Source organism: Halichoerus grypus, chromosome 9 (genome assembly GCF_964656455.1).
Source record: "Halichoerus grypus chromosome 9, mHalGry1.hap1.1, whole genome shotgun sequence".
Lineage (NCBI taxonomy): Eukaryota > Metazoa > Chordata > Mammalia > Carnivora > Phocidae > Halichoerus > Halichoerus grypus.
In genome coordinates this window covers 16162659-16234747 of record NC_135720.1, presented here as the reverse complement: position 1 = coordinate 16234747, position 72089 = coordinate 16162659, and the positions used below count along the sequence as shown (strand labels likewise).

At 43.8% G+C, this 72089-nt stretch overlaps 1 protein-coding gene across 1 annotated transcript; it reads left to right on the top strand.

The window, feature by feature from the left end:
* Nucleotides 1-38967: 38967 nt before the first annotated feature.
* Nucleotides 38968-58009, top strand: IYD (iodotyrosine deiodinase). Its single transcript, XM_036075015.2, has 5 exons — nt 38968-39161; nt 47928-48119; nt 50657-50816; nt 54505-54661; nt 56421-58009. Exons 1-5 carry the CDS (start codon nt 38978-38980, stop codon nt 56601-56603), a joined length of 876 nt encoding a protein of 291 aa, XP_035930908.1. The 5' UTR covers nt 38968-38977; the 3' UTR covers nt 56604-58009.
* The last annotated feature ends 14080 nt before the right edge of the window (nt 58010-72089 follow it).

Sequence of the window (72089 nt, the reverse complement as noted above, 5' to 3'; positions counted from 1 at the left end):
CAGTGATGTGGTTTTTTCTTTTTTGGAGTGGCATGTATGAAGCCCAGCCTTGATGATTTCCATGATAGTATTTTTTTTAAAGAGCCATTTAAAAAAAAGAGAGGGAGAGAACCATTTTTAGAACTTGAAGTGGTTTCAAGCCAGATCAGCCCTCTTGTCTGTGATGTTGGCGGAGCGATAGAAGCTAGGAAAGTGTTTGTGTCCCTGGAGAGCATTTAGGTTTCCTCTTAATGGCATTCATTGTGTCTTGGCTTGTTGCAGCATTTGCTGGGAGGAGGGATGGAGATGTGGCTATTGGAGTTTCTGGGCCACGTCTCTTTTGTACATTGACCTTCACACTTGGGCTATTTTTAAGAACAGGTATCTCCAGAACCAGAACAAATAATTCTGCTTATTTAATACGTATGAATATTTCACATCCATATAATGAATATATAAAGAGTGGTAAAGGGAAGATGGCATGGGTTGGGCAAATTCCCACAGCATGTAGCTCAAGCCCAAGGTGAAGCTATGAAATAGATGGTTTGTCTTCAGCGTCTGCCACTCCCTCTTGTCTGAGTATCCTTCCAAGTGACACACCAGATGCTTCCTTGGCACCAGACTGGCCTGGTTCTCGGCATGCCAACAGTATGCAGCCTCCTCCTCGGGAAACAGCTCACCCACCATGTGTCCCTAGCTGTGTGCCTGGCATCACAAGAACCACCCCCTCCCTGGGCCCCACCAGTCAATCCGACCACTCCCTCCCCCCAATTCCACCCCCGCAATCCAGCCCCAGCCCAACCCGATGGATCCCACCCCTCTGAGACAGCTGGGTTTGGGGAGCACTCCTGCCTCAAGGGCAAGCAGCTTGGGCTCTCTGGCAGCTTGTGAGAGTTTGGGGTAACAGCCTTACTCAAGAGGAGCAAAAAGATCAACCAGTCTCTCTCTTTCTGGAATTTGCTTTGGAGAACCAGGTCAAAGCTACTAGTTGGTGATGGATCCTGAGGAAAGACTTGCAGACACACACGGGGAGGGGCCGTGAGTGCACAGCAGTGACCAGAAAGCAGAAGGCAGGAAGGCTGAGGTGCAAGGGCCACAGGGCAGGCAGGAGCCAGACAGGGAGGAAAGCGAGGGCTGGCTCACCCTGACCTGGGGATCCACACTCTCCAGCCCCTGTGGACAGGATACCTGTCCACCAGCATGGCCTTGAATGGGGCCCCTTCCGGCTCCTGTACTGGGGTCTGCTCTCTGGGGGGCTGGCTGTGCAGTGGCCCCTGTTCATCCTGTGGCCAGGTGGTTGCTGGGTCAGCTTTTCTGGGATTTCCCCATTTCCCTTGCTCCCACACATGTGTATCCTTAAGGTGAAGTCCTCATTCCTAGACCCTAGAGTGAGTTTGACTCCTCGTGTGGAAGCCTGGCATCTTCTCGTCTTTTCACTGATAACTCCCCCTTGCTATGAATGCTTTAGTTTTAGGAGAAGAAAATACAGGGACTCTGTAGGAGGAATAACACATTAAAGTCAGTTTTAAGTCATGAGACTGGACAGATGTTTTGCTTAGAACGAAGCGTCTCTAGATTGACACCAAGGGATGAGGGCCAAGACCCTGGGGGCTAAAAACAGAAAAGCTGCAGGGACCGAGGGAGGAGGCACACGGGGAGGGGACTGTCTCAGTCAGCTCGGGCACCGTAACAAAATACCACAGATTAGGGGGCTTCCCCACCAGACGTTGATTTCTCACACTTCTAGAAGCTGGAGGTCTGAGATCAGGTGCATGGTTGGGTTTTGGTGAAGGCTCTCTTCCTGGCTTGTAGGTGGCTGCCACCTCGTTGTCCCCTCACTTGGGGGGGGCCACTCTCTGGTGTTAAGGACACTAATCCTTTTGGATCAAGGCCTCACCCTTATGAACTCATTCAACATTAATTACCTCCTTATAGGCCCATCTCCAAATACAGCCACTCTTGGGCTTAGGGCTTCAATATATGAATTTTGGGAAGACATAATTCAGTTCATAATCAAAGAGAGAAGCAATGCCTTGATGTCCAGCCAGTGGTGGACTCTGAGTCAATTTATGGTTGACTTGATGTTTGCCTTTTAATTCATTTATTCATTCATTCAACAAGGATTTTTGAGCCCCTGTGGTATGAGTACCTAAAGCAACATGATAAGAACACACAGGCAATATCCCTATTTAATATGATTTATATAAAATTACCAATTATATAAATAATAAGATATGTAGGATGATGTTAATGCCTAGAAGACAAGCAATGCATGGGTGTGGGCTAGGGAGAATGTGTACGTGCTTATCATTTTAGATGGCATTTATGGTCTGGTTATAAATAAAAACTCAAATGATTTCATAAGATAATCACAGGAAGTTGCTCCCAGCACATTATCTCTTTTTCTCCTTTCTTGCTTTAAAAATCGGGGCACTGGCTGGAGTGGGTGCTAGCCTTTCGGGGACCCAATCAGGAAGTGAAATGTAGAAGGAAGGGAGTAGTCACCATTTTCAAGATAATGATTGATCATTGGACATTCAGAGGTACCTTCACTGTTCTGTCCTCAGAGGTGATCTGCCAAATCCATTCCTTGCTGCTGAGCCCTACTGTTGTGGGTCAGCTGTCCCCAGGCCACCTGGGCTTTACTCAAAGCACACATGACCCCTGGTAGAGGCTCCTGCGGAGAGAACCCTGGCCGAGCGTGCACGCGGGGCCCGGGGGCCCTGGTCCATGGCAGGTGAAACAGACTCAAGGTATCTCTAACCCATTCTGAGCAACCAAATCATTGCCATGTCCAAGTTGCTTTAGAAGTATATGACCCCACAGCTCAGGTACGTTCAATCTTTGAGTGTCACAGATAATGGTTTCAAGAAAGCAGCATTACTCTGATGACCCTTGATCTTTCTCGATGTAGGCCGTCTCCTTTGATAAGGGTGTTGATCAGACTTGGATTCTGTGGGAGGACATTTGGGGATCATTCATTGTCGAACAGCCTGTCACTGCCTGGCAGGGCTGGGAGCGCAGAAGAGCTGCCCCGTGGGGGAGGCCTTAGCATCACAACAGGCCCCTCCCCAGCGACAGAAGCTTCCTCAGACTCGTGCAGCTAGAGAGGCTGCCCCTGGGGAACCTCAGTGAAAGCATGTTAGGCTGGCCGGACAAAAGTGGCCAGTCTGTCACCAACCCCTGCTTATGCACGCGCCAGTCCCCCTGCCCAGTGCTTAATGCGTTGGTTCTTCCGGGGGCCCCTCTGAAAATGCCCAGAACTCCTTGCTGCAAAATGACAAAGCTGACTGGTCTTCCCACCTCCATGTCTTTGTGGTCCTGTGGGGCAGGAGATGACGCAATGAGCAGCGAGTAGTGGGGGCTGGGGGGTGGGGGCAGTGACTGCGCTTCTGTGCTATCATGCGGGTCCACTCCGGACGCAGCCCAAACCGCAGGTAGCAGTTCTTTACTGGGACTCGGGGCTGGAAATGGGGGATCAGAGGCAAGCCTGGTACTCTCGGTGGCTTGCTAGCGGCACGGCACTCACGAAGTCGGGCACACAGCAGTTGGCTTGTGTGACACATCTGCCCCAGCCCTGCCCCAGCCCTGCCCCAGGCCTGCCCCAGCCCGCCGAATACCGTGTCTGCCGCTGAGCTCAGCAGAGCAACCCGAGATGCTCGGGGCTTTCGCGTGTCCCGGCAGCACTGAAATGCCGAAGGCCCTCAGCAGTTCGTTCCATCCAGCTTCAGGCCTGGGAAACCAAGGGCCGGAGTCAGAGGTGGGGGGCTGCTTCTCGGGCTGCCCTCCGCAGCTCGCACGGCTCTGTGGGATAGTGGGAGCACAGCCTGGTGGTTAGGACAGTTAGGTTAGGTTAGGTTAGGTTAGGACCCTGGAGCCAGATGCCCGCTCGGCCACCTCCCAGCTACGGCCAGGTGACTACAACTCTCTCCATATCCTCCTGCTCATACGATCGCCATTCAGAGACCTCACCTGGAAAATCTAATTGTGTGTGATCTGAAAAGTGATGTGCTTGCAGGAAGGGCTCCTAGGATTGAGTTTCTCTGGGTGTCTCGCTGTCTGGGATGCGTGGCCTCAGCAAGACTCCCCGAAGGGGCAGCTGCTCCCTGGTCCCCTCCTACGTGCCTGCTGCCTAGCAGGCCCCCACATAAATGCCCACTGAGTCAAGGGAGTGATGGATGCATCTCCTGCCCTGCAGCAGAGTTTGCATTCCCATCAGGCTTTCATACACATGTAGGGCTCCTGCTCACGTGCTTCTGGAGGCCGTGCCTTTTCAAAGACCCCTTTCCTTGGGCTTCGTAAGAAATAGTCCTGTGGATAAGCAACACCCACAGTTTGACAAATGCAGCGTATCAATCAAATCAGACTCAAAATACAGCCTCCAGGGAAATGACCCTGCCCATAGTTGAGGACAGGAAGGGGGGATCATAGTCTAATTACAGCAGTGGAGGAGGCAGAAGGCAGCGGCATGTCGTGGCAGGGAGCCAGGCGCACTGAATGGACACCTACCGTATCCATGAAGCCCAGATACGGTTTCAGTCCCGTCAGCAGTGGCTTCTCTGTGTCTCGAGGCTAATCCGGGTGCAGACCGCGGAGAGCTTAAATTAAACAGAATAGAAGAGCATCCCGGGTGCACCGTGTATTTTATTACTGCCCTTACATGGGCTGGGAGGCTTTGCAACGGTGCTGATTTTCATGGACTAGGAGCCACTCGGGGGCTCTTCCTGCAAAGCGAAGTTGGCATAGATACGAAATTAAAAGCAACTTACGTTCTGAGAATTGGTGTCCAGAGAAAACACACACCATTGTGCCACTTACCATACCTGGAGTCAGTAAGGATGTTAAAAAGGGTCTCCCAACTTCAATATTGTTTCCTGGAATTTTTTTTAAAGATTTTATTTTATTTATTTGACAGCGAGAGACACGGCCAGAGAGGGAACACAAGCAGGGGGAGTGGGAAAGGGAGAAGCAGGCTTCCCACCGAGCAGGGACCCCGACGTGGGGCTCGATCCCAGGACCCTGGGACCATGACCTGAGCCGAAGGCAGACGCTTAACCGGCTGAGCCACCCAGGCGCCCCTCTCGGAATTTTTAAGGCAGAATTTCAGAGATCTTCTGTTTAGTCCATTTTTTTGCAGGTGAAAAAAGGAGGCCTGAGGGAAAGAAATGACCTGTCCAGGGTCACACAATACAGAGCAAAACCTGGATCAGAGTCCAGAGTTTCTAAGTTCATTTCACTTCTGGACTGTCTAAAATCTACTCTTTTAAATATTTTATTCCCAGTATTATTAATGACACATTGTGTCCAAGATGCTTATTTAGGTTTGTTATTTTGAAGTGATAGCCAGTTTGAACTTTTCTCCCCAGGATTTTTTTTGTTCCCAGAAAAAAGTTACAGAATATAACCACCATCCAGCCAGCTGCTGAAGCCTCCAACCTCTGAGTCATCCTCTCCCCTCCCCCACTGCCCCATCCCTGGCCCCATAACATCTAAATCTGCTGAGAGTTCCTATTTCAATTTTAAAATTTAAATCCTTCTTCTTCTTTCTCCCTCTGCCTCTGTTCCAAGCCCCACCACCATGTCTTGCCATATTTGCTGCAAAACCTCCCTTCCATCCGTTCTCCACGCCGGAACCAGAATGACCTTTTGTTTGTTTGTTTGTTTGTTTTTTACTTTTTTCTTTTGAAATAATCATAGATTCACAGGAAGGTGCAAAAAATAATGTGCAAGGAGATCCCGTGTACCCATCACCCAGTTTCTGCCAATAATCACAGCTTACACAATTATCACAACAACAAATAAATGTCCAAGCAGGATATTGGCATTGGTGCAACCCACAGAGGGGATTTTTATGACCCTGTGCGCTTCTGTGCGTGCGTGCGTGTGTGTGTGTGCGCGCGCGTGCACGTGTGTGTGTGTGTATATATGCTATCATGTCACGTGGTAGACTCATGTAACCACAACCAAGATAAAGAGAATGATCTTCAAAAACTGTATGTCAGTCATGTGGCTTCCTTGCTAAACTCTTGCAGTGGTTTCCCATCCTTCTAGAATATACTCAAACTTCCACCCAAGCAACTTCTCAGCTTTCTCCCAGACCAGAGCGCTCTGGCCTTGTTGCTGTCTGGGCATCCCCAAGCCCCCCAGTTCTGGAAGCTGCTGCTGTTTCCATTTGGTTTGCTTTGCTCTTGGCTCTTCCCTTGGCTGGCTTATTCTTCCCCAGGGGCTGCCATCCACACCACCTTCTCTAGCCACTTACTCTCCCTCACAGCACCCCGGGTTTGGCCCTGCTCCATACACTTGCTCCCTTATTTCCTTATTACTTGTGGATATAAGTGCCCCGAGGGCAGGCATCTTGTCAACAGTCATCCCTTCAAAATGTCCTGCCAGGCCTGGCACCCAGTAAACGTGTGGAAGGATGAAGGTCAGGGGCAGATGTCCGTCCTCATGTCCAGAATCAGCCAGGGCAACTCGGGGTCCCAATTATTTAATGGGAAAGCACAGTGTAGTTATATACGTAGAGAAAATCTCATATTTTAAAAAGAATAATGGCCTTATATCCAATATAAGTAATACTTTAAGAACACAAAGTTATAGACTTTTGTAATTTTTTTTTTTTAAAGTCTGTATCCAATACGTTTCCAGGCACTGAAAGGAAAGTTGTATTTTCTATTCTTTATAAAGTTGCTTTTTTGGTAAATGTTTAAGATAGTTCTGTTTCTTTTTCTGCAGTATGTTTTGTATCCTTAGGAAAAGAATCAAACCCATCTCTCTCTATATATATATATTAAGAGTAAACCTTCCACATAGGACAGTGTTGTACTGAATGCAGAAGTGTGTGCTTGGCTTACACAGCCCCTGGCCAGGGGACTATTTGCCTCAGTGGCCTCAGGCACAGCCATACGGGACGATTTCATGATTGATGCCAATTTTTAGGTGTAGTCCCAAATATATGGGGATAGAGCGCTCCTGAATTAGGCAAACACGCTGAAGCCTTGGGGCCAAGAGGCCAGCAACATGAGCTACATTTAAAAAAATTTCTCTTAATGCAGCCACCACAGAAGTCTTCGTTGTTGGGACTGAGGGAGCTTTCTTGATTCCCTTTGAATTGAGGCAAGTCCGCTGAAATGACGCAGCCAATTGGCTAACGCGTGAGATTTATTAGTCACATCTCCCATGAGGGGCAGATCCTACTCCAGTAGGCTGTGGTCAGAGAAGGAGGCCCCGGCAGGGGTCTCGAGGTCCCCACCTCTGCACCTGGCTGAGGTCCACCTGACCACGGGGCTTGGCCTTGCAAGGTCCGGGTTATCAAGATCTACTTCATGCTGCGGGTTTGTCTCTGCACTTAAAGGTGTTTTCTTAATTGCACTTTAAAAATTAGTAAAATAGTACCAACTGTGCTCTTCCAAACCCTTTTCCCCTGAAAGGAAACTGTTGGTGAAAAGGTTTAATTCCTTCCTATCAGAGCCGCGGCTCGGTCCTCACCTGGTCTGCGATTCTGTGGAAGAAGAAGATCTCCTTACTTGGAACAAATATGCTCTGGGTCTAGAAATGCCTCTTTTTTCCCATTTCAGATCACTGTGTGTTGCAAATCCTCCCTGGGGCTGCTCAGGACTCGGGTGTCTGTTGCCTTTCCTTCCAGCCCTTCCGAAGGACGTGAAGGAGACCGAGCTGAGGGAGAACTGGGAGCGTGGAGGGGACGGAACCGTGTTCCAGAGCCACACTGGCCCCAGTGCCTTGGCACCGTTTCCAGACTTCCCTAAGCTTCAGTTCCTCGCCTGTGCAGTGGGGCCATGAAAATGCCGGGTGACCCCAGCCACGGGGCACTCAGCCCGGAGTCTGGCTTAGAAGATGTCGGTGACAATAGTCACTGATCTCACATGTGGGTCAAGCATGACGAGGAGACGAAGCACCCTGGTGTGAGCATATGTAGTGCTTCCTATGATCACCGGGAAGCCCGGGCACAGCAGCAGTCACGAACCATGGGCCCGTCCCCCTTCTCCCTGCCAGGCTTCTGTGACGGAGGAGCTGGGGCTCGGGGTCCGGTTCCTGCTCTGCTGTGGAGTCCTGTGGCCTCGGGTCCCCGTTCCCTTGCACCATCTCCAAACCTCGACTGCTCGCCTGGGTCTCTGGCCAGGGGCTGCTGACGGGTGGCGGCTGATTCCGAGGAGCAGGGCAGCGCCACAGGACTGCAGAGGGGCTGCATGGCCCCCACAGTGAAGGACGGTGCGGGGGGGGCAGCCTCCTCTGATCGCGGGTCCCTTCACTCGGCTCCCCTTTCATGTAGCCGTGGGCACCCTCTGCACATAAATGGGGCACGAGGCTGCCTGGTGATGTTCCTGGCGGTAGGTGAGTCATGGCCCAGTGGTGGAGCCGTCTACACCGCATGCCCAGCAAGCTCAGAACAAAGGGGGGCCGAGGCCGATGGGAGACAAGCCCGGTGGCTGCTGAAGGGGGGCAGGACAGAACAAGAAGGGAGCGGAGAAGACACACCGGGAGCCCCCAGCCTCACCGACCCCACCACACAGCCTCCGCCCAGGTCTCGTGGCCCCACGGTGACTGTTCCGATGATGACGGCCCAACACAGACTTTCCCAGGAGAACCCCCGCCTTGCTTTGTTCATTAGCTTTTCTCTGAGGTTGCAAAGAATGGAAACACATGTTCAGCCTCTGTTTTAAGGACATTCTCATTGCTAGATTATTTCTTTCACATTTTAAGTGTCCAGAGGAGCAGGTGGCTGCAGCCCCCTTTCCTTTTCCCCCTGCCCCCCGTTTGCTGTAGGCTGGGGTGTCCGGGACAGCAGGGCGCATGCTGGCTACTCAGTGGGAAAGCAGGGCAAGGAGCAATGTGGGCATTGCCGTTTTTTAAAAAAGATTTATTTATTTATTTATTTTAGAGAGTGAGACAGAGCATGAGAGGGAGGGGAAGAAGGAGAGGGAGAGAGAATCTCAAGCAGACTCCAAGCTAAGCGCGAGACCAATGCGGGGCTCAATCCCAGGACCCCGAGATCATGACCTGAGCCAAAACCAAGAGTCGGTTGCTTAACCGACTGTGCCACCCAGGTGCCCCTGGGTATTGCCATTAAAACTCCTTCCAATTCATGGGGCGCCTGGGTGGCTCAGTCGTTAAGCGTTTGCCTTCGGCTCAGGTCACTGTCCCAGGGTCCTGGGATCGAGCCCCGCATCAGGCTCCCTGCTCAGCGGGAAGCCTGCTTCTCCTTCTCCCACTCCCCCTGCTTGTGTTCCTTCTTGCTGTCTCTCTCTGTGTCAAATGAATAAAAATCTTCAAAAAAAAACAAAAACAAAACTCCTTCCAATCCAAAAATGTAATCATCTTTCTCCTTCTACACGTTCAGGTTCAAATGAACCAGGAAATTTTCCATGAATAAAAAAGAACCAACAAAATGGAAAAACATTTGCCCTCGCAGAACTTGTGACTTGGTGGGAGAGACTGACAATAATGTCAGGTGGTGATGAGCGCCATGAAAAAAGAAAACAAAGCAGAGAAAGGAGTAAAGAGTCCAATAACGTTTGAGGTTGCAGTTTTAACTGAGTGGTCAGTCAGGACCTCACTGAAGAGGTGCCAATCGAGCAGGGACCTAAGTGAGGTTAGCAAGGGAGCCTACAGCAACGTATGGTCGGGAGAGGTAAACTTACAAACAGGGAACTGGAAGTGCGAACGCCCTGAGGTAGGAGGACACCTGGCATTTTCAGGGAAGCCACTAAGCAGAGTGATTTCCCCTCTCTGTGCTTTGGCCATGGGGACGATATTCTGGACAAACTGAGGAGCGTGTGGAAGTCACATGAGCCCGCCCTCTAATTTGGGGTCCCGGGGGAGACTGACTTGCAGAGTCAGTGACTTGCCTCCATACCAGGTGGAGGGGAGACAAATTAGTAGCCAGGTGTAGTCAGGTAGATGAAGGCTCTCAGGAAGGGTTTTACCAAGCTGCCCTGAGGTTCTGAAATGGCCCAGGCAGGACCCAAAATTATCTGGGAGTCACCTGTGGGTCCTGCCAGAGGGAGGTTCTACAGCTGAAGACAAGGAAGCCTCTGTTAGGGTTGGGGGTGGCCATGAACTGAGCCAAGCAGGAGTCTTGCCAGGCCTCTGAGGGGTCTAAACACTGTGATGTGGGGTGAGGCCTAGGAGGCCAGGGGATGGCCTGTGACAGACTTCATTCATCCCTGAGGACTCCCTGGCCAGATGCACCCAAGGGAGAGAGGCAGGGGAGGGGAAGGCTACGGAGGTGAGCAGCATTTGTATCTAAGAGAGGCTGAGCTCTGTGCCCAAAGGGCCTGTCTCGGGGCCTCTGAAAAGGTAATGGGCAAGAAGTTTGCCTGGGACTTTATAAAATGCAGATTCTGACTCAGGAGGCCTGGGGTGGGGTCTGAGACTTGAACAAGCTTCCAGCTGAGGCCAGTCAGTGTCACGGGGCTCAGGCCACACTGAGCAGCACGGCTCTATGTCAAAGATCAGATCCTTGAACTGAGCTGGAGTTTTAGTGGTTTCTTCTTTGTCGGAGTAAGTGGTAGATCCTCAGGAGGAGACCAAGATTGCAGACTAGATTCAGAAAACACTTACATTTTCTTCTGCATGTCCGAAGTGCCCCCACTCGTCATTCCAGAAAGGCAGGGGCCTGAGAGAAGGACCCAGGAGAAAAAGTAGGCAAGTGAGACATGATCAAGTCAGGATTTGATGACTAGGACATGATTCTCTGGAGGATTCGACAAGCATTCATAGAGCCAGTTCCAGGGCAGACAGTCCTTTCAGTGCCCTCGATGCCATTGGGAACAGAAGGATGACAAGAGATGGTCCATATCCAGGGACCCTGGGAGGACGGATACGCAAGTTATCACGCTTTCGGGGCACCTGGTGCCTCAGTCGTTAAGCGTCTGCCTTCTGCTCGGGTTATGATCCCAGAGTCTTGGGATCGAGCCTGGCGTCGGGCTCCCTGCTGAGCGGGAAGCCTGCTTCTCCTTCTCCCACTCCCTCTGCTTGTGTTCCCTCTCTCGCTCTGTCTCTCTTTGTCAAATAAATAAATAAAATCTTTTTTTTTCCATTTTAAGTATTGCTATTTCATCTGTGATCTTTTTTTTAAATTTTATTTTATGTTATGTTAGTCAATCTTTTAAAAAAAAATTATCACGCTTCCAAGGTTTATATTTTATTTTATTCTACGTAAAACTTTGGGTTATGAAGTGTCATTACATAGCATCTAATAAGATCATGCAGGGTCAACTGTCTTAACGGGAAGCTCCACAGTGGAAAAAGAGAAAGTGCATTTTTCGACATTACATGAAAACTTGATCGCAGCCTTGATTTGGAGTTGATTGTATCGCTCACCCCCCCTAGTGGCTATTTACTTGAATTGCAGGGTCAGTTCCTTGCGTCTCTTAGAAACCCAAACTGCACATTATGAAATGTTAATAAATGTCTCAGAGAATGATCGCTTCACTATTGAATGCAAAAATCTCTACCACATAGGAACCCTGGTAACTTCTCACTGGTATTGTGCCTGCACTCCTTTTGAATTTGTGAAAAATACCACTTTTGGCTTTGGAGGTTTTAGAGTTGATTTCTAAAGAGGAGAGGAGAATCTTTTTCAATAATTTTTGGTGCACCGAAATAACCAGAGAGAGAGAGAAAGAGAGCCAGCCGACTAAAAGATAAACAGCAAAAAGAGAACGATTTCCGCAAGTGTTAAATCTTAAATGGCGCCAAAAGTAAAATGTATTTCTCAGTATGCATGGAAGAGATATATATGGACACCCTATTTTTAACCACTGTACATTACTATATTTCTCCTGATCGAGATGTATTTATTAAGCGCCTTTGGTTCTGGTTCTAGGCACTGTAAGGTGAGTTAAGCAGATTGTGGACTCTGAAGGTTCAAAGGGCAATACCATCATTAAAAGCTACCATTATTCCAGGAGGGGGCTGGGGTTGGGGGCAGAAAAAAACCAGCAGTTTGTTTTCAGGAAGTAAACGCCATTTGGAGCCGAGAGGTGAGGAATGGGGACTCTAGCCTTCCCTCTTCTATAATCCTCGTCAACTCAGCTCCCCATTATATGATGTGGACGTTTGACATTTTCTACCCAAAAGCAGCTGTGATCCTCATCTTCCAAGCAGACTGCTCCCTCGAATTCTCTCCTATATAAATTTTGGGGCCACCACCTCTAACATCCAGCCTACTACTGCTTCCAGAAGTTAGCCAAAGGTCTCCTAAATTCTGGTTCATTGATGTAATTTTGGTCTTTGAAGAGTGTTGATGTGTATAGATCAGTTATCTGATTGGAGGACTGCAGAACTTTCTGGCAGGTGACAATGGCTACTGCTTTGATAAGGTGCCCATCACCTGGGCATGTGAATTAGGTTATTATACTGGTGTGACTCACAGGCCTGCCAGTCATTAAACAAAGTAGGCCATTCATTGTGCTTAACTGCGTCGTCGGCAAGACTCAACTCAAAAGTTAGTTTCCTTTAGCTGAAAATGGAATGCAATTCAAATTTCTCTTTCCCATGACCCTTAAGACTGCAGGCTAAAGCAAAGTCAAAAAGTATTCAAGCTTTCAGGTGGGAATGCATAATTCACGCTTACAAAAGCTTAATAAAAAGAAAAGAAGGAAATTATTTTAAAGGGGTTGGCTAACTATAGCACCCACAAATGTGTTCAATGGTAAATCCGAAATTTAGCAAGAAGCCCCTGAGTGCAACTGTTTACAAGTAGCCAAGACGGGAGGTTTAAAGGAACATGATACAGAAGGTAATTTTTTTTTTTTTTTAAGATTTATCTATCTATTTGAGGGGTGGAGGCAGAAGGAGGGAGAGAATCTTAGGCAGCCTCCCACTGAGTGTGGAGCCCGACGTGGGGCTTGATCTCACGTCTCTGAGATCATGACCTGAGCTGAAATCAACAGTCAGAGGCTTAACTGATTGAACCACACAGACAACCGGATACAGAAGGTTATTTTACCACTTGGTGGAAAGTATGTATCTCCTTGACAGATGATACATATAAAAGCTAAATCACAGGGCGCCTGGGTGGCTCAGTCATTGAACGTCTGCCTTTGGCTCCGGTCATGATCCCGGGGTCCTGGGATCGAGCCCCGCATCGGGCTCCCTGCTCAGCAGGAGGCCTGCTTCTCCCTCTCCCACTCCCCCTGCTTGTGTTCCTGCTCTCACTATCTCTCTCTGTCAAATAAATAAAATCTTTAAAAAAAAAAAGCTAAATCACAGGGGCTCACAGAAGAGCAGAGAGCCAAGGAGAAAGGAGACAGTGGGCACATTCATTCACTCACTCAGCATTTATTTATTGAGTTTACTTATTGAATTTCTTTCTTTCTCTCTCTCTTTCTCTTTCTTTCTTTCTTTCTTTCTTTCTTTCGTTTAGTCATTCCGTTCAGTATTTATTTAAGTGCCAAATTCTATAGAAAGCAAGAGTGATCTCAAAGCCAGGTAGTCTGAGTTTATGGAGCTTACAGTCTGGAAAGAGAGGTGGGTACATAAATACTAAGTACCAAGTGGGATATGGCTACTAGGAGGGGAATACTGTGCTATGGAATATTTTAAAAAGGGACACACAGGCACAGAAAGGCTTCCGAGGAAGTGGTATCTGAGCTGAAAAGGCTTAATTACTAGAGAAGAGGGCAAGAGTCTTTCAGGTAGTGTGAACAGCACGCGCAAAGACTGTGCTATCAAGAGCGCAGTGAGGGGCGCCTGGGTGGCTCAGATGGTTAAGCGTCTGCCTTCGGCTCAGGTCATGATCTCAGGGTCCTGGGATCGAGTCCCGCATCGGGTTCCCTGCTCGGTGCGGAGCCTGCTTCTCCCTCTCCCTCTGCCACTCCCTCTGCTTGTGCTCTTCTGTCTATCTCTCTGTCAAATAAATAAATAAAATCTTTAAAAAAAAAAAAAAAAGAGCGCAGTGAGTACAAAGGACCGTGGAGAGACCTCCGTGGCTGCAGGGCAGGGAGGGGACAGGTGGTGCTGGGCCGGTGGAGGTGGGGAAAAGCTGGAGGATGCAGGGTTCTGAAGGCCACATTGAGGAGGGCATGGATAATTTGCTATGCTCCCCTGCCCCCTTCTAATTGTCAAGGAGATCTCTTGCTCATCCTTAAGAAGAATGGGACAAGGAAGAACACGGGAAATAGCTGACAAGACTTCCTGGCTTTGGTTTCCTTAAAAATATTAGGAAGATGCAAGGGACTCCGAGCTCCAGTAAAGTGTTTAGAGAAATATCAAAGAATGAAGAAGGTCTCCTTCCCTCAAACTAGAAAAGAATTTCTTAGATGAAGAAAGGGGCAGGATGATGGGCATCGAGGGCTCTGCTAGAGGGATAGAGGGATGCAGTTTTCCTGCAGAAGCCAGGAATGGGAGGTAGGGAGCCGCAAGGCTGGCGGGCCGTGTGTGGTCCCACATGGGCAAGGGGATGGACCGCCCAGCCTTGACCTGGGGGGACCAGTGGCCATCTCAGCATCTGTCTGGACCCCTCCCCTCATGTACTGTGGAAGGCCCTGGACTCCGGGCCCAGTTCCAGGGAAGGCAGAGTGGGGTGTATGAAATCTGCAAATTAACTGGCATTTGGTTGCTGCAAATGCTACTAAAATAGGAAAGGAGGTTGGGGATGCTTGTATCATCCCAGGATGCCTTGGGGATGCTACGCAAAGCTGGTTGGCTATAGTTGTCTTTTGTCTTCGCTTGACTCTTTGTTCTTTTGTATTTCAAAAAAAAAAAAATCTCTCACCTCTTTTCAAAATGTGATGAATGTGCAAAATCCTACCTCTAGATAAAAATGGATTTGTTATTTTTTGTGGGCTTGTTTATTGTTTGTGGGCTTTTTAATTTGCTGTAGCAGATAAGAAAACTTGCAACCTGGTATTTTTACCAAGGGGCACCAAGTTGCCTTATTCTGGGGACCACAAGTGCACATTATTTTAGGTACAATCTGGTCTTTTTTCTCTCTGTGTCCAATATCTTGTGTCTCGACTTACGTTGATATGTAGATTGTCTCAAATTCTTTCGGTAGAACATGTGGTACAAAACTTAAGAGAATATTATTTAAACATTTTATTTAAAAAGTTCAAAAACTGAGGTTTTCCTGAATCATTTCAGATGAGTGAATGTGTTTATATTCCTAGTAATGATGGGGATGTTGGAAACTTATTGGCTTGTGTATAATTCCTACTCCAGTTATGACAGTATTTTCTCATCTGATGCCAGAGTTTGCGTCAAATCCTTAAAATGTGGTTAGATTTCTTAATTGAAACCTCTTTGTCTATGGTGTATGTTTTTTATAGTGATTTAATTGTGTACTTTTCAAATTTTCCAGTTAAAATAGAACACAAAAAAGCAAACATTGATGGAAAATACCAACAAACATCTGTGGCATCAGGAGCAGAATTTTGTGCCATTGACCTTTAAAGAAGGTGCTAGAGCTTTGGAAGGCAGCTATGCTCACCACTATACCACCAACGCGAAGGTGCTAGAGCTTTGGAACCACATTCTGGAAGGGACGCTTTACTTGTTCCGGAACTAGCAACAGTGATGTTGGAATGGCTAAGTAGATAGTTACTGACTGATGGACGGTGTCTCTTGAAAAGATTAGTAGGATTGATTCCCCTTGGATGCGGTCTCAGATGACTTTTTTTTAGAATAAAGCGATCTCTATCTCAGATGTAACCTCTGGAGTTTAAATTATTTACAAGTGATCTGAAAATCCCATGGTATGTAGTAAGTTTTAGATTGGCGGAGATAGGAATTGGTGTGCTTTTTTAAAATTTTATTTTATTTATTTTAATTTTTATTTTAACTTTTTTGTTTTATTATGTTATGTTAATAACATTTTTTTATTTATATTTTTTCTTTTTTTTCTTTTTTTTATCATGTTATGTTAATCACCATACATTACATCATTAGTTTTTGATGTAGTGTTCCATGATTCATTGTTTGCATATAATACCCAGTGCTCCATGCAGAACGTGCCCTCTTTAATACCCATCACCAGGCTAACCCACCCCCCCAGCCCCCTCCCCTCTAGAATGCTCAGTTTGTTTTTCAGAGTCCATAGTCTCTCGTGGTTCGTCTCCCCCTCCGATTTCCCTCCCTTCATTTTTCACCTCCTGCTATCTTCTTCTTCTTCTTCTTCTTTTTTTTTTTTTTAACATATAATGTATTATTTGTTTCAGAGGTACAGGTCTGTGATTCAACAGTCTTACACAATTCACAGCGCTCACCATAGCACATATCCTCCCCAATGTCCATCACCCAGCTGCCCCATCCCTCCCACCGCCCACCACTCCAGCAACCCTCAGTTTGTTTCTCAGAGTCCATAGTCTCTCATGGTTCGTCTCCCTCTCCGATTCCCCCCCTTCATTTTTCCCTTCCTACTATCATCTTCTTCTTCTTCTTTTTTTTTTTTTTAACATATAATGTATTATTTGTTTCAGAGGTACAGGTCTGTGGGAATGGGTGCGCTTTAAAGCTGGTGTGTGGGAACACATCTCATAGCTAGTAAGTGAGCCTAGCCAACTGCCAATATCTCCGTTTCTACCAGACTTCACTGTTCTCTATTTATCGCCTCGTTTGCAGCAGCCATCTGGAAGGGTCCAAAGAGATCACTTTGCTCTTTTCCATTGAACTTAACATACTTTTGTGAAGAAGATCATAGTCGGTGGTGGAATTTCTTATTTGGAATTCCTCAAATGCCAAGGGTCTACTGTTGTGCCTTTGAGTGAGAAATGGATGAAGGGCCCCCTTGAGCTCTCTTCCCACAAAAAATTCTTTTGTTGTATAAAACCTCATTGCAGTGAATAGCACAAGAATACATTTCAGCTTCCTACCAAGACACACAAAACAATATAAATATTTCCATCCAGTTTAAGAAACTGTACTCAGTTGTCCTAGCTGCATCTGGAATCCACGGGAAAATAGGGTTGCTTCTTGTTTAGATCAGTACAGGATTGTAGAATCTTGGTGAAACCAGGCACATGACAGGATCCTTTTGCTTTTTGGTTTTTCTGACAATCAGTTCTACTAACAAGTTCAATGAAATAGAACGGCTTCAAGGAATGTTAAACAGAACGTACAATTTGTGTGTAATTACATGATACCTGTTATTGGGGAATTCAGAGTCTAATTTGATGAAAATGCGTGAGGTACAAACAAAATAGTATTCTCTAAACAAGTCCAACTGACAAATTTTTAAATCTAAAAATAGGTATCTCTTCATGGAAGAAAGGCCAAAATATGAGAATAAAAATGTTAATGATTCTATAAGGTTCTAGGTTTTCTATCTGTTCTGAGGCACCTAGGAGGGGCCTGAGGAATTTCTGGAGGGAAATGAGAGGCTGAAATGACTGAGCAAAATACTGGAGTTTCAGACAAAAAATTTTAAAATTAATTATTTCACTACTAAATATTGTTAAAGTCATGAATATGCTCCATTCATTCATTTATTCCTTTAATAAATATTTATTGAGTGCCTCTTATGGCAGGCGTTATGCTAGCTGACCACCTACCTCTGACTCTGAGCATATATTTACTCAGGTGTTGGCATAAACGAATGACAAAGATAACAATGGTTCCTTATTATTTCAGAGCATGTTTTTAAAAATGGATACACTCGGGGCGCCTGGGTGGCTCAGTCTGTTAAGCGTCTGCCTTCGGCTCAGGTCATGGTCCCAGGGTCCTGGGATCGAGCCCCGCATCAGGCTCCCTGCTCCGCGGGAAGCCTGCTTCTCCCTCTCCCCCCCGCCCTGCTTGTGTTCCCTCTCTCGCTGTGTCTCTCTCTATCAAATAAATAAAAAAATAAAAAATAAAAAATAAAAAAATAAAAATAAAAATGGATACACTCTTGGCACTATTTTACAGAGAGCACATGGAAATCAAAGGAAGATTGTGAATGTAACTGTCCTTTCTCTTCCATTTTAGGTGAAGATGCAAGTCTGGCTAAAAGGATAAGCAACAGGAATGATGGTGCGGGAGATTCATCCTGCCCCCTTTCTCTTTTACCCTTTGGCAAGTGCTAGTCGGGGAGGGTGACGCTGATAAGAACCTATGGAGCTTGGAGGAAGTAGGAAAAGGGAGGTGGCTCCATGTTTCTTTTCAGGAGGGCTGACAACGAATCTGTTGGAACCAACTCTGATGTGTTTGCTGTCCCCGCAGCCTGACATTCCTAACTCAAATCAAACTCTGCACGTTAAAGTATTAAAAAAAAAGGACCAAAGTGTTTGGGTATTTTTTTTTTTTTTTTAAAGATTTTATTTATTTATTTGAGAGAGAGAATGAGAGACAGAGAGCATGAGAGGGAGGAGGGTCAGAGGGAGAAGCAGACTCCCTGCCGAGCAGGGAGCCCGATGCGGGACTCGATCCCGGGACTCCAGGATCATGACCTGAGCCGAAGGCAGTCGCTTAACCAACTGAGCCACCCAGGCGCCCAAGTGTTTGGGTATTTTTGTTAGCATCTACCTGACAAGAATTCAAGAGCCTGCGGCTTATCATCCCCTCATTCATCACCAGAGATGAGACATCCCGCCCAAAGACGGGAAGTCCCACCCACAGATGGGAAGTCCTGATAATTGTCTTCCCTTTGTAAGTATGTCTGCCAATTAGGAGCATTTTCTTTTGCATGTGTCATTTGAGCATCACAGTCATCTGTGAGGTGAGAAGAAAGAACAGATTTTGTTGTCCTTGTTTTATGGATAAGATAAAGAAGATTAGAACGGTTAGGTAACCTGCCTAAAGTCAATGAAATGGAATGGCTTCAAGGAATGTTAAACAGAACACACAATTTGTGTGTAAATCACATGATACTTGTTATTGGGGAACTCAGAGTCTAATTTGATGAAAATGTGTGTGGTACAAACAAAATAGTATTCCTTGAACAAGTCCAATTAACAAATTTTTAAATCTAAAAATAGATATCTCTTCATGGAGGAAAGGCCAAAATACGAGAATAAAAATGTTAATGACTCTATAAGGTTCTAGGTTTTCTATCTGTTCTGAGGCACCTAGGAGGGGCCTGAGGAATTTCTGGAGGGAAATGAGAGGCTGAATTGGCTGAGCAAAATATTGGAGTTTCAGATAAAAATTTTTAAAATGAATTGTTTCACCACTAAATATTGTTAAAGTCATGAATATTCTCCATTCATTCATTTATTCCTTTAATAAATATTTACTGAGTGCCTATTATGCCTGTAAGTGGCTGAGCAGGAATTTCATCTCAGATCATCTGACTCCAGGGCTGAGTGGGGAGAACAATCAGGAGACGTATTAAGGTGTTGGGTCTACAGGCCAGAGCGGTGCAACCCTCGTAAGCCACTCGTCAATGGTAAAGTAAGAGGCTAGGTTTACCTGGGATCTCAAGATTCTGTGACTCTGTGGTGGTGGGAAGCGGACCCATCCATTTTTCTCTCCCACGGATCCCCAGTAAGTGTCAGGTATGGAAATTGGGAATACAGGATAATACTTCCCAGTGAGATTTCATTTTTTTCCTATAAGTACAGATTAGCTGAAAACTCATTGGGGAATCAGCAAAATCCCTCAGCGCCCCAAGCCTCTTGAAGTAATTTGTTCTGCTTAAATCCAAGGTTCAGCTCTGGCTCTGCCTAATTACCCCAGGGCAGGAAGCTCGTGGATGTCTTGCAGAGCGACAATTAACTTCCTTAGGAAAACTGTCATTTTAGAGTGTGAACGAGAGCATGGTGTTACAGAGTCTGAATTCTGGATGCTGTGGTTACTTTGGACTTTGTGTCACCCCCTGAAATGTCACCTCTACATTTCCTTCAGTTACCTTCCTGCAAGTGTTGTTTCTGACCCTAAAAACTAACTTTTGTGTGTGTGTGTGTGTGTGTGTGTGTGTGTGGTCAGCAATGAGGTTCAGGTTTCTGAATAGTCTTGACTTCTATGGTAACCACCCTCACTCCCCAGAAGGGAGAAACAAACGAAGAAATAAGTTCACATTATGAATTCCATCTCAAATCCCTGTGAGGAAATAGATTTGTTTGGGGGGACGCAGCCACCACCATCAGCTCCCGGGAGTCCTGGTCCTGCCCGCCTGCTCAGCAACACTGTCCCCATCTCCCGGGGAAGTCTTGCTTTTAGCATCTTGTTTTACTGCAGTGCAGTAGTAATTGATGTAAATGCTCTATTAAACAGATGGAGGAATGAGCCGGAAGCGTCTTAGTTAAAACACAGCTCGATTCTACCAGGCTGTTGAAACTCTTTACCCTCCCTCTGATTTAATTTTATTCTATTGGGATCCGCTGGGTGACAGTTCCTGGTGCTCACTGTTGTCATTCATGTGTGTACCCTCTAGAAAAAAAGAGCTCTTTTCTGCCCTTCTTCCCACCCAGATTAAGGGTGTGAAGTGAAGACATAAACACCATCCACCGAAGGGCCTTCTCTTGTGAGATCTTTGCTGCCAACAGGCAGCCTCACTAGCAGATGACAAGGGACAGGGGGAGAAATCATTACTGCCCAGTGATCCTTGAAATGGTGTGGAAGCTATCCAAACCTCTGAGTTTTTCAGGATTCTCTCTGAAATACAATCTGAGTGTTTAACTTCTTCCCTTCTGGTTAAGCACCTGGATGTAGAATCATATAAGTGGTATACCAAATAAAGTATTCAAACTGAAAAGAAGACAAAGATTGGGATTAGAACATATTTTTTAAAGAATGGTTTCCTTTAAGGACACCAAATAATAATCAAGGGAACAAACCAGCAAGAAGATATAACAATTGTAAATATTTATGCATCCAGCATGGAGGCACCTAAATACATAAAACAGTTAATAACAAACATAAAGGAGCTAATTGATAATAATATAATAATAGTTAGGGACTTTAACAGCTCACTTATTTCATTGGACAGATCATCTAAACAGAAAATCAACAGGGGAACAGTGGCTTTGAATGACACTCTGGACCAGATGGATTTAACAGATATACTCAGAACATTCCATCCCGAAACAGCAGAATGCACATTCTTTTCAAGTGCACATAGAACATTTTCCAGAATAGATCATATGTTAGGCCACAAAGCAAGCCGCAACAAATTTAAAAAGACTAGAGTCATTCCATCCATCTTTTCTGAGCACAATGCTATGAAACTAGAACTCAACCACAAGAAAAAAATCTGGAAAGAACACAAATATATGGAGGCTGAATAACATGCTTCTAAACAATGAATGGGTCAACCAGGAAATAAAAAAGTACATAGAAACAAATGAGAATGAACACAAAACCATTCAAACTTTTGGGGTGCAGCAAAAGTGGTTCTAAGAGGGAAGTTTACAGCAATACAGGCCCACCTCAAGAAGCAAGAAAAACCTCAGATAAACAACCTAACCTCATACTTAAAGGAGCTAGAAAAAGAAGAACAAAAAAACCTAAAACCAGCAGAAAGGAGAAAATAATAAAGATTAAAGCTGAAATAAACGATATAGAAACTAAAAAAAGAAAAAAAACCCAAAAAACAGTAGAACAGATCAATGAAACCAGAAGTTGGTTCTTTGAAAAAAAAAATCAGTAAAATTGATAAACCTCTAGCCAGATTTACAAAGAAAAAAAGAGAAAGAACCCAAATAAAATCACAAGTGAGAGAGACCACACCACAGAAATACAAATAATTATAAGAGAATATTATGAAAAACTATATACCAACAAATTGGACAACCTAGAAGAAATGGATAAACTCCTAGAGACATATAACCTACCTAAACTGAATCAGGAAGAAATAGAAAATCTGAACAGACTGATGACTAATAATGAAATTGAATCAGTAATCAAAAAACTCCCAACAAACAAAAGTCCAGGCTTTTGAGGAAGAGTATTAACTCTTCCTCAAATGTTTGGTAGAATGAATAGGTATTAACTCTTCCTCAAATGTTTGGTAGAATTCACCTGTGAAGCCACCAGATGGCTTCACAGGTGAATTCTACCAAACATTTGAGGAAGAGTTAATACCTATTCATTTCAAATTATTCCAAAAAATAGAAAAGGAAGATAAACTATCAAATTCATTCTATGAGGCCAGAATTACCCTGATACCAATACCAGATAAAGACACCACAAAAAAAGAGAACTACAGGACAATATCTCTGATAGATGCAAAAAAATCCTCAACAAAATGCTAGCAAACTGAATCCAACAATACATTAGGAAACCATTCACCACGATCAAGAAGGATTTGTTCCTGAGTTGCAAGCGCGGCTCAATATTTGCAAATCAATGTGATACATCACATCAATAAGAGAAAAGATAAAAACCATATGATCATTTCAATAGATGTAGAAAAAGCATTTGACAAAGTACATTCACACATCCACTCATGATAAAGACCCTCAACAAAGTAGGGTTAGAGGGAACATACCTCAACATAATAAAGGCCATATATGAAAAACCCACAGCTAACATCATCTTCAATGGAGAAAAAACTGAGAGCTTTTCCCCTAAGGTCAGGAACAAGACAATGTCCACTCTCACCGCTTTTATTCAACATAGTACTGGAAGTCCTAGCCACAGCAATCAGATAAGAAAAAGAAATAAAAGGCATCCAGGTGGGTAAGAAAGAAGTAAAACTTTCCTATTTGTAGATGACATGATACTATATATAGAAACCACAAAAGACTCCATTAAAAAACTTCTACAACTGATAAATTCAGTAAAGTTGCAGATACAAAATCAATGTACAGAAATCTGTTGCATTTCTCTACACCAATAATGAAGCAGCAGAAAGAGAAATTAAGAAAACAATTCCATTTACAATTGCACCAAAAACCATAAGATACCCAGGAATAAACCTAACCGAAGAGGTGAAAGACCTGTGCTCTGAAGTTTATAAAACACTGATGAAAGAAATTGAAGATGACACAAAGAAATGGGAAGACATTCCATGCTCATGGATTGGAAGAATAAATATTGTTAAATGTCTATACCACCCAAAGCAATCTATACATTTAATGCAATACCTATCAAAATACCAACAGCATTTTTCACAGAGCTAGAACAAACAATCCTAAAATTTGTATGGAACCACAAAAGACCCTGAATAGTCAAAGCAATCTTGAAAAAGAAAAGCAAAGCTAGAGGCATCACAATTCCCAGCTTCAAGTTGCTATAATGATCAAGACAGTATGGTACTGGCAAAAAATATACACACAGATCAACGGGACAGAATAGAAAATCCGGAAATAAACCCACAATTATATAGTCAATTAATCTTTGACAATGCAGGAAAAAATATCCAATGGGAAAAGGACAGTCTCTTCAACAAATGGTGTTGGAAAAACTGGACAGCTATAAGCAAAAGAAAGAAACTGGACCACTTTCTTACACCATACACAAAAATAAATTCAAAATGGGTTAAAGACCTAATTGTGAGACCTGAAACCATAAAAACCCTAGAAAAAACACATGCAGTAAGTTGTCTGACATTGGCCATAGCAACTTTTTCCAAGATAGGTCCCCTGAGGCAAGGGAAACAAAGGCAGAAAAACAAAACAAAACAACAACAACAACAAAAACTATTGGGACTACATCAAAATAAAAAGCTTCTGCACAGCAAAGGAAACAATCAACAAAACTAAAAGGCAACCTACAGAATGGGAGAAGATATTTGCAAATGACATATCTGATAAAAAGTATCCAAAATATACAAAGAACTTATAAAACTCCCCCCCGCCAAATAATCCAATTTAAAAATGGGCAGGAGACACGAACAGGCACTTCTCCAAAGAAGACATCCAGATGGCCAATAGACACATGAAAAAGATGCTCAACATCATTTATCATCAGCGAAATGCAAATCAAAACTATAATGAGATATCACCTCACACCTGTCAGAATGGCCAAAATGAAAAACACAGAAATAACAGGTGTTGGAGAGGATGTGGTGAAAAAGGAACACTCATGCAAATTGGTGTAGTCATTCTGGGAAACAGTATGGAGGTTCCTCAAAAAGTTAAAAATAGAGCTACCCTATGATCCAGCAATCGAACTACTGGGTATTTACCCAAAGAAAACAAAAACACTAATTCAAAGGGATACAGGTACCCCTGTGTTTATAGCAGCATTACCCACAATAGCTAAGATACGGAAGCAGCACAAATGTCCATTGACATTGTCCAATGACAATGATATCCATTGATGAATGGATAAAGAAGTGGTATATATATATATATATATATATATATATATATATGTATATATATATATAATTGATTATTATTCACCATAAAAAGAATGCAATCTTGCCATTTGCAATGACATGTATGGAGCTATATTCCTTCCAAAAGGCATTGGTTGCTTTGCATCTAAGATGATGCCCAATGTGTTAATTTCCTAGGGCTGCCTTCACAACATGCTGCAACTAAAAACACCAGAGATTTATTGTCTCGCTGGAGGCTAGAAGTCTGAAAGGAAGGCGTTGGCAGGGCCATGTTCCCTCTGAAGCTTGTAGGGAGGGATCCTTCCTTGCCTCTTCTAGTTCCCGGTGCTTCCCAGCAATCCATGGCCTCTCTTGGCCTGAAGACACATCACTCAAATCTCTGCCTCTGTCATCAGCTGGTTGTCTTCCTGTGTCTCTGTGTCTCTTGTCTCTCCTCCTCTTCTGAGGACACCAGTCAGATTGGATTTGGGACCCACTCTATTCTAGGATGACCTCGTCTTAATTTACCTGATTACATCAGCAATGAATGACCCTATTAAAAAAATCAGGTCAGGTATGGAGGTACTGGGATTAGGACTTCAGCATATCATTTTGGGGGATGCAACTGAACCCACAACAAGACATTTCCCCAACTTATGTGCCCAGAGCACTTTATAATGGAAGAGAATACTGTGGAATGAATGACTTGTGGAACCTATTTGTCAAACAATGCCCCTTGGCGTCTGGAATGCCAGCTCACAGAGCTCCTCAGGTTGCCTTGAATATTACCGTCAACATCGCTTTCATGTCTTGCAGCCTCGGACACCACTGTTCTTCCATTTCAGTTTCCGGAGAACCATGGAACTTGCCACCGCAAAAGGAGGTGCTCCTGCGCAGTGGGTCTGGGCTGAAACTGGAACCCTCCCTAAGTGTGTGTCTGCCATCTTGTGGTTGGGTCAGCCTTCCCCCAGCAGACCTACCCCCCTTTTTTTTCCCAAATCAAACAGAACCTTTTTCCTCTGCTGGGATTGATACTGCGTCAAAGCCCAATCACTCCAGATGCTCTCCACCCTCCCGGACTACCTCGTCTTGTTCTGGTCTTTACTCTGGTCTTGGTACCTCTAGGCCATGTGCTGTTCTCCCTGCTACTTCTCACAGGCATCTCTGACCCCACTGACTACTCTAGAACATCACATCCCTTTGGTCCTTTGTCAATTCTTCTTCCTTTTTAAGTCATTTTTTCTGGTCTTGGTTAATTGACACAACCAATAGATGTATAAGGCTATTTTTAACCCCATTAAGTATCATGAAGTGATATTTATTCTTACTGAATGCCACACACTTAATTTTCTCTTCTATTTTATTCTATTCAAATCTAGCCTAGGCTATTTCATTTAAAAATGTTGTTCATAACCATTGCATTGATTGCTTTACCCATTAATGGGCTGTGGCTTGTATTTTGAGAAGCAGTGACCTGGATTAAGGAGAAATTTCTTGAATAGTCTCCCTGCTTCTATTCTTACTTCTCTGCAATCTATTTTCCACCCAGCAGCAAGAATAGTCTTTTAAAAACCTAAATTAGATCAGGTCTCTGGAGCACTTAAAACCCTCCCGGGTCTTTTCATTCAGCCAGGATGAAACCCACACTCCTTGTTATGCCTGTCAACTCCTATATGGAAAAGCCCTTTCCAACTCTGTGTTCCCCAGCTCACCCTGGATGGCTCCACTCCAGGGTCAGTGACTTCTTTCTGCTTGGCAAACACCTGCTAATCCTGACCTTTGACTTCTCCACTGCTTTTTGTCTCAACCCAAAGTCCTTTCTTCAGAGGCCTTCGCTGGTTCCCTTAGCCCTAGCCTATCCCTGTTTATCAATTTTCCCTAGTTCATGTTCTTTCTAGTTCTTATTTTCTTCTAAAGTTATTCATTGGTTTGCTTGCTTGTTCACTTTCTGTATCTCCCGCTAGGATGTAAGCTCTGTGGGAGGGGAGCGGGGACTGTCATAGACTCTGAGGTGGAGATTTCCCTGCAGGCCTTTATCAGGGAGCTCTCAGGATTAGCGCTGTGAAGGGGGAGGGGAGAGACATCACTGGGCAGAGGTGGCCATGGGGCCATGACGCCATCTCAACAGATGCCCTACAGGGAATCAAGATGAGATGACTCTTCAAAACTGACCAGGTTTGGATTGGATACCCAGGGCTTTGCATCTCTGCCCAACTGACAGTTGAATGTGGGCTGTGTGACATTAGGCAAGACTCACCAGGGCTGACAGCTGGGCTGAGTGCCGGCAGCACCCCCAGGACTCTCAAAGGGGAACCATCATGTCACGCCACCAGTTTGTCATGACCACAGTCCCAGCATGGAGGACGGTATCCGGTCCTGGTGCTCAACAATTGTCTCTGATTGGATGTCTGTTGTTCTTGGACCTCCCCTCCCCGCCTTCAGCTCCCTACTAAGATTCCTGTCACCATCCTCCAAGTCACTTTGCTCGGATAGCTTGATTCTCTCCTAGACGTCAACAGCTCCCCTTGAATGTGATCCTATTCACATACTGCTTGTCAACTTTGGAAATCCAGAACAGACGCTCCTACCGCCTTCTTTGGGTCACATTCTAGGATTCCTTGCCCAGCACCCGTGGTTAAGTAGCTCTTCTCCATTCACAACAGCAAGGAGAGGCCCTTGACATCCAGCCCTTTTAGAGGCAACAGGTGTTGTTGATCTAAGGGCAAAAAGAATGCAGAACATTCTGATAAAAAACAAAGTGGCTGATTTGGGATTTGCTTTCATTAATATCTCGTTGAATATATTGAATAATAACGCTATGTTATGATGGGACGATGATGATGGTGGTAGAGCTGTGTTCGCACACCTACCTCCATGCCGGGCAGGTCACTTCTGAAGTTTGCAATACTCAAGTAAAGGAGTAAGAAGAATGGCAAGAAGTTACTAACCCTTGACTCTATGAGAACATTACTCTGGATTCAGTACTATTGTCAAGGTTTTTGTCTGGGGAGCAGGTAGAAGGTATTAAAGATGTAAAAGAACTAAGAGAAATGGGCCTCGCTTTCAAGGAGCATGCAAGCTAAAACTCTTCCTTCTTTTCCTGAATCATAATAATGGCTGTCTTTCCTAGGGCGTGCTCTATGCCCCTCACATACATTAACTCAGTCGCCTCTCTCACAACCCCAGGAAGTGGGGACTCTTGCTGCCCCCATTTTGCAGAGGAAGAAACTGAGGCACAAAGAGGTTGAGTGACTTGTTCAAGGTCCCACTGCTGTTGGGGGCAAGTCCAGGACTGAAACTCTGGCAATCTGGCCCAGATTGTGCACTCACCATGACGTGACACCTCTTCTCTAAGTAATTCTAGACCCTAGAACATCACGAAAGGAATTCTTATGTATTCAAGCTTATATTTTAGAGAGCATATTGCCTTTAAAATTTATAGGAACGTTACATATTGATGGTTGAAAAAATAGAAAATGTTGAAAATATAACTACGAACATAAAAAAACCAGTACCACTCAGAAATCATCAGTATTAACATTCTGATGCATGTCCTGTATTTTTCTATGCATATTTCTAATATTAACATAGAATATAATTTAAAATTTTATATTATGCTATAGCTTATATTTACAATTTTATAACAATATTTTTCACTTAATGCTCTTTTCAATTTAATGTATTTTACTTATATAATTTTCCCACTCATTTCCCTATATTATTACTCATAAAACATAATTTTAATTTGTTATTTATTTATTTATTTATTTATGAGAGAGAGAGCATGGGGGAGGGGCAGAGGGAGAGGGCGAGAGAGGCTCAAGCAGACTGCTCTCAGTGCAGTCAGACATGGGGCTCGATCTCACCACCCTGAGATCATGACCTGTGCTGATACCAAGAGTCAGATGTTCAACTGACTGTGCCACCCAGTGCCCCTTAATTTGTTTTTTAATAGTCTATCACAACTTGCTTGACTGCTTATATATCTTTGCTGTTTATTGTTTTTAATCCTTTATTATAAAGAATAGCGAAAAGAACATTTTGTGTAAACAGTTATTTCTGTGTTTCAGATTCTTTAAGATTGATTCCTAACAGAGAAATTTCTGGTTTAAAATGACTCTTCAAAAGACATTTACTAAATATTGGAAATTTTCTTTTCATAAAAACTGTATAACTTACATACCTCAGATGTGTATGAAACAAGAAAGACTTTTTACCCTGGTCTTGCCAAACTTAAGTATCATTTTAATATGGTTCAAATGAGGGGGCTAAGGTCTGGCTGGGTTGGTGTATTGATTTGGTAAATTAAACCTGGTGTCTTATTGTTGACTTATATTACTTTCCTATTGAGTTTGAACATTCCTTATATTTCTAGACTAATGTATTTCTTTTGTGCTACTTTTCTGTTGTTTTTTTGCCTATTTGAATCTGATGATTTTCTTAAGTCAGTTTGTTCACACTTTTAATATGTGAAATATATTTTCTCTTGCTCATATTTATGATAATTGTGTTCTGATTTGATTGTCCTTTAATTTTGTATGTGCTGTTTTGATATACAGATGTTTTAAATTTTTATATAATCATTTAATTAAACTTTCTTCTTTTGATTTATTCTATGACTCTTTTACATAAAAAGTGCTTCTTGGTCCAGGTGCCCTGGTGAGAGGTGTGCCCACAGAGAGGTCATGAAGTGGGAGACCAGCTCCAACTTGATCTCCTTCAGTCCCCTCCAGGGCCTGTCCTCCATGATGCCCGCAGCAGCCTCTTGACCACTGGGGTTCATCCCCTACAGGGCAGCCTCTTGACCAGGAGCAAGATGGCTCCAGCCCACCTACTTTCTGAGGTTCTTAACTGACCCGCCGGAAACTCACTCATCCAGGCAAGTGTATGCTGCTCCATGGGGGGTCCCCGATGAGGACAATGTCACATGTTGATGAAGATGTGGATAAAGAAAACTTACTGACAAAGACTTTCTCTTTAAGCAAAACTGAGTCAGGCTCCCCTGAGCCTTATTCTCAGCTAGGTCCAGACCTGGGGCTGTGTCCTTGGTCCTCTTAGTTCAACTTTTAGCAAGAATCCTCCGGGTCAGTTTAGCAAAAATCCCCCACCCTTGCTATCTGATCAAATTCCTCATTCCACCCTTGATATCTTTTAATCCTGCCCTGCCTTCAGCAAGAACCCTGTTGGGTCTAGCAAGAATCCACTGAGCCTTGATGTGTCCTCGTAATAATTTTCTATCCACTGACCCACCCCACATCTCGGCTATCAATCCCCACTTTCCTTGTTGTCTTCGGAGTGGAGCCCAGTCTCTCTCCCTTAGTGCAAAACCACTGCTGCCGTGGTCCCTTAATAAAGTCTTCCACAAATGCTGGAATAATATTTTTAACATTCTACTCCGCTACTAGGATCGCAGGAAGCCTGTTAGGCATTATTTTGGAAAGCTAAACATTTGCCTACCCTGTGGCCCAGCAGTTCCCTTCCTGGGACACTGTTTTTAAGAGGCACCCACGGTGCAGCCACGGTGGGGGACAGATTTGTGCGGTGCAGTTCCGGGAAGATGCCATTCACACCACGGGTGCCCAGCAGTGTGAACATGGTGGCCCTTCCTGTGTTCACATATATTGCTTGACCTCTTCAAGCCTGTTTCTTCTATAAAATAAAGATTTAAATAAAGTAGTGTCTACTGCTGGGGTTTGAGTGTAATGCTCACCTCTCTCTCTGCTGCTTGGAGCTCAGAGATAGACCCAGGAGTTAGACAGATGGGAACACAAATATTAGTTTTATTATTGGTAAAACTCAAATGGGGAATTTAGCCCCCATTTCTCTCCCTTTCTCCCTCCATCCCTTCCTTCCTTCCTTTTTTTTTGTATGTTGATTTCTTTTTTTTACTTTAAAATCAATTAATTAACGTATAGTGCATTATTAGTTTCAGAGGTAGAGTTTAGTGATTCATCAGTTGTATACAATACCCAGTGCTCATTACATCAAGGGCCCTCCCTAATGCCCATCACCCAGTTACCCCATCCCACCTGCCCACCTCCCCTCCAGCAACCCTCAGTTTGTTTCCTAGAGTGAAGGGTTCCTTATGGTTTGTCTCCCTCTCTGATTTCATCTTATTTTATTTTTCCTTCCCTTCTCCTATGGGTTCATCTGTTTTGTTTCTTAAATTCCACATATGAGTGAAATCATATGGCATTTGTCTTTCTCTGACTGACTTATTTCACTTAGCATAATACTCTCTAGTTCCATCCACGTCATTGCAAATGATAAGTTCTCATTCTTTTTGATGGCTGAGTAATTACATTTATGTATGATTTCTGATTTTAATGAAATTGCCTCTTGTATTTATTATTAAGAATGTTGTTGATTCAGTTTAAGACAGATTTTTTAAACCACATTGAAGAAATATTTTTAAATTGCTGGTTTCTAAAGAAATTCCTAAAAATCAGGTTGGGCAGTAAGTAATCTCAGATAGCTTTTGGAAATCTTTGAAGACTATTACATAATTTTAAAATTTGACCAATTATTGTAATATATTAATAGACTTCCCCATATTGAATTATGTCTGCATGGATAATGAACTTATCCTCAAAGGAAACAGGCTGAAGTATCTTTACTTGCACTTTACCAGGTGTTATGGGTTGAAATGTGTCCCAAAAGAGTTATGTTCATGTCTACCTGGAACCTGTGAATTGACCTTATTTGGAAATAGGGCCTTTGCAGATGTAATCGAGTTAAGATGAGGTCATTAGGGTGGGCCTTAATCTAAAAGGACTGGTGTCTTTGTTTTTGTTTTTGTTTTTGTTTTAAGATTTTATTTATTTATTTGAGAGAGAGAGAGAGCATGAGGGGAGAGAAGCAGACTCCCTGCTGAACAGGGAGCCTGACTCAAGGCTCGATCCCAGGACCCTGAGATCATGACCTGAGCCAAAGGCTGATGTTTAACTGACTGAGCCACCCAGGTGCCCCATGACTGGTGTCCTTTTAAGAAGAGAAGAAACAACACAGAGACAGACATCTATACAAGGAGGATGATGTAAAGACACACAGGGAGTACACCAGTAAACCAGGTGTATCTGTTGGCAGAGACTGGAATGAGGTGTCTACAAACCAAGGAGCGTCAAGGATTGCTGGCAACCACCAGGAGCAAGGAGGTCTGGAACAGATTCTCCTCTAGAGCCCTCAGAGGGAGCACCATCCTGCTGACACCTTGATTTCAGACTTCTAGCCTCCCAAACTAAAACAGTACATTTCTGTTGTTTTAAGCCACTCAGTTTAGGGAACTTTGTTACAACAGTCCTAGGAAACGAATATACCAGGGATCATCTTCAATGCCAAGCAAGCAATGCCTTTAACAAGAGCCCCTCTGTTTTGTCAAAATAGTGCCTCATAATTTATTCTCAGAGAAGTAACATTGAGAAACAATCCCTAGTTCTGACTTTTTCTTTTTTACTTTTCAGAAAAGTAATAAATCTCTATTGGGAAAGCAAATTCAGTGTTGGTAAACGCTATATAATATTGCTCTGGAACATGCCATTTTCTATTTAAAAAACATTTGAGACTAATATCACAACGTTTTGTCATCTTGTCTAGAACGGATATACTTTGTGGCTAAGTTCTTTCAAATGACAGCACGGTTTTGAAAATATAATGTAACGCAGCGGTTGGAGATTTCCTGTCATTTTTCTTTTGTGGGCCCCAACCCATGACCTGGCAGTATTGTGTGGCTATTGCTTGGGTGAGGAAAAGAAACACCTGGAAAGTCCCCAACTCAGAAGTCCTGTTTTGATAGGGGCAGAGACAGTCTCACTTGATGAATCACGTTCCAGAACAATCCCCAGCTTTTCTTTCAAGCTCTTCACTAGAAGGAGCTAGTGAAGAGTCTCTCTTCCGGGGAGATCATCAGTGATGCCACTGCAGTGCTCACTGGGTTAAATGGCACAGGAAGCCCAGGAAATCCCGCATTCCTTCCCCCAGGCAAGGAAGGAGTGAGACAAAGCATGGGTAGGAATGTGCCATTTGCTCAGAGAAGGGGGGTTGTAAATTTTGATTCCTATTCTCTAACCCCCATGTCTGGACCTTGTCACATCCACCTTCTCCAGACTGTGTGCCTCCATATCCCTTTCCCAGCCCCGCAGTCCCCTGGATGAGGCTCTGTGAGCTGTCCTCCGGGGAGGCTGCAATTCCTCTTTAGCCACGGTTTTTATCAGCACCGGATTTTGTGGCCATATTCATCTTCCTTAATAAAATTTTAAAAACATCCTTTCCACTCTTGAAACTTTGAATTTATATTTATTGGGACTTATTATGTGCACGATACTGTGCCTTACTGAGACACCATATAGGAAAAAGTTTCAATAAACATTTGATGTTTACAATGCTTTGCTCTTCTGGATGATGTAGAGAGATTGGAGCTTACTTTAAAAAATAACAAGTAAGTAAACAAAACATTTTTGAATCCTCCTTTTTTTTCCCAACTTCACACTTAAACTGAGATACCATTATGGTGTAGACACAGGCACATCCTATTTTAAACCTTTCGCTTGAACACTTGCTATAACCACTTGCTGAATGAGCATGTGATGGAAATGCTTGCTAACAGTTTGCTGTGTGAACCATTAGAACCGTGTTACCTCACTCAATGCCCTAAGAAGTCGCTTTCCTGGAAAGTTCTCTTTTATCTCATTTGACTTCTGCAAATACACTTAAGGAATTTTGGGAAACAGGAAGTAAGTGGGGACAGAGTCAATCAGATTTAACATCAGCACTGAAAGTTAAAAATCATGTCTTGGGAAAATGTGTTTTCTAGAATAGTGCTATTCATAGTGTGGTCTGCAGACTGGCCAGCCCATCCGCTCTCGATTACCAATCATAAAAGGGAATATATGGCACACACTAGAATGTAAATTCTGATAAAACAACCAAGTGACTACACTACACTGTTTGGGCCAACTGATTTTTTTGTAGTACAACTTTCTTTTTTTTTTATATATATATATTTTATTTATTTGACAGAGAGAGACACAGCGAGAGAGGGAACACAAGCAGGGGGAGTGGGAGAGGGAGAAGCAGGCTTCCTGCTGAGCAGGAGCCTGATGCGGGGCTCGATCCCAGGACGCTGGGATCATGACCTGAGCCTAAGGCAGACGCCTAACAACTGAGCCACCCAGGCGCCCTGTAGTACAACTTTCTAAAGGAAGAGAACAACGAGTTGATTACATCGCTCTGGCACAAGTTCCTCGAGTAGGACCGTCGCAGAAGCCTTCTTGTCTTCTCAGGAAAAGCTTTATGTTTTCTGGGAATCCTGTCCTGTGTCAGACTGAATGAGGGACCATGAGTGCACAGCCCTTATCCGATGGTATCGTAATGGTCTTTTGAAAACCTCACGAAGGATTTATGTGGTATCGATTTAGTATCTGTTTGTTAGTTATAAACATAGCACACGTAAGCCATAAAAAGGAATGAAATTCTGATCCATGTTAACACATGGATGAACCTTGAACCTTATGCTGAGTGAAAGACATGGTCATAAAAGGACAAATATTGTACAATTCCCCCTGTACGAGATATCTAGAGTAGTCCGAATCATAGTAGAGTAGAGGGGAGTAGAGTAGAGGTTACTAGGGGCCAGGAAAGGAGAAGTGGGAGGTTATTCCTTAACTGTTTCTGTTCGGAATGATGGGGGTTTGTGTTTGGGATGATGAAACAGTTTGGGAAATAGTAGTGATGAGTGTACCACATTGTGAATGTACTTGATGACGCTGAACTACACACTTAGAAAGGGCTAAAATAGTAAGTTTTATGTTATTATATTTTATCAAAATAAAAAATACCAAAAATAGTACATATTGGCTGAAACAAATTCAAATAATGTACACATACCTAAGGCAAACAGTGAATGAGAGAGGTAATCCTTCTCCCAGTCCCTAAAACCACAGGAGAATATCCCAGGAGATTTTGGAACTACTCAAAAGGGCATGGAGATAGGTTGAGAATGGTCCAACCAGAAGGACCCTGTGATCTGGGCTTGGAAGAGTGAGGACAGAAGTAGGGAGATAGGATGTTTCATGTGGAGGTCCCCCCATACTGTGCCTGTTGCCTGAAACTGTACCTTTTCATGAAATCCAGTAAGAAAAAGGCCCACACCAAGGCCCAGATGCCTCTCCTTTGATATCAGGACACACTGAGGGTATCCAGGGAAAGGAAGGACAAGAGACATTTCTAATCATCTCCATTTTAAAATGGTACAGGTTAAATCATCTAGATAGCAAAATTAAGTTTTCTGCCACTCTGTGGAAATGAAATAACTAAAACGGAAAATGAATCTGAAGTGAGTAATAAAAAATAATCATCATAAATGGTGTGAAGTGTCTCATACCATGCTGTGTGGCATCTACCCTCAGGACGCATTCCCCACTCCTAACTTGATAAGGCAAAGCATGGGGACAGCAATTATCCCAGGATGCTTTAGCAGGACTCATGGTAGAGAGGTGAACCTTCCCCAAATCAGCAATATGTCATCTCTGTCTCCTAGCACCCCATGCTCTGTTTCTAAAGTAAAACTGATTTGAAACTGTGATATTATCAGAAACCTTTACTATAAAGCTGGGTAGTGATTATGGAGAATTTTACTGTCCTGACTTTATCATGAGTGGGAAGCCTGGTCATGGGATTGTGTTGGTTGTAAAGAACTGTGAAGACCCACTCGGCTTAGCTCAGGTGAGTACTGTAGGGATTCACAAGGAGTGAAAGGGGATAGTTACGTAGAAATCTAAGAACAAGAACCTTAGGTAGGCTACCCTTTGCTGAGACCAGCACCACAAGGTGCTTTGGGATAAAAGGTGGCTTGGGTACTGAGGCTTGGGAGCTGTGTTCCTTCTCTCCAGATACCACCATTCACTGTCTCGGCTCCTCTGCACTCTTTCTTCTCACTCTTTACCTGAAAACACCTGCTACATTCCTTTATTCTGTGCTGTACATGTTTTTAAACCTCTTGTCTGTGTTCCTCCTAAGCTAAGCATGAGCCACCGAAAGCCATTTCTTAGTGGGCTCAGGCTGCTGTAACAAAAACACCACAGAAGGAGTGGCTTCAACAACAGACATTTATTTCTCACAGTTCTGGAGGCTAGGAAGTCCAAGATCAAAGAGCTGGTAGATTTGGTGTCTGGTGAGGACCTGCTTCCTGGTTCATTGGTGACCACTTTCATGCTGTGTGCTCACATGGTGGAGAGCGAGCTAGCTCTGTGGTCTCTTCTTCTAAGACTGCTAATCTCACAATGAAGGCTGCACCCTCATGACCTCATTACCTCCAAAGGCCCTACCTCCAAATACCATTCAGCGTATGAATTGGGGGAGTGGGGTGGACACAAACATTCAGTTCATAAAATCCCACCTTCCCTTAGCCAATCAAGTCAGTTTGGCTCCAGTGCATTTTGGGTTAATGATCCTAGCTTGCTATGGAAAAGTAAATGACATGGAGAGATTTTAGGCTAACACACAGAGGTTATTCCTGGCCCATTTATATAACACGGACCTCGGGCCTATCACTTGACTTCCTTGTGCTTCATTTTCTTCATTTGTACAGTGGGATCTATTGCACAGGTTGTGGTGAAGCACATGTGAGTTAATATGTATAAAATGCTAAGAGGACCTGGTAAGCACTCGATCAGTTTCAGCTGACCTGTCACCCCCCTTTCCTATTCTGTTTAGGGTAAAGAAAACAATTTGTTTATGTGACCCACAAAACCCAGCATCATCTAGCACCTACTTCTTAACATCAGCTGACTCCCTGCATCCCCTGTGTCTGCCACCATTTCAATCCCCAGAGGTGCCGTCTCCTTCCAAAGCACAGGCCTTGCCACACGTGCCCCTCTGACTGGAAGGTTCTTTCCTCCTCTCGCCACTTAATCGACTCCCACTCATGGTTCCAACCTCAGCTCAACTGTTCCTTCCTCTGGGAAACCTCTGATCTCACTGACTTGGCCAAACCATGCTCTGTTCTGCCCCCAGTAGTTCTTATGGAAGTTGAAATGTGACATTTGTGACATTTGTGACATTTGATCCTGTCTGCCTCCCCCTTAGCCCATGGCTCCACCACGGCACGTACTGTCCATTCCGCCCACCATTTTATTGCTAGCACCTAAGGCAGCACCTTTCATGTTGATCCTCAAAAATATGTTGAATGAATGAATGAGTGAATGAATAAGGGAACAAATGATCACCCTGCTTTTCTTCTCTGCCTTAAGCCAAGAAATCCAGGGTAAGAGTCTTCTTTTCCCACTGCAGGTTGCCAAATATGATAAAAAACATCTATCCAGCATGGTTGTCATATATATATATACATATTTTTATCTTTTAGGGTTATGGATGGTTTCAGAATTCTCCTAAAGACTTGTTTTGCCGGGCACATGGTCTGAAACCAAAGAGATGTAAGCAACACCTTAATGAGCCAACGAGCCACTGCACGCCGTGTGCTATTGGTGGTCCATCCTGAGATGGGTGGGGGCAGGGGCTGCCCAGACTCTGTACGTCCCACCGTGCTATGATACATTCTCACCCCCCCATCTCCTTGGCTTCATCTTGTCCTGGCACTGATATGAGTTGGGCTCTGGGATTACAGAGGATCACTCTTATCCTTTGAGGATAAGGAGCCATGTGGGCTGAAACAAAGCTAAACGTGGGACCTGCCAGGAATTGAAACATTCACCACCAATGGCCCCTCTGTCTGTCTTTCCTCATGACCTGTAAGGTGCTTCTTCCTTCCAAGTTATGTCTCTCTTTGCCTGTTTGGTCTGCACATCTCTTGCTACTGAGTGGTTTATTTACTCTGTACTTTTGGTGGGATGAAAAGGTGAGCTGGCCACAGCTTGGGTTGCCACACATTACATGTACCAGCTACCTTGGGTCAGGTGTGGGGTTGGATCCAATTGTACTATGCATGGCCACCCTGGATGTCCTTTCAGAGGAGCTTGGGAGGGGACTTCCCTTCAAAGAGCTGTGGGCATGGCACAGTACCATCCCAACTACAGTGTCTCCTATGGAGTCCAGTTTTTCCATTGTAAACTTTGCCTACAATCTGACTTGGCTCTCTGGAGTTAGAACCAGCACAGCATATATTAAAAGAATAGTTGTCTCTTACAAAAAGAAATGTTAAAATGTATAATAAAATAAAACAAAACATAAAAGGGCCATTTAAATAACACTTATTTAATTTTTGAATAGGTAATATAATCATAATAGTTAAAAATTTAAAAATTATGGAATAGTATATAGTAATAATTCTTTCTCCCACCCTTGTCCCCTCTCTATCCAATACCACACTCCATCCAAAAGAAGTAGCCACTGTTGTTTGTTAACTTTATTTTTTAAGTAAATATAGACTGAAAAGAAATTGCAAAACTAGGGGTGCCTGGGTGGCTCAGTCGTTAAGCGTCTGCCTTCAGCTCAGGTCATGATCCCCGGGTCCTGGGATCTAGCTCCACATCGGGCTCCCTGCTCCGTGGGAAGCCTGCTTCTCCCTCTCCCACTCCCCCTGCTTGTGTTCCCTCTCTTGCTGTGTCTCTCTCTGTCAAATAAATAAATAAAATCTTAAAAAAAAAAAAGAAATTGCAAAACTAGTACAGAGAAGTCCTGATATAACCACTGTTTTAAATTTATGGTATAACCCTTCATGAAATGTTATGAATATACAAGCACATATAAATATGTAGTATTTTCTGCTGTTTTTATTCCAGTGGTATCGTAGTATACATAGTTGGCTATAGACTGGATGTTTGTGTTTTCCCCCCTAAGTTCAGATGTTGAAGCTCTAACCCTGCCCCCCATGTGGTGGTAGGAGGAGGCGGGGTCTTTGGGAGTTATTTAGGTTTCTGTGAGGTCATGAGGGTGGAACCCTCATGAGTGACATTAGTGCCCCTGTGAAAAGAGACATGAGAGAGATGGTCTCCCTTTTCTACCATGTGAGGACACAGGAAGAAAGCATCCACCTTCAAATCAGAAAGAATACCCTCACTAGGAACCAAATTGGGCCCCATCTTGATCTTGGACTTCCCAGCTTCAAGGATGGTGAGAAAAAAATTTCTGTCTAAGCCACTTCACCTATGGTATTTTTGTTATAGAGACCCAAACCAACATTTGCTAAATAAATGTTAAGACAGCTGCTTAAAAACAAAAACAAACAAACAAACCCTATCTAAGTTATATAATTAACCAAACTGTCATTTTTAATGATTTTGGATCACTTTTCCTGGATCGAAAAGTTTTTCTCTAATGCAAAATATGATAATTTCTTTGCTCTATCTGTTGCCTCAGGCCTCATTTAAAAAAAATTCAAAGCCTCACGGCAGTGTTTCACAAATATGCTATTTTTAAAATGCAGATTACCAGGTCTTTTCCCCCAGAAATTTTCTTTCACTAGATCTGAGTTGGTGCCTGGACATCTCCTCTTTTAAAAACAAGTTCCCCAGGTGATTCCTAGCTTCAGGCAAGTTGAAGACACATTGCTCTTGGAGAAAGTTATGCAGGAGGAAGACCAAACCCCTTGGACCACTGTTAGCAAGATCTGGTGCATTAAAGTGTTTACTCAGATCCCGGCAATTATTGTCTAGGAATATATTGATTGAGCACAATTTTAAAAAGTGGATGCACCTGTGCATTACCAAACCCACAACACACCCTGAATGCACACGCCGTGATCTTTGCTCCTTTGCAAAGTCCTCCTAGAGTCAGAGAGTTCACCTGGTTCCTCCCACGGCGGCACACCGCTCTCTTCCCTCATCCCATCCCCCAGCATTCGTCATTCCTGGCTCTGTTTGTTTAAATACCGTGTGGGAAGAGTGGGCCCCGTTCAGAGTCAGTCTTATGACCATGTTTTGCCTGACTCCAGTCTTGGTAGCAGTTGTCTGCATTTTGATTGCCTGGATCTTTAAAAATGCTGATGGAAACATCGAGAGAAGGAAGGGGGAGACAAGAGCCAAGGCCGAGGCTCGTCCCTGGGTGGATGAGGACCTAAAAGACAGCTCTGACCTCCACCCCGTGGAAGAAGGTAAGGATACAAAGCTGCTTAGCTTCCACCTTCTGCGTTGTTTTGATGAGCGCCAGTAGATAGCAGGGCTTATGGAGAGGAGGAAACACTCAGGACAGTTTCATCAGCTACCTCTACTGTGCAAATTAGTGTGTGACAGAGACAAACCATTTCTCTCAGGTGGTCAGCTTGGCACCTGCTGGCACTAACCCCCCTTGATTTCTGGATAAAGAGTCAGCAAAGGGCTGTTGAGGGGCTGACATTTTCCCTGACCCCAATCCTGTTCTGGCTGTTAAAATCTTTCTGAAGGGGCACATCCCCGGCTGCTGGTAGCCATGGGGGAAGTGCTCAGGTCTGAATCAAAGACTTGGAAATGTAAAAAGTGGCATCGGTCCAGGCGCTCACTACCCTTCCTTGTGCCAGGCCCTGTGGGTTAGAGTCCAGTTGGCTGTGTCCTCAAAGCAGGGTGTCCAATTTAGCGGACAAGGCAAAAAACAGGCAAAATTCGGGAGGAATGAAGGGCCAAACTGATCATCAGGGGTTTCAAGGAGGCCTAGGGGCATGGTGGGGGTGCAGGGAAAGGACAGTTAGGCCTGGCCGATTAATGGGACATGAGTAGCCATGGTTAGGAGGCCTCTCAGGCAAAAGGAGCAGAAAGAGCATAAGAGCAGGGATGGAACCCCTGGGAGAGATGCTGAGAAGACAGGAGGACTGCAGTGGCGGGGCGGACGGGTGAAAGTGAATTGGGGTGGTGAGCATGGGCCCAGCAGTCATGGCTGACCCTAAGATGAAGAGGTGGTGAGGGAGGAGGCAGGAAGGGAGAGGTTCTTGAGGAGGCTTGATGATCGGTATTTGAGGTACGTCTGAGGTGGGTTTGTGGTTTGTGGGGTGGATTCAATTTGGAAGAGGCTCAGTGATTCTCAGCTGGACTCGTGATGCCCCCGCCCCCGGAAGAGGCCACCTGGACGGTGTGCAGGGGTGTTGGTGTGCCTATGTGCATGTCTGTGCACACCTGTTCTGAGTTGCTCTCATCTCAGGATTGGGGGCTGCGGTATACAGCAGGCACTCAGTGCTGGGAGCCAGCAATGCTAAATGTACTGCATAGGATTCAAGCCCAGGCAGCCTCTTAGCAGGCCTGCCTCTCGCTCTTTCACTGAAGGACATCCCACCCAGATGGCAAGTCGAGAAGCACTTTTCCTGAACAAAGGGACATCCGTTATGATGCTGTGTGATGGTCTGTCCTGGTAAGGATGCCCTGGGTGATGGTGGCCATGGGAATGCAGAAGTGGCCGTGGGAACACAGAGGAAGGAGTGAGTTGGGGCAAAGTTCAAGGAAGAACAACGGGGTTTGGTAATACACTGGATATGTGGAAAAGGAGAGGATGAGAGCTGGAGGCAGGGAGAGGTGGAAAGACACCATCATACATGGGGGAGGGGGGAGGATCCACAAAGAAGATGCTGAACGTCCACAAAGATGTGTTGGATTTGAGAAGATAACTAAGCAGACAGGGAAAGGCGGGCCAGGTGAGGGATCCACAGGTATTGATTGGATGCTTACCAGCACGGGGTGATACTTGAAACTTGGAAAACTGATGAATTCCCTAAGGGGATGTTGCTGGCAAGAAGACTGAGTATAGAGCTGGACACCTGCAGAGAAGAGAGCCTGTGATGGGAGAAAGGGACCATGGAGAAGACAACCTGGGGAAGGAGCTCTAGGATAATGACAACGACAGGCTCTCATAGACACTGGCTGTGTCCACTCAGCATCACATTTGATGTATAGTAAACCACTCAGTCTTCACGTCAACACAGCAAGGTGGGCACTGTTATTATCCCACATTACAGATAAGGAGACTGGGGCTCAACTATGCTAAGTGACCTGCCCAAGCAGTTAGTAGTAGAGCTGGGATCCAGGCAGTCTGTTCTGGAGTCCAGATACACAACCAGGTGCTAGGCTGCCTTTCTACTAGGAGAATAACCTAGAACAGAGGCAGCAGAAGACCAGCAGGCTTAAAAATGCCCCAAGAGATCAGAGGTAGTGTGCATTGAGGAAAGACCCCGGAATTTAAGAGTTTGGGAGATACGAGAGGGATTGGTAAGGCTGGTGGGGAACCAGGGACCGGGGGCTGGGCCTGAAGGTCGGGAACACAGAACAAAGCTGTGTGGCCCTGTCTGGTTCTGTTCTCTGCGTGCTTATTCATTCTTGCCAAATCCTCTGCCTCTTTTTTCTCTGTTCCTCACACAGAAGAATAAATTGAACGTTTAGTGGCCTCCCCAGCAGCCATGGGCACCTCTGCTCTGAATGTTACAGTTCAGTCTCTCGTTGGAATTTTTGTTGTTCACTTAAGTGATACCTGCTGAGGTCACATGGATGATCGGTGAGAAGCAACATTTAAACCCAGGCTTCTCTGCCACCCAAGTCCCTGCTCCTAGCCCCTGGAAGGGTGGACACAGTCCAAGAGAGGATTCACTGTACCAATACCAACTACAGGTTTAGAGGGGCCTGAGCCGGGGAGGGGGGGGTATAAGGGGTATAAGAGAAAGGATTCCATTACTGAAGCAACATGGAGAAGCTTTTGATGACAGCAAATGGATACCAGATTCAAACCATGTTGAAAGTTAATTATAAGAGACAAAACAATAAAATATTTAGGCCCTTCTAGTGTGAGTTAAGGAAAATAATATGCACCAATCCAAATTCCTCCAGCTTTGGCTCACAAAGAATTCCTACTCCAGGTTCATAGACCAGAGAATCAGCATGTGTGTGGGTGGTTTGGGGAATGGGGGAGGGGTGCAGAGTGGCCATGCTTACTAGACATCAGGCACAGACTTCCTTTGGGGACGGTCAAACATGTGTTCTGTTAGTATTTTCAGTTTCCTGCTTAACTATAGCAGCGGTCTAAGGAGGAGAAATGACAAAGAGAAAACCTTAGATTGTCTCCCTAAAATGAGGCAAAAATCCTGCACAAACATACTCTAGTCAGGCCTGATTCATGGAAGCTCATGGAAATGGAAATAAGAGAAAAAGATATAAGGAACACATCTCATCAAGATATGTTTGTTTTAATGTTGGTAGAAATTTGTCTTCACTTAGCTTTACTGACCATCCAAAAACTATTGTCCTAATTAAAAGTTTGGTTGTCCCAGATTGTCCAATCACTACTAAGAAAGGCTTGTGTTAGCAATTTCATATAGTTTAACCTAATACACTGTGTAACTTCCAGGTGAGAAAAGATAAAATGGAGAAAACTCAATCATACCAATGGAAGGCAGGAAAGGCAGTGGGGGACAGAAGCAAGGGAAAACCATGTGTTAGAAAAGTGCTCAGTGGTAAGGGTAGATATATGTACATAGATATGCATGTATGTGTATGTATATGATTTTATAAATTTCACACACAAATTAATACATCCCTGTGTGCATATATATATGTATATATGTATATGTATGATATATTTGTATATATATGTAGGGATAATAAACATCCTCAAGGTTTGTGGCTGGCCATTAAAAAAAAAAAAGGCTTATGTTAAAATCATCTAATGTGGGTAACGCCTGAGAATTAAAATGTTCCCACAGACTTGGGAAAGGACAGCTTTTTAGGTAACTGAGGTAATAAACAGCTGTCAAAACCAGTTTCAAATCTGTTCAATAGATCAATGACAACTCTCCTCAGTAAAAGCTTAGCTAGCAGACCAATCAGTGACAGTTTCTTGCTTCTGAAAGCCAGCCAATCAGGGATGAATTCACTTCAGTACCAACCAATCAACAACAGTTTCAAACAAGTAACATTCTCCCTGTAGATGGTATTAATCCTATTACATTTCTGGGAGTCCACCAATCCCTGAACTCCAAGCTTCCCAACCAAGTGGTGTGCTGTATAACTAGCCAATGGGAGAAGCAAGAACCAATTGTTACATATTCAGGAACTTTGTGGGCCATTTTTGAATTATCAGCTTGAAGTCAGGCCACAGTGGAAATTGGCAAGTGCTATAAGTCAGGCTCCCCCACCGCCTCCTAGAGCTGGTTTATTAGCACACCACTATCAAAAATGCTATAAAAGGTCAACAGCATTTACTATGTTCACAGAGACTCTCCTTTGCTATAGGAAGCAATAAATCTGGCTTTGTCTTTTTATTTCATTATCCTTTGACACACACACACACACACACACACACACACACACACACACACACATATACACACAGCCATTAATACTTTTACATGGTTGATTTTAAGAGGTTGGTTTACCAAGACTCTTATAAGGCCTTAAAATTTTAGGGCAAAGGACAGGTAAACTCAGATGAGAGAAAATTAGCAAAGGGAAAGGACTTGAATGGAGGCATTATCTTTGAGATCAAGTCTGGGTGGGTCCTAGGGGAGAGTAAGGATCAACACACGGTTGGGGGGAGGAGCAGGGAAGGGCACTCCAGATAACACAAGAGATGATGGGGCTCAGAAAGAAATTCTGTCAAATTCATTCAGGATAGCACTGGGGAAGAAAAATTTCTCTCTACCCTTCAAGATTCTTCAAGCTGGTCTAAGAATTAAATTGACATGAGGCAGATTAATAGAAGAAAAAAACACAATTAATTACGTGTGCACAGAGACCCAATAATAAAATTGAGACCCAAAGAAATGACCAAGGCAGGCAGATTTTATACATTCTAGACAGAGACAATAAGTTTGTGAGGAGTTGATAGGACAAAGAAAAAAATGCTCGAGAGTTTCAATTAGGAAGGAATTCTAAACAGAATTTGGGCTGAGGTAGTAGATTAGTAAAAAGTAACAAGATTTGTTTATACAGCTTTTTTTGGCTCTAAAGTCCCTGTCTCTGGTGATAAGGGTCTCTCTCTACTTTCTAGTACAGGGAGAGTACCTTTCATGAGAGATTTATTTCCTGCTTTCAGGGGGACAGGGGAGGGGCAGAGTGTCTTTCTTGTACCAGCTATTTCCCAAGTAGCTTCCGTTCAAAATAATCAATATGCCATGGTGGCACCTTTTGGGGCCGCCTGCCCTGAGCCACTACAATAGCATTGCTCTATTCAAGAACTTTCCATCTGAACTGCCCCCAAACTCCCCAGCCCCCACACACCTCAGGAGCTGCTAGTGAAATATACTGTAGTGAGTCAAATGACTGACAGGCCCATGTGGAAACAGAGTGAGGGCTGAGGCAGGTGGGAAGGAGGTGTCCTCAGGGCAGGGGTTGAGCCCTGACCTTGTTCCATCCCCACCTTCAGAATCTGTCTCCTGCAAAAAGCTGCATCACCCTCAGCCTTATTAATATTGCTCCTCCACATTCCCCAAAATTCTGAGGAGGTAACAAGGATGACATGACACAAATTGGCCTTTTAGTGTCATAGCTAGAAAATTTGGCTCATTTGCAAAGATTTTTGAAATAGAACTGCAACAACACAAAAGCAACTTCTATAGAGATGCAGTGAAAAAAAACCCACCTTTGTGTTAAACATTAGAGAATACACGTGGCCTAGAACTTCCTGGCTGTGAAACCTAATTATGGTGCAGTTTAGGGTTCCTTGGCATTAAAGCAATGATAAAAGGAGAGTTGTTCTTGGTGCCAATAGCAAATCCCAAATGTGGCAGCACAGATTTATAGCAAAAACTGGACCATAATAGCACACGTTTGTTTTGAAATACATGGGTTTTATGCTTGAATGAATCCCTTAGAGTGGCTTGGCTCGTCTAGCGTGGAGGCAGAATGACTGGCTTACAGAGGCTGTTCTCTTTCCTCTTGGAGCAGTCAGGAGGTCAAGGGGAAGGAGAAAAGGACCTTTGGTATCGGTTCACTGCCCTGCTGTTTCCCGGGTTCTTTCTCTCCAAGTCTGGCTCTGCCTTCCCCCTTTCCCCAGGCAAGATGCAGACCTTCTGCTCTTCCTGGAGCAAGCCTTTCAGGAGAACCCAACCTAGCATTGGTCAGGCCATTTGTCCGCCCTGCTCACTGATAATGTTCAGGCAGTAGCCGCTTCATTCTGCTACAGTGGGAACGCTTACCTTGGACTTTAGAAGCTGCAGAAACTGCCAAGTCATGCACCTAGGCTGCCTTTAGCTTATATAAATGCTGAATGGATATTAAGAGTTGGTAACTTACCTTTCAAACAGTTAATGAGGCATTTCATGCATTTGCTCGCTCATTCACCACCTACTAAGGACAGAGGTTCTCAGACTTCATAACAAATGATATAGAAGTTATCACTGGTGTTGAAAGTCTTTATTGACACACTTAATAAGTTCAGGGCTGATACTGATGACATCTGGCTTTGGTTCAGAATTGATCACTAGAAAGCTGATAGTGTTTGCTGCCACTCCCCGATCACACCCACTTCCTTTTAACTGAGTAACTTGGCCTTCTCATTAAATGTGTACAATTTGGGCCCAAACTTCCCTGGCTAGTAAAACGTATAAGGAATTTTCTCACTAACAGCGATGAGCAAACCATGGTACTTGCCGACATGGTATTGCCATTGAGGTTTTCAGTCATTCCCTCTTGCCTTCCCCCTCCCCATTCTTCAGAGACCTAGGAGTGAAGTATGTGCATGTGAGTGAAGGAGAAAGTTAATCCTCTACCTGAATTCTGCCTGGAATGTTCCAGACCCTCAGGGCCAGGCACTGGATCCTCTTGCTCTCTTCATTCTGTTCCTGTTGTCATTCTCTTCTTTGTGTGAGGGTACCCAAAGTGACATCCCACCTTCTGGACTCAGACTTTTACTTTCACACTAGACATCTCTGCTTGAACAACTCACAGGCATCTCAAATGTGATGGACTGGTGATCCCTACCTCTACTTCCCCCAGATGGTTCATTGCTCATCCTCTATCTCAGTAGATGGTCCCACGGTCTCCCCAGGTGCTAAAGCCCACCACCTGGGTCTCATCCTTAGTCCCTCTCTCCCACCACTCCAGCCACACACTTCAGCAGGTCTCATCATTTGTGTCTCCAAGATGCTCCAAGAATTTGTCATTCTTTTGTTGCACACCTAGTCTGGGCCAACATTATCCCACCCTGGCTATTGCAGTGGTTTCTCGATGGTTCTTCCTCCTTCACTTTTGTCTCCCTCCAATATACACCTCACCCTGTTGTGTTTTTTCTTACTCTTTGTTTTATGTGGCTTATATGTTGCTTTTTCCTTGCTCCATTCCAGATATTTTCTTCTGAGTTATCTTCCAGTTCACTAATTTTTTCTTCAGGTATGTATATCCTGCTTTAAATCCATAAATTAAGTTCTTAATTCTATTACTTTATTTTTCAGTTCTAGAAGTTTATTTTTTCATATTTTCTATGTCACCTTTATCTTTTCCTATACCCTACAGATTTATATAAGTTTGTGTTTTTTTCCCTCTAAACCTAGTAATCAAAATTGTTTTATCTTTTGAGTCTGATAATTCCAATATTTGGAGACGTTTTTAAATATCAACTCTGTTGTTTCTTGCTCAAAATGTTTTCTTTTTATGATTGATTGTATTTGGTGGGTTGCTAGTAACTGTAGTTAAAATTACTTGTATATTGGCATCTGCTTCTGTTAGGCAATGGAGGTATTTTCAGGCAGGACCACCTAATTCAAGTTTGAGGCAGGACCCACCAAATGGTATAACCCCTTGGGGGCTGTTATATTTATAATCCATGCTTTCTTTAAGGATGTAATCTTGGGGTCCCAGCTTATTAGCCTTCTCACTGTGTGTGGGTCTGGGCTTTGATTCTTGTTCCCCACAACCCCTGAAAATATAAAAATAAAAATTCAAATATGTAGAGATTGGCAAATCCTATCAAAGGAAATGTGGCTTCTTTGCTTACTTGCCTCTGCAGGCTCATATTCCCCTTCAGTTTTGGCCTAGGAATTTCTTACTATGTTGTCAGCAATTCGTTGATTTTTTAAAAGACTTTAAAGATACTTTATCTCATGATCTTAGTGGTTTCCAGCTAGCGGGATATTGTTTCAAATACAGCAGTTCACCATTAATAGAAATTTTCATTCTTCATCTTTGTGTAGGTAAAATTTTCTTTTTCTTGATTTTTAACCAGTGTGGAACTTGGATAGCCAATAGTCAAGATCAGAGTTCAGGATTTTGTGGACTCATTCTTTTCATTTTCCCTGATGCTTTTGAAATGATAATCTTGCAGACATTTTTGAGAACTTTATTTCCTTCTCCCTGTTGGCCACCTTATGACTGTAGGGGAGGAAAAATAATTTTCCCTCTACCCTTTTAGCTTCTTGGCGGAGACAGCCCCCCCACCCCAATCCCGTAATAAAATACAGATTAAGAGAAAAAAAAAAATAAGAGCTTAATAACATGTATACCTCCTGTATACATGGGACAGATCCAGGAAAATTGAGTAAGTCCCCGAAATGGCCCAAGCCACGACCTTAATTACCATCTTCAACTAAAAACAAAAGAAAGATGTTGGGGGAGGAGGATCCAGTTATGAGAGCTTATCAAGAAGAGCATAGTGTTTTAAACAAGGGTAAGCTTGTTGTGCATATTTAAGTCCACCTTCTCCATTGATAAGAATTTCTTGTGAGAATCATCCTTTTCTTCTTGGTACAGAGAAGGCTTAGGAATGGAAATATCCTCTATAAAAATAAATGTTCCTTACAAAAAGGTAACTTTTACTCTGGTTTTCAGAACTTCTCTTGTGTCTGTTGTTTCTTAAAAATTATCAGCTCAATGTGATCCTTATGCCAAAAAGGCATATTTTGGGGTGGCATATTCTGCTCCCCTTCCTGACCAAGAGAGATAATTTAATTTGCTGCCTTTCTTGTTCATATTTGCAGATGCTGATGACTGGCAAGACTCAGAGGAAAATGTTGAACATATTCCATTCTCCCACACCCGGTATCCTGAAAAGGAAATGGTTAAGCGATCCCAGGAATTTTATGAACTTCTCAATAAAAGACGGTCTGTCAGATTCATAAGTAATGAGCAAGTCCCTATAGAAGTCATTGATAATGTCATCAAAGCAGCAGGTCTGTAATGGTACATTGTGTCTTTGAGAATGTCAGCTGTAAGTGACAATACTACAGCAATAAATTTCAAACACAGTGAATAAAGCCCAGAGTGAACATTTATCTCTGAAGTCTTACCCCGCTGTTGACTGGCTACCAGAAACATAATGATTTCCACTTTCTACAAACTATTGACTGTTACAAACTTCCTGGGAGCAGATGTAACAACAGTTTGAGACTTCTGAAATTACTGAATATTATGATCTTTTATTAAAATTTAAAATTTCTGAACATACTATTATACACTGGAAGAGAAACATGCCCTTATTTTCCCCTCCTCTTGAAACACATGCACGCATGCGTGCACACACACACACACACTCACTCACATTTATGCATTTCTTTTTGGAACCAAATTTTTTATATTACACACCATAATGCTCTACTACCGTTTTCTAATGAACTAGCAACATTTACCTATATGAATTTACAAAGTAAACCACAGCAAAGCAAACCCATTTTCAACATAGATTGATGTCTCCATGAAGGAAAATAAAAGAATTAAAGAAAAAGGGGGGAGGAGATGTAAGAAAAATCCCCCATTTGAGTATTATTAGAGTATTGGAGTATTATTCTTATAGAAATCACATTAAGTTCATTTGCAAAAAGTATTACATGGCCATTGTGAATCCATTGCTCAAGTTGAAAGGAAGCAAGAGTAAAGCATTTTATTTCAGTTAAGAATACAAATGCACTGGCTAGTTTTTAATTTAACTATAGCAGTCCCTAAGTTCCTTCTGTGTATATACCTGTATCCATATATATGTGTGTGTGTATACATATCATGTGCAGATAAATTTAGCATAATCGAAAACATTAGGGAACAATTTATTTCTTATGTGTAGTGACGCAAATATTTAGTGGACAGACAACATAGGTACCAAGGGAACTGGAATCACTCTGTTCAGAAATGTGGGCTTTGTGTTTAGCTTTTGACTTGCATCTCACAATCCAGTCATGCTCTCTCAACCACAGGGAGTGGTGGGAGGCAAACAAGAGCCCCATCAAGCAGGCAGTCCTGACCCGCTGGTGTAGAGATTATGTCATTAAGTTACTCACTAGGGAAAAAGGAATAGTTCCTTCTGAAATATCCTACCTATGGGCCACTGTGGTCTCTCACCAGGAACAGCAGGCCATCTCTAGGACAGCAGGGTGACTCACATCAGAAGCTGGCCCTGGTTGGAATCGGAAAGAGAATTCAAGTTCCTTGGGCACTGAGATGCACTATGAAGCTTTGTCCCAGGATACTGGGACTGACCCAAGTGTGGGCTGAGGGTTCCCATAGCCCATGAGAGCTGAAGACAGACTTATGTGTACTGAGCACCCAGGGCCAGGAGATCTCATGTGTCCCCAGCAGGACCACAAACCCCACAGTGCCACACTCAGAGTTCTGATATAGGTACCAAACCATTTATAGGTTTGGTTTTTTTTTACCTTTCATGAGTGTTTATTTATTTATTTATTTATTTATTTTTTTAAAGGTGAATTTTGTTTTTGTTTTGAGAGAGAGAGATAGAGTGAGTGGGGAGAGGAGCAGAGGCAGAGAGAGAACCTCAAGCTTAGCGTGGAGCTGGATGTGGGACTCGATCTCATGACCCCAAGATCAAGACCTGAGCCGAAATCAAGAGTCAGATGCTTAAGTGACATTTCATAAGTGTTTAAAAGCCATTTTGCCATTTAAATTTTTATCATTTTCAATTAGCTTCGTGACTTTATCCTTTTTCAAGAATATCAAAACGAAACACAATCTTGGAGAATTTGGGCTGTCAGAACTTCCCTTCTGGGTTCCCTTAATGGTCATGGTACAGTTATTTAGGAACGTTCTCCCCCACATAATTATAGAAGTGATGATAAATTCCCATAGCCCTAGAACCATTGGTCTTGACCTCAGTTAGCTGGTTTGTTGCCCCTAAAGTGATGCAGAATGAAACGGAGTGGCAGCAACATACCAGCGTCTGCGGCCAAGAACTTCATTCGCCAGGTGATCTAACTTCACTTTGAGCAAGTATGAGTTATTATATTTATTCTTTTTTTAAAAGATTTTATTTAGGGGTGCCTGGGTGACTCAGTCATTAAGCGTTTGCCTTCAGCTCAGGTCGTGATCTCAGGGTCCTGGGATCGAGCCCCGCATTGGGCTCCCTGCTCGCAGGAAGCTTGCTTCTCCCTCTTCCACTCCCCCTGCTTGTGTTCCCTCTCTCACTATGTCTCTGTCAAACAAATAAATAAAATCTTTAAAAAAAAAAAGATTTTATTTATTTGAGAGAGAGCGAGTGAGAGAGAGAGCACGAGCTTAGGTGGGGGCAGAGGGAGAAGCAGACTCCCCGCTGAGCAGGGAACCCGATATGGGACCGATCTCAGGACCCTGGGATCATGACCGGAGCTGAAGGCAGACGCTCAACCGACTGAGCCACCCACGAGCCCCTGCTATATTTATTCTTAATGAACATTCTCGCATTTTCCTGTGTTTTAATTTCTGATTTTAATTTACTGGATGATAGGAACTGCCCCAAGTGGGGCCCACACGGAGCCCTGGACCTTTGTGGTTGTGAAGGACATGAACATGAAGCACAAGATTCGGGAGATCATTGAGGAGGAGGAGGAAGTAAACTACTTGAAAAGGATGGGACACCAATGGGTTACAGACCTGAAGAAGCTGAGGTACAAAAGTTGATGGAGTTATTAATTAACCTCTCTGTGCTTGGTTTTCTCATCTGTAAAATGGGAATGTCTAGGATTTACTTCATTATGAAAATTAAATATGTAAGCACATTTGCCAACATGTAGAACAATGATGACACCTAGTAAGTGCCATATGCATCTTTGGTAAGTAAATGGGATTTGACCCAAGTAATAATAAATAAAACATTGAGGACTTACTTCATTTTTCTCCCATCTGGAATGTAAGATTGTGAGATATTTCTCAGGACTTTGACTGAAGTAAATTACATTTGCTAAAGTGATACCATCTTCCAAGTGATCTTACTAAGCAGGCTTTAGTTTTAGGACATGCTTAGTAAGAGTAGATACAAGTGTAATATCTAATAGGCATTAGTCACTGTGCGGGCTTCCTTACCTCCCGGAAGGAAGTGTGGTGGAACTCATTGTAACTAGATTTAATGCAGTGCCTCTGTGCATTAGGGTACGTCCTGCAAGTTGTCAGTTCCTCTAGTGGCTGCAACTAACAGTGACTTGTGGAGTCCTCTTTCCCCACTGAGGGCCGGTCATCCTTCATAATATCTCAGATGCATTCCATAACTTCTCAGTCACTTTTGTCATTAAAACAGTGACTTTCAATTGTTTAGACTCAGCCTTGTCACTTACTGAGTCCTCAAAACACTGCCCTCCCCACAAAGGCCATTTCCATTCCCCTCCGGGGTGCCCTGAGGCTGAGCGTGAGGAGGGACAGTGGGCAGAGATGTTGGTTCTTACTTCAGAGAAGGGAAGCTTGCTCTAGTCATTGGCACTTGGAATACAGAGGTATTCACACCTCTGGTTCTCAACTGTGGGCCTTCCGTGGCCAGTCCTGGGGTGTTATCCAAAACCCCAGTGTGACCCAAGCTTGTAAGAAAGAAAGGGCAATGAGATTGCAGCCTTGGGGAGAAGGGGGGACCTCTTATCCAGTAGTCAGGGCTGGGTGATGGCAAGAGGGCCTCTTGGCTCTGCTCCTGTTTCATTTATTTGTCCCCAGAGGACATATTTTTCCTAAGATATTTAAACCCTATTAAATTGATGCCTTATGGAGTTGTAACTTATTACCATACTCTGGAACTAGTGCAGGATATTAATAATAAATATAAAAATCTTATTGCAAATTCATGGGGAAAAAATGGGATGGGTAAAAGTTAAGTTGAGTTCCTACCCTTAGATGTCCTGCTCTTTGCATGCACAGTGCCCACAAGATGCTGCAGGGCCCTGGCACTCTCCCCAGCAAAGGCAGAATTAGTCACTCTCTCATCTCTGTGCTCTAAGCACCTAATATACAACTTCTGTGCATCTAAAATGGCCATTTTATCACATAGCATTTTAATTATTGGTTTACTTTTCTTCTCATGTTATAGGCCATATTTTAGAAAACTTATAGACTTTCTCTGAAGGCAATATGTACACACACACATATATATAAAAACTCTAGGGGTCCAGATTTAAAATGTCACATTATATCATTTAGCATAGTGCTGATGCATAGTAGGTAATTGAATAAATGTTTGTTGAATTGAATTGCAAATGAGCATATGTCCTGACATCCTGTTGGAGTCCACTTTGAAACCCATAGCTGTCATTAAAGACTCAATATACAACCTGGGTCCAACCTACTTTTCAAACCTTATATTTTTCTGTTTGTGGGTTTCAGCCCTCCACTCCAGGCAGAAGGTGCTACTTGTCCTTCTCTTAATAGGTCTTGTTGCTGTGTTTTTATTAGCTTTAATGTGATGTCATAATAAATTCTTGTAAAATTGAACAAACCAGAAATATTAGATACTAATGTATGTCTAGGCAAAAAAAAAAAAAAGTACAAAAATCATTGAAAATTGCTAATCTGCCTTTGAACCAAGGTAAATTGCTTAATCTTCATCTTGCATTAAAATATTTTTTTAATTATTCATTGTAAAATAATATTAGTAGTAATAATACTAACACACACATAGCAGTGTGCTAGGTTAGGTACTTTTCTAGGTACTTCATCTATTTGACTGATCTCACCCTCACAATAGCTGTATGGGGTGAGTATCTAATAGTGCCCTTTACATATGTAGGAACTGAAACATGGGAAATTCAGGAGGTTGCCCAACATGGCAAAACTCGTCGGCTCCAGAATTTATCCTCTTTGTAAACAATAAACATTCTCCCCGTTTGTAAGGAGAAAAGGATTGATAATAATAGCCCAATGTGACTGATTGAAGCATGGTTCTACACTTGATCTTAGCCAAAAGGCAGAGAAGCTGTAAGCTGATTGAAGCATGGTAAGGTAGCTTTGGAAATGTAACCTGTAGAAGTTAAGAGTGTAAGAGGAACCATAGAAAACTGCACAAGTGAGTTTAGTATGTTTTAAAACAGTAAAGAATAACTAGGCTTAAAATGAAATCATCTCTTGTTAATTAATGACCTAATGTATCTGTATCCTAAAAAAAATTCTAATATACAGCATTGCATGAATACTACTTTGAGTATCTGTGCTGGAATAAAACTTTTGCCAAATGTATGGGATAGGGTAATGGAATAGAGAAAGATATGCTCCATAGCTGGAAAGCAAAAATTGAAAGTTAATATTTATACCTCACATGAATTATCTCCCACTCCCACAAAGATCCCTTCCTTTTCTCCACAACTGGGCTGATAGCATTACTATCTCTGCCCCTGTGATTTTGGTTAAACCTCACCATCACCCTTTTCCTTTGCTCCTGTACCGGACCTATCAGTTCCAGCCTCTACACCTCCCCAAATTCTCCTGGTCCCTTGCCCACATCAATCTGCCTCTTTCAGAAATAGACCTGATCACATGATGCTTCTGCTCAGAAGCTTGTGGTCACGTTCCATTACCTACCAAATGAAGTATGGGGCAGCCCACCCATGCTTTACCATGCACCCCATCCTCCAGCCTACCAGGCTTCTGAAAATTCCCTGGCCTGTTAAGCATCCTCTGTCCTGAATCTGCCTTTACTCATTGACTCACTAGGATGCCCTCCCCAGTGCCCCCTTTCCATTTGGTCCTCAGTGCCCCACCTCAAGGGAAAGTTTGGAAAAGTTCTTCTAATCTGCTTATTCAAAATTATCAACACTTCATTTAGGAGGACTCCTAATGCTCTTGACTTACATTTCTTTAATTCCACTTGCCATGTTTTAGTTTGCCAAATTTTACATATTGCCCTCTGGGTTATAGGATCCATCTTTGTATCTTTCAGCATTTCATGTGCCTTGCCATACTATACCAGTATGAACACAGGTTTATTGGATTAAATGACCCCGGACAGAAAAATATGATAGGACACAAACAAAAATTCTGCTCTTTTTCAATTGAAATATAAAAGACAAGAAAATTCTTTAATTTTATTTTTTGCAAAGATTTATTTATTTATTTTAGGGGGGGTAGGGGCAGAGGGAGAGGGAGAGAAATCCTCAACCAGACTCACCCCCCACCCCCCGAGCACAAAGACCATCGTGGGGTTTGATCCCAGGACCCCGAGATCATGACCTGAGCCGAAACCAAGAGTTGACACTCAACTGACTGAGCCGCCCAGGCGCCCCAAGAAAATGCTTTTGTTTTAGACATAAATAAGCTAAGGTTGTAAAAAAGGAAAAAAAATCATTAAGAGCAAATAGTCTCTGGATTATCTTTTTTTCCCTTCAGAACCAATTGGATTAAGGAGTACTTGGACACAGCTCCCGTTCTGATTCTGATTTTCAAACAAGTACATGGTTTTGCTGCAAATGGCAAAAGAAAGGTCCACTACTACAATGAGATCAGTGTTTCCATTGCTTGTGGCATCCTCCTGGCCGCTCTGCAGGTATGTTACCCTCCCACCCTGCCCCGAAGACAGAAGCAATACCCAAGGGCCAAACAGTGGCCTTATTCACACATTTCAGACATCTGGAAGTTGTTTATCTAAAGTTGAATTCCTAAGTAAGGCAGCTCTGATGTAAAAAGTCACCCTGGAAACCTGGATAGGTGAGTCTAGTGGTGCAACAAGCTGGAATTCTTCCAGAAATTCACTTGCAACCTCACTCAGGCTCAGAAAAACGGTCACTGGATTTACCTTCATCTATAACGACAGGAAGCTTCCAGAGTCTCGGCGGACACACTGCCTAGCTGTGCTCACTGTTGTCTGAGGCAATGGAATTACAAAGCTCTAAAGAGGACTCTATCATAGAGCTCTTCCTGGAAAGTCCAATTGCCATCGTATTGCATGAGAAAGGTGTCTATGTGCTTTAAAAAATCTCATCTATGTAGTAGCTGGAGCAATGTTAAGCAGGAAATAGAGCAGGATTGAGGTACACTTTTTACATGATTCAGTTCATTCACTCAACCTATAGTTTCTGAGCTCCTTCTATGTGACAGGCCCTGGGGCGGGTGCCAGGGATAAGCTGCCTCATGAACTGTGTGTGCATTCTGCTGGGAACTGGGGTCCATTGGTGGAGAGACAGGAAACACATAAAGCAAATGAAGCAAACAAGATTATAAGAGCGAGTGATCATACTTTCAAGGGACAGTCGATTCTAAAAGCCTACATGCTTCTTCAAGAAAAACGTGTCTGCCAAAAACACCTTGCAAAATACAGTCATTGTTACACAAAAGAGAAAATTGCTTTTAGATTACTTGAAAAGTTGGCCTCGAGGAGGTGACGTCTTATTTCCTTCCTGATTCTGTGAGCAGTTAAATAGAGGAAGTGATGTGCAAGGTCGGACCGTATGGCCCCACCGTTCATTCACCTTAGGGTGCTGGAAGAAGTGCAGAGTTCACAGAGGTTTTCCCAAGCTCGGAGTCGGCAGCCCCGTCACATTAGTGTTGAGTTTGCTGCCCTCTAGCGTCGCCTCAGGCCTAATTCTGAGTGTAGGTCCTATTTGTGAGGGAGGAAAGCGGAATCTTCCTGAAACCCCCACCTGCACAGATCCCATAATGACCACCGGGCCAAAGAGCCTCTCTTGTACGACTCTCAAAGTCAGTTCCAGAACTTCTGCCTGGCTCAGGCTTAGCAGTGACCCTCCGGTTGGGAAAGTAGGGAGATGGAGATAGTCGGCTTGGGAGGCATCTTGAAGCTGCACATGATTTTTACTAGGTGTTTATTATCTGGAGGGGCTTGGGGAGAAGTTGATGGAGTAATTCCTCTACTTCCAATGGATCCCCAGGCCCCTGGGTCTTCTGTGATTGGACATAGGTATTTTCAGCTGGGGATGATACTCTGCCTTCATTGTTGACTTTATAAGCACAGGAACTCCCTGGTTGTGGGGCCGCTCCTTTGGTGTATTTGGATTCCCTACATTTCCTTCCATGAAATAACCATTCCTATTTCTTAACCATTGGTGAAAAATAAGACTAGTATTTTTCTTCTTCAAGAAGCCTCTCACCGTTTGGTCAAAAGAATGTGGGGACTGGGAGATTGAGGAGAGCAGGTAAGGTTCAAGATCCAATTGCCCGGGGTGCCCAGCTTCAGGGAAAGGACAGGACAAGCAGGCCTCATAGGGACCAGAATGTCCCCAGGCTACAGGAAAAGCCGTGACTTCTTCGCCCACTGACTTGCCAACGTATTCTCTCCCCTCCTGTTGTAGAATGCGGGCCTGGTGACTGTCACTACCACTCCTCTCAACTGTGGCCCCCGACTGAGGGCGCTCCTGGGTCGCCCCACAAACGAAAAGCTGCTGATGCTCCTCCCGGTGGGGTACCCCAGCAAAGAGGCCACAGTGCCCAACCTCACACGGAAACCTCTGGATCAGATCATGGTGACCGTGTAGGCAGGAGCCCATCAGGAATGCTGACAGACGATGGCCTGGTCCACTCTGGTCCCTCTTGGGTGTGCAGGTTGCTTTTTCCATGGGTGTTAGGTCTCCCCAGCGCTCCACTCCACTCAAGAAACTTTCCACGTCACCAGGCCCTTGGAGTCTGAGAAGCCCTGCTCCCCATAGTGTGATTAGGTGAACGTAAACAGTAAGAGGGCACTGGGTACTTCCATGTCTCATCCACTTTGGAAATGCGTTAACCTTTTACAGAGAACAGGCCCTGGTTTTTGAGTTTTTAAAATTGTTCCAGAAAAGTCACTGGTGATTTTTTTCTCTTACATTTTAAAAGCTGGTAGATAGGAAAGAGTCATCAGAATGTTTAATGTAGCCCGAGAACTCGGCTATGTGATCATCCTTGAATTTAAATTTAGACTAATCATATAGCCTCTGCCTTCTGATTTCTGGTGGCTTTTAGACCAGGATGTGCTTTTGCGATTTACTCTTTTACTGAACTTCATGGATATCCTGCCCTTTTTTAATAAGTAACTGTCAAAATACTTCAAGCATCACCATCACAGAACAGAGGAGCGCATGCTTGAGCAGGTGACTCTGACCCGTAACCGTCTGAGCGTGTGAAGGGTTAGTCGCATCATCCAGTGGTGTGTTGGAGTTGGCTCGCACCAGCTTGTGGAAGCAGATTGTTAAATATTCAGGAATTTTGTGAGCCTGTTGTTAAACTATTTGTGGTTGGAAATCGCCCACGGTGGGAGTATTTACACCACTGCAATCGATGGATACTACAAATCAGGGCTTGTTTTCTTTTTCCTAAAGAGAACAGTTTTCCATACACAGCACTCACGGTGTCTCCCTTCTTTTCTACTCCAGCCCACAGAAGACTTATCCCTTTTCTCCAGATGGCAAGTCAAGAGGTTTGGGACTTACGGGGTAGGAGGTGTTAAGTTGGGAATGCCAGACCTCATCTTTCGCCCATCATTCTGCCTTCCCTTCCCAGGGTGCTGCATACACTCATAGCTCAGATCAGTTCTCATCCAGCGTCCCCACTGGCCTCTGTAGCCCTTCTGTCACCCTTTTTCTGTATTCTTACTCAGCTTCCTCAAGAAAAATCTCTCCTGCCTCTTTTCATGCCTCTTGTGAGTCACACAACTTAGGAAAAGCCCTTAGTATTTTTGATGAGTCAGAGTTGGTGACGAATCTGTATTAGAGAAAAGGAGGACATTTTTTTCCCTTTAAAATATAATTAGATATTACAAGAACCTGTGCCCTCAACCACTTCTGAAGTCCTTTGAAGGATCTAGAAGTTTCCTTTAGAATCTCCAAAATCTCCCATCTATAGTTTCATTTTTCTCTAAACATGCTTTTCCCCAGGGCTACACATTTTAATAAATGCAAACTTTTTCTTACATTTTGTTTCTATTCTTTTTTTAAAAAATAATTAGTATTGTGACAGGCATTTGTCCTGTACTCTTTATTGTAAATGAGCATTGTTTTAACTACATTGTTAAAGACTTACATGGGCTGGAATGGGAGCCTAACCATTGTATTTCAGATTGTTTTTAGTAGGAAAAAGATATTCTGAGAGTTCCAAGTATCAGAATAATAAATACACTTTGGCGTTACGATGCAATGAAATTGAAGTTATACTGATAAACTTCTGTTTCTTATGTTTTGAAACTAGTTGAGCCCAGATTTGTGTGCTAGTTTTAGTTCAGTCTGCTGAGGGGGGCTGAGGTTTACAAGGGAATCTTGCCTCCGGGGAGTGGGGTGAAGAGGGAAAATGGCCACAGGTGGGAGTCCGAGTACCATGTTCAAGTACAGAGTCACTTGAGAGGAAAGGGAAAGCCCAGCCACGTGAGTTAGGAGCCCTCCAGCAACAGATTGCCAAGGCCTGCCCACCTTCCAGATCCCTGCACCCCGAAACACAGCCCTGTTTCTCATAGATGCTGAACAAATGTACAAAGATATAGATTCAGGAAGCTTGACAGCCAGCGTTCTCTTTGGGGGATGGAATTACAGTCGACCCTTGAGCAACACGGATTTTTTTTAGATAAGTACAGGACAGTGCTATCAACGTATTTTCTCTTCCTTACGATTTTCTGAATGACATTTTCTTTTCTCTAGCTCGATTTATTGGAAGAATATGGTGTATAAAACATAGAACGCACAAAATATGTGTTAATCGGGTATTTATGCTATCAGTAAGAGGAACTCAACAGTTGGCTGTTTGAAGGGAAGTTTTGGAGGGATCCGAAGTTATACGAGTTATGTGCGGATTTGGGAGTGCGCGGTGGTGGGGGGTGGTCGGCGTCCCTAACCCCTGTGCTGTTCGAGGGGCAACCGTAACAGTGATTCTTGGTCTCGACGGCACAGCATAGATGACCTGGTTTCTCGCCTGGTACTCACCAGCTGGGTGGTCATGAAAAACGGGGGTCTTCCCAAGCCTCATTTTCTTCATTTGTAAAATGAAGGTAAAAGTTGCACTTACCTTGTGTGTGGTGAGTCCCATGTAGTTCCTAACATGGTAGCACTGAGGGCTAGCTGTTATCTTTGGCTCCTGGTATTAGTGGTAGTAGTAGTCTCACAATGATTAATGCTAGGTGCTATGCATGTTTGGCAAAAAAAGAAATAAAGTGACACCCTTTAAGAATCTTATCTTCAATGGACCAAATGGTCTTAAACTCTAGAAGCAATGTATCTGCTATCTTTGCTTGAGCCTGGGCTGTTTTAAGGATTTATAGGCTGGATGTCAGCTGTATCTGATTGGGTTCTGGAAACCTCGGCAGGGGTCTATTTAATGAGTCACAAAAAGACTATTTTCAGGGAGGAGAGACGGGGACATAAAGTAAGATCCCATGACAACAATCAGTGTCAGAACAAAGAGGCAAATCTCAATGTGGTCTGGAGTCTGCCGCTCAGACACCAAGCACATAAACTCTCAAGAACGTTCCCAGAGAGCAGGAGATGGTGCAGACTCGTACGGCAGGATCAGCTTCAAGATCATGTCCGTGAAACAAGGGTGGCCGTGGGGTAACGGTTAAGCACAGGAGCTTAGAAATCACACGGCCTGATCCCTGCCCTACGAGAGAGCTAAAGAAAAAAATTCTTGTTTCTCTAGTGACCTGGAGCTAATTGCTTAATGGAGGCTCTTCTCTGATGTGTCAAGTGGCGGTAATCATCCTTCCGTTGCAGAGTTTGGCACGGTTCCTGCTGCACAGCAGTCCTACCCGCTAGGTGTCTTTATTGTGGCGGTGGTGGTTGTTGATACCACTGTCCTCGTCAGGCAGCCCTACTTTGAGATCCAGGTGAGCAAAGTAAGCAGGGGGGGTGAGAGACCGGCCCCTCTTCGGAGGAGAAGGCCCGCCGTGGCTCAGGTGGCAGATGCGGGACCATTTGAAGTTGGCCCAGGGGGTACCAGCCTCACCAAGTCAGAGAGCTCCTCGGCAGGTCTCACCACTGGGAGGTTTTTTTCTCTGTTGGTTAATGTTACCAACTTGATATGCAGTTAAGTTGTCTGTTTGCATGCATTTTTCACCTTTTTACTTAAAAATTACAATGGGAAGATGTGGTTGTCACCTTGACCCATTTGTTAGCCATCTCAATGATTACACACCACCAAATAGAAGGATAACTGACATGAAGTGCCTCCCATCGGGATACAACATGAAGGATTCAGTATCACATTTTAGATCAAAATGTCGAAAGGGAAACCAATTAAGCTGGTACATCTACCTCCCAGTTTAGAGTACAGGATACCTCAGACATATTGCGGATCAGGTTCCAGACCATTGCAAAAAGGTGAATATTGCAATAAGGCAAGTCAAATGAATGTTTTGGCTTCCCAGGGCACATAAAAGTTGTTTCCACTATACTGTAGTCCATTGGGTGTGCAATAGTATTATGTCTAAAAAACAATGTACATACCTTAATCTAAAAATAGTTTCTTGCTAAAACATGCTAACCATCATCTGAGCTTTTAGCGAGTCACAATCACTGGTCACAGATCAGTATAACAAATATAATAATAATGAAAATGTTTGAAATACTATGAGAATGACCAAAATGTAACACAGAGACATGAAGTGAGCAAATGCTGTTGGAAAAAATGGCGCTGATAGACTTTCTTGCCACAAACCTTCCATTCGTAAAATATGAAGTATCTGCAAAGCACAAAAGTGAAGTGCAATAAAATGAGGTGTGCCTGTAAATGCAGAGGCTAGAGAAACTGGTTAATTGATACGATGAAATAATCAGAAAAACCAAGAATGTGGATCATTCTACAAGAAATAGGCCTAGACCCTCCCCAAGTCAATGTCATGAAGGAAAAAAACCAGGAAGGTCACTTTTCTATCCTTGCTACTCAGTGTGGCCCCACAGCTCTCACAAAGGCACTCGTGCCCGTGGATGGGTGCCATATTGTTTTTGTTGAGGGGACGGATACAAGGAGGGATATCTTATTTGGCCACCTTGTTGATGTCACTTCCTCATTATACTTTTATTTTAATTTTTCTGTGTGCTTGGAATTTTTCAAAGTGAAAAGATGAAGGAACAAGAACACTTAGAATTAAATCTGAATGGAAATGGAAATGGAATGGAAATACAAATAAGCATTTTTTTCAGTCATAGAAACAGTTTTCCTAAACATGCCCCCTAAGTCCATTGTTAAGTTTAGACATTCACTGAAGACACCAGAGATTAAGTTTATTTCATTGGATTATCTTGGAGTGTCCCCAGAGAGATGCGTTTAAGGTGGGAAGATGGAAATCATAGGAGAAGTAAGACCAGAGGTTTAACTTGCCTGCAGGGAGCCTGTTGGATAGTAAAGGAAGGGAGAGGAGCTTGGGGAAAAAAAATATAAAAATACATTTCATCCTGTCTGCTCCTGGGATGGGGAGCCTTCCAGGGAAATCTCACTCCCACTGCCCCAACACACCCCACGCTAATTTCAACTGTTGCTTCATAATCTGGGCAGATCAGCACAGCCCCCTGCCAGTGGTTGTGCCTGGAAGAGAAAAGATAATTCTCTTTCTTCTCTCAGCAGCCTCAAGCTTTTTTCTTCTTTCTTCTTTCTTCTATGTGTTCTTTAAACGCAGTCCTGTAACCATTGTGTTCAAAGCAGAGTGGTCTGGAAGGCTTATAGATCCCCTGTAGTTCTGAGACCCTACAATAGGGGGAATCATTGGATTATTGCATCACTGTGAGAAAGAATAATGAAGAAACTTAGAAAATGACTTGTGTCTCACTGATAGGACTCACTTGGAAACTCCCACTTTGCTGGGAGGAAATCTGTAATGGGGAGCTATGTGAGCCAGGATGGGCCAGCGCAGTGGTCCTCAAATGCCAGCCTGCAGCACCAGCCCCTGGAAGGATTGTTCGGGCGCAGATGGCTGGGTCCCACCTCCAGGGTGTCTGATTTAGTAGGGCTGGGTGGTGCCTGAGACAACAGTTTCCCAGATGATGCTGCTGCTGCTTGGGGGACGCACTTTGAGAACCATGAGGCTGTGGCAATTAACAACTCCAACACGTCAGTGACTAAACATGATAAAATTATATTTCTTGGGCAAGCTAAGTCCCCTGCAGGCCCTGGCAGCCCTCCAAGACCATTATTCTCCATAAGGTGACTCAGCTCTCCCGTGGCCACACCCCCCACAGCATGTGGCCTCCTTACTCAGGGAGGTGCTCACCCCAACAATCATACACCTTGGTCCAGGAGTGACTTCCTCACTCTCACAGTCCATTGGCCAGGACTAGTCACATGGTCTGTCCAGAGGGTGGGGAGGTATCATCCTCCTGTGCCTGGTTGGGGAGGAGATCTAAATGTGGACAGGCATTAGAAGTCTCTTCCCCAAGAACAGGGAACTTTGAACTTAGGGAATAAAAGTGGATGTGACAACAAAGGCGTGGGAATGGAAAGTTGAAAAAATTGGCGAAAGGCATGAAGATTCTCTCCTGAAAGGTTAACGTTGAGATGGTTGACATTCGTCATGTGCAACTTTTAAATATGGGATCAATCTGGGCCAAGAAAATCAATACAAATATGTAGAGAAAGGAACTAAAATTCTCTTCCCTAAATGTTCCTGCCTTTGCCCACAAAATGGAAACTTCTATCTCAGAAGAAAGTCCTTATTTTCACTTCTTACTTGCTCATGCCTCTGAAAGGAAAAGGGACTTCTCTGGTCAGTGAAATTGGGGGGGAAAATGGGTGATTGTACGTGTTGAGACCCAACCAAAGTACACTCTACTTTAAGCCACATGAACAAATTAGGGGGGGATTATTCGCTTTAGGAAGATGATTTACCAATGAATTCCTATCAATATTGCAGTTTTCAAAAGTGTATTTAAACTGATACGACATTTTTAAACATTTTTGTAAATATCTTTCAGGAATAGTTATAACTTGAAGAAAAACCTAGTTGTAACAAACATTTTGCCTGAGAGGCATGAGAAATGCCATTTATCAGCAGAGTGCACCATGATAATTTGGTGAAATGGGAACAGTTGTAATGTTTCAATCCACACATATCTACAAACAATGAAAGGCCTAAAACAACTGTTGCTCCCCCCTGCTGCTGTGAGGCCCACAGTTTCACACACAAAAAGGCTGGACATGCAAAAAGGAGGTATTTATCTACTTTTTACAGAGAGGTGGGGATGGGGAGTAGACTCCCTGCAGTGGCGTGGAGAGAATGGGCCGGTGCATCTGAGGTTGGGACCAGATCAGCGTCCCCTTTGGGTGGCCTCAGCTAACTTACAGGATGTTCCACGGCAGGCTTCAGGGAGAATAGGACTTGAAGCAGAGATCCCGTCCAATTAAATGCAGTAGCTCTGATGAAATGTGAGATGCTATAATCTCATTTTGGGAATTCCTAAAAAGTCACAAGGAATGGGCATGGTTTGTGTTATTATCATGACTTTAAAGTCATGGCACAGAGCCAGTGTTCAGGATTAAACTCAACAGCATTAAAGTGCCCTTAGAGCAACATGAAAATATGCCAGCGATGTCTGCAGAGGGCCAGATAAACACAGAAGCCAATGAAGTAATAAGGGAAGTTCGCTAACTCCAGTGGAGGCGGGGTTGCAGACTTCCTTCTTCTCGAATAATTAGAAATAAAGAGTAAGAGGTAACTGGAATGAAGGTTCTACATTAAAACCCCTCTAAAGGGGGTCCCCTGTTGTCATAGGGACCACAGAAAGGGTCAAGGTGCTCGTTTTCCTTCTGACTCTTGCTCCTACACGACCTCGGCTTATCTGAGGTATCTGCCATGTGGTTGTCATGAGGTTTTGACCCAGGAACTTTGACTCCCTTGAGGTAGAAAATCTCTTCTCTTCTTGAATAAGTGACTTTTCACATCTGGGAATGTTTCGAATTAAATATGGAAATGATGAAATAAATCAAACCCATAGCAGTGATACTTTCATGTTAAGTTTAGGAATAATCTTGTATATGTTTCTTATTTAAGTGATTTAAATGTTTACAAAATTCACGATGCCAATTTAAGATGTGAAATTGATTTTAGGCTTGTGCTTTTAAGTTGAAAAGTGTAAGAAAATTTGCTCATTAACAGTATTAGCACAGATTCACTATAAATTATTTTTTTAAGATTTTATTTATTTATTTTGAGAGGAGAGAGCTTGAGCAGGGGGAGGGGTAGAGGGAGAGAGAGAATCTCAAGCAGACTCTGCGCTGAGCTCAATCTCATGACCCTGAGATCATAACCTGAGACAAAATCAAGAGTTGGATGCTTAATCGACTGAGCCACCCAGTTGCCCCAGCACAGATTCACTATAAAACAGTAGGGAGTTCCCTCAAAAAATTAAAAGTAGAATTACCATATGATCCAGTAATTCCACTACTGGGTAGTTACCCAAAGAAAACAAAAACACTAATTCAAAAAGATACATGCACCCCTTTGTTTATTGCAGCATTATTTATAATAGCAAAGATATGGAAGCAAGCTAAGTGTCCATCAACAGAAGAATGGATAAAAAAGGTGTGTATACACAATGGAATATTACTCAGCCATAAAAAAGAATGAGATCTTACCATTTGCAACAAAAGGGATGGACCTAGAGGGTATAATGCTAAGTGAAAAAAATCAGTCAGAGAAAGACAAATTCCATATGATTCCACCCATATGTGGAATTTAAGAAACAAAACAAACAAATAAGCAAAGAAGAAAAGAGACCAAAAAAACCCCAGATTCTTGAGGTGCCTGGTTAGCTCCGTCAGTTAAGCATCTGACCCTTGGTTTTGGCTCAGGTCATGATCTCACGGTCATGAAATCGAACCCCACATCGGGCTCCAACTCAGTGCAGAGTCTGCTTGAGATTCTCTCTCCATCTCTCTCTGCCTCTCCCACTCGTGCTTCTCTCCCTTTCACTCTCAAATGAATAAATAAATCTTAAGATAGAAAAACAAAAACCCAGACTCTTAACTACAGAGAACAAACTGGTGGTTTCCAGAGGGGAGGTGGGTGGGGGATGGGTGAAATAGATAAAGGGCATTAAGAACACACTTATCCTGATGAGCACTGAGAAATGTAGAGAATTGTTGAATCACTCTATTGTACACCTAAAACTAATATAACACTATATGTTAATTATACTCTAATAAAAATGTTCTAAAAATTATCTATACACTAAAAAAGAACAAATTCACTATATTTATAATTTTATTACATTTAGAAAAGATGCTTAAATATATGAGAACATTTGACTTAATTGGTTGTCAACTTGCCAGGTCAATTATTCGAAGGGCTAAAACAGAAAATCAAATATGATAAGACTATCCAAAGAGTTTAAAATGTTTAAGAGATTTTAACAAAATGCTCCTTGTAAATGAGACTGATGGCTTAAGGGAGTTTAGCTTATTCAACTTGAACTAATCAAACATTACTCAAAACCTTTCTTCCCAAAAGTGATTAGTTTGTTTTATTTACACTTGCTAGATCTATAAATATAATAATAAAATGTGTATTTAACTTAGAGTGTTTTGGGCAGAAACCCCCAACTAGAGTGGCTTAAATAAAGAGGGGTTATTGTTCTCTCATAATGACAAGTTTGGATGCATTTTCATCAGTTCAATGAAATCTCGGTGGTCCTCCAGGTTTTCTTCATGGCCATGCAATGCTGTCATAGTTTTACCCATCACAATCCAACACAGTGCTTGAAACATAATAGACACTCAGTAGATATTGATGAAACAGAATTTATGCAATATATATATATATCATTTATATATGATAGAAACTATGTATCATGCAATTTTAGAGTGTGAGATCCGAACAGGACCTGGGAATCTGTGTTTTTAACAAGTTCTCCAGGTGATTCCGCTGACCAGATGAGTCAGGTAAACATGGAGAGCATTCTCTCATGGGCTCATCTATCTCAGGGCTGTAAGTCCTTGCCATCTGCCGGAGCCTCCCAGTCTACACCTCCAGCCGTGACCTCTCCCCTAAACGCTTACCGCCAACTGGTTTCTACACACCTCTCCTTAGGTGTCTATTAGGCACCTCAACATTTACACCCTCCAAGTAGCACTTATGCAATCTTATCACCGCTTGCCTGGGCCCTCAGTTTATCTCCTTTGGGTGGAGCCCCAAATCTAGGAAGCATCCTAAATTCCCATCATTCTCTTATCCCCTACATCCAAATCCATCAGCACGACTTGCAGACACACCTCTGAAGAGTGCCCTTGGGAAGGGAACAGCGAGAACCAGTGTAAACACAAAGCTCACACTGCCTGTTGCCATGAATAATAAAATCTGCGGTCTGACCCAGATGTCTCGTGTCTTCTGCCAGCACCCACAAAGCTGGCAGTCTCCCTTGTTTGTAGGGAAATCGGCGTTATTCATTCCCATGCATTTAAAAATATACCTTTGCCACTTAATAATATATAATATTATTTTGTATACTTTAACTTTGCATAGATGGCATATTTTACATATTTTTCTGCAACCCGCTTCTTCAGGCCAGTGTTGTTTGTGAGATAGCCACATTGTTCATTTTCACAGCTACACACGATTGTGGATACATCACACATTATTCATTCTCCTGTGAGTTGGCATTTAAATTCTTTCATGTTCATTCTTTCTGGTTGTGCAAATGTTTAAGAATTTCCCTAAGGTATATACCTAGGCGTAGAATTGGTGGGTCAAAGGGCATTCATATTTCAACTAGATATTATAAATTGTTCCCCTAAGGGCCCCCCTCCCCCCTGCCCACTGCCAGGGTTTTAAGCTCATTTTTGACGATCTCCATGTCCAGACTAAATTCTAAGTCATCTTATCAATCATGTCCACCTCTATGTTCTCAGTGCCTAGAACAGAGGCTGCTATATGAATGTTTTTTGAACTGTTGAAGAAATGGGGACCCAGAGGAGAGCAGTGACCTTCCCAGAATTACAAAATTATCTTAGTGACGAAGCCAGGATTTGAGCCCAGGCTGCTGACTCCATAAAGCCTGACTAAGAGGAAGCAGTTATTGTTAATACAGTCCCCTGAGCCATGGGTCTAAAGGTCTTGTCCCCAGGAAGACAGGAAGAAAGTCTGGAATGAGGTCGCACTGATTAACCCATGGGACTTCCCACTGTGCCTGAGCCGGTGTCAGCCAGACACACACTCCCTGTGCCGGTGGGAGTTATAGTTTCCCAAGAGTCTTCAAAAGGTGAGGTTCTGAGCCCAAGTGTGCAGGAACAGAGCTGCTAGGAAATGGGGCTGCTGCGGTGGCAGGAGGACCCCCACAGAGGAGGGGGAGCAGGGGAGAGTGGGCCATTTCGAAGGCAGAGGGACTGCTGATCCAGCAGAGGCTCCTAGGTCAAGCCCTGAGATCAAATCAACCTTTACATGGTCAAGAGGGAATGCAGAGGAACCTTCTCCCCAGGTCCCTGCACGTCCTTGGTGAGGACAGCTCGTAAGAGCACAGCCTTGGAAGCTGTTAGTTTGAGGTCATTAAGTTTGTGTTTATTCTGGCCTTTCTTTCTAGTTGATTTGCATTTGCTTTTCATCCCACACAGTCTTGGATCCAGCCTGGAATGTATCAATCACTTAGTAAGCAAGCAAACAGCAGGGCCACCAAAGGGAGGGAAAAGAAAACCCCCAAAGTGAGGTTAAGAAAGGGCGATTGGAGAAAGGGGAGAGGGGGAGGAACAGGCAGGATGGGGGTGCAAAGAGGAGGGGGCTGTGAGTCACCAAGGTAGTGAGTGTCTCCTAGTTCCCCAAGACCAGCTGCGCCAGACTCGATACTTGAAGGGGGAGAGAGAGACAGAGACAGAGAGACAGAGCAGGCTGGACTAAGCTTGTGTACGGAGCATGTGTGAAAGAGAACAAGCCCAAGAATCCAGCACCAGGGTGTCCGACCATCACTCAGGTGGCCTGCTTCCCCTCATGGGGTCCCGCTTACTCACCCCCCATGGTTGCCCTCCCTGTTCGGACCCAGAATACCTTTCCATTCTTTTCAGGCTTCCTGTCGCTTTGATGAGGAAGTCACCTCAGATTCTCCAGTCAGACTTCACTAGGGAAGACAAGGCTGGGCCCATCTCTCTCTTTTGAGCATCTGAAGTGTCCCTTCCTGTGGTCCTTGCCCTCCTCTTCCTCTGGTCAGGCCCTCTACTCGACTCCCAGCTCTCGGAGAGCAGGGGCCAAGTCTGACTCAGCCCAGCCCCGTGTTCTCTCCACCCCTCGCCCCCCGGCCTGGCCCATGGCCGGTGTCTGGTAAGTGCTGGCCGATGGGACTCACACTACAGAGAATCCCTGCAATCTGATGCTCTCACTGGATGGCTGGGTGAGGGCACCAAAGTCTTTTCTGCATTTTCGGTGGGAAATCTTGGAAAAAAAGAAAAGCCCAAATCTCTCAGATTTAGTGGCTAGAAAAACTACACCAAAACCCACACAGTCATGGGCAGAGTGGGGGCATGTGTTTGGAGTGGGGGGGGTGGCAAGGTGGGATTAAACTAAGCTCAACGTCCTCACTCCTTGGCTCTCTGAGTTCAAAATTTAATTTCTGGTCACAAACCAGGAGCATTGGGCTGACTAAACAGCATGTTTCTGTCAATTTTTGGACTAAAAAAGGAATGGAAAATCTCTTTCTAAGCCCACTCTCTGCCCTTGGAAGGGAGGGATGGCCCCCATGTTGCTGTGTTCTAAGAAAGGTATGACGGGGTGTATTAGCCAGGCAAACAGATACCATTCTGGGTATTTCCATCAAGGGGATTTAAGACAAGAAATTGGTTGCACAGGTGATGGGAGTACTGGAAAACCAAAGGAGACAGTGAGGCAACGGTTGATGGGTCTTACCCTCCTCTCTCTCCTCCCCTCCCCGCGCGGCCCGGTGGGAGGTGGGGGATGGGGCCTCAGCAGGGGACCACCTGGAGGAAGCTGGGAACATGGATGGCAGGCCAGGTAGTGCTGGTGCCATAGGGCAGTGAGGCCAGGGAAGAGTACTCTGACTTCGTGCTTCCTCCCACCCTCCGAACTCCCACCCATGCTTCCAATCAGCTGAGCCTTTCTCCCTCCTTCTCTTCTTCCCTTCTTCCTTCCTTTCCTATTTTTAAGACTCCCCCAACATTTTTTTTTTTTTTTAAAAAGAGGGGAAACTTTTCTGGAGATCTCTAGATACATCTAGAAAAGAAAATAGCACATTTAAAAGTAAAAAGTAAAAACTATAGTGGCCCCTGGTAGCCATGATTGCAGTGAGGACCTGAGGCCTTTCTCTTCCTGACCTCCAAGCACCCACGGAAACTGCAGGGGGAGCACTGGGCGTCTCACCTGAGGGACAGCGGGCCTGGTGGGCAGGCCGCGGGGCCCGGGGGCAGGCAACCTCAGTCCAGGCTCCAGCTCCACTTCCTAACCGGGTGCTCCTGGGCAAGTGCCCACCTGGTCATGGAGTGCTCCCATTTATGGGAAGCGGGAAACGATCCAGTAGTCCTTCCCTTATAGGGTGACTGTAAGGATTATGGCATTAACACACTTAAGGGCCTTAGGACAGTGCTTGGCGACCAATACGAGAGCTCTAATCCCAGGAAGATTCCTAAATGGTCCTGGGGTCCTCAAGTGTCCCCTGGCGAGCTCCGGAAAATAGAAAGCTGCAGCAATCCTCCTCCTATGGAAATATTTGGACTTGGAGGTCGGATATCGTCCATTTTCGGCCCTTAATCTAACGGACAGTATTTCCACCAGCGCACGCCGAGTGCTGCCTTGGCATCCTGCCAAATGTCAACTGGTGAGGACCCAATTAAACTAGCAGCAGGAAGGAGGAGAGACAAAATAAGCCCTTCTTTTGTCTCACGATGGCATTTCAAAGCCTGCCGGGCTCAGCTGCTGCCCCAGCGCAAATCAGGGTCAATGCGCTGCACCTGTGGAATGAGGGCCCTGGGCTTGCAATGTGCCCCCCACCCCCAGCCCCAGGCCGGAGGGCCGAGAGTCCCGGGCACCGCTGCAGGGGCCGAGCGGTATACCTCCCCACCCCCCCACCCCCCCCCCGCACCATTTGGCTGGCAGGCCGGGCCTGTTCATCCAAAGGCCGTGCCTCTCTGAACTGGTTTCTTGGATCAGCTGCTTTCCTAGTTTCTGTTTGCTCTTGCTTCTTTGTCTTGTAAAGTTATAGTATGATTTCTGAAGAAAAATAAGAATTGGGCTAGAGATCCCAGAAGTTTATACGCCTTATCCTCAACATATTAACCACTGAAACAAGAAAGGACTCTATCAAACACAAGAGACCTCCCAAGTATCGAGGATCCAGTTCACAAAATGGAAATGGAGAAACGCGTGAAACTTTTATCACAAACTCTTTGTGTACCTAGAAGCTAGGGACTTCTGATTTTCAATTAGGTGTTTAAATGTAATTAAATTAACACTTCTGCAATTCCCTTAATTAAGGTCTAAGGAAATGAAGTGATTGAACTTAGGCCAGTTTCCATCCATGCATGATTTTTTTTTCCATGCTGAAAGTAAAACTCAGAATTTCCTAGCTTAGAGGCAGAAACTAAACCAGAGCCAGCATGAACTCTGTCAGTGACCTGTAACGAGAAAATGGTGTGGGGGAGAAGCTGGAGAGAAAATAAAGCTTAAAAGAGGCAGGTGTCCACTAATCAAGACTAACAGGGGACATGAAAATCAAAGCTAATAGATGGTGGCTTTAATTCTTCAAGACATCATGTCCAAACCCTGGTTTTCATGGCCAAGTCCGCACTCAATACAACATGAGTATTTGCTAAATGTGGGGACCCCTCTTACTTACTGTTTTAATAGGTGTACTTTCCATAAAGATTTAAGACTGCTAACACTATCAAAACCCATTTTTTAAACAAAAACAAACAAAAAAATAGAAGAGTTAAAGACAATAAGGAAGACAACTTCTGATGAGATATTGTCCTCTTTCAGCATTCTAGGGTGCAAATACATAGAGTTTAAGATGACGACATTGCACTGTTATCTCAGCATAAGAACCCTTGAAAATAGTCTGAATGTGGAAAGGCTTTTCTAAAGACTACTTCTGAGTTTTCTCTCTATCAGGAAAAACTGCAATCTGAGTCAATTTTAATATGACACGTGGTATATCAGTCATGGGAGAAGCTATCGATCATGGCCATTGAGATAAATGGCCCACTTCGAGATGATGAATTATATTGAAGGATTAAAACAACTCCAAGCCTTACATACAAATAGATAGGATTTAAAATGCCATTTTTCTTTTTTATAAGCCATATTTCTATGATTGATCATAAAAAGCAAAGTGTAGTATGTGCTAGCCAGTTACGAGGAGATCTATCCTTTTCAAAGCCAAGGTCAGAAAGGACAGATTCTGACAGCTCACTGATGTTCTTCTACATAACAAATCATGTGTATGGTTCACTAGTTCTAATCTGTAATTATTCGTTTGTAAAATGAAGCCTTATGATGAAGATTCTTTATCATAACTGACAATTAAGAGGCAAATACAGACAAAAACTGTAGATCCAACATGGGTCAGCCAGGATCCTTTGATTACAGAAAATCTGCCTTCTCAAGAACAGATGCTGTCAGCTATTTTGAGTGATCAAAAGCCTCCTACACCAAGAGACAGAAAACAACCACTGGGTTCTTCCTCTTTGGGTGAGTAACACCAGCCATGTCTACTCCTACTGTTCATTGTAAGACTCAAATACCATCCTTTATATCTTGAAGCTATAAAGCACCATTTATATATTAGATGTGATAGTCACAGTAGGGACAGAAATACTGGAGATTCAATGCAAACTATTCTTACTCCAAAAGAGAACCCAAAGTATGTTCCTATAAAATGGCATCAGTGTGTCATTGCCCTCTGTTGTGAAGGACAGCAAGCGAAGGACAGCCACTTGAAAGCAGAACCAAAATAATTCCATCGAATCTGAAAATCAAAAGACAGCTTTTTCTAATGATCTGCAGCTTCAAAACACAATAGACCCAACCATTGGCTTTTGGGGGGAAAATAGAAACAATCATATAAAATGCATCTTAAACACTCAAC

What these genes read in the sequence shown, in the direction of transcription:
- IYD (XM_036075015.2), top strand. Translation starts at nt 38,978, where the DNA reads ATGACCATGTTTTGCCTGACTCCAGTCTTGGTAGCAGTTGTCTGCATT. An exon ending in ACAGACCTGAAGAAGCTGAG is followed by an intron (nt 50,817 to 54,504) that starts GTACAAAAGTTG and finishes TTTTCCCTTCAG; the next exon opens with AACCAATTGGATTAAGGAGT. An exon ending in TCCTCCTGGCCGCTCTGCAG is followed by an intron (nt 54,662 to 56,420) that starts GTATGTTACCCT and finishes CTCCTGTTGTAG; the next exon opens with AATGCGGGCCTGGTGACTGT.